Below are 72,089 nucleotides of genomic sequence, written 5' to 3'. Positions count from 1 at the left end.
CTTGAAGTTCGGCTGCAAGCCGACTGATGGCGCCGATATCAGCGGGCCCAGTTGAGCGGTTCATGCGCGTTCAGATTCCGCTGCCAAAGCACAATTTTCGCTTTGGTAGCGTGAATTTAATTCATAACGCAAAAGAAATTCGTTGCTAGAAATTAAAATCAGTAGTGTAGCAGTCTTAAAATATTGTTTGCATGAAATTATCTTGTACAAAGCAGTTAATGACACGTACTCGGTCGAGCAGCACTCGAAGCTCATTCGCGTTTCTCTTCCTCGCTCAATTCATGTCTCATTCGATCTAATCATATGTCTAAGCATAATAAATATAAGTGGGGTCATCGTGCCCTTTTCCGCTCGCAAGGGCAGAAAATTATTGCACCGGAAAGTTTTTGCTTCACGCTTATCGTTGCTTCTTCACTCTATATGAAGACCGTTCAAACATTGTTTTGTTGAGTGGGCGAATTTTCAAGATGCACAGCACTAGTATAGCATGGCTATTTACGACTCAAGTTCTAGGTAGAAACTTTCTCACCCCGAAAATGTATCAAGCGGGATTAAAGGGTGCGTCGGATCATAGACCATAACCCAACACGAAATCATGAGAAACGACATTTTTATTCCAATGCAAATTATCATAGAACGGGTATAATTTTAAATAAGCTCCTTTCCATTAAAGGCTAAATGGCGATGCGGTGTATTTGTTGAAACACCATCAAGTGCCAGACATGGCATCAGAGTGGCAGTCAGAGTCAAGATGCTGTCGCTTAACCGCTGGCTCCAAGGCTGTTTCCAGATCTGCCGGCATCGCAGCAGGCAAGGAAGCTTGGAGAAGCTGCATCGCACCGTTGTCGTCGGCTTTCCCCCGACGTAGCTTGGATGCTTGCGCAGAAGGTTTCCTCTTCCGGGGTGGTTTTCTATGTCTCTCTGGCAGCGTGAGATACATGGGACAGTTCGGAAATAAGGTAGGAACTGCAACTGTGGGAAGCACGGGCCTCTTTTCCGATTAAAGTAGCACTCTTCCATCGAGCTCCGCGTAATATGCCGGGATATCGCGTCTTCTCCAAAATGCTTGGCGCAGACATGGTCAGTGGGCATTGACGTCTGGCCTGCCCTAAGAATCGCATGGCGCCACTTCTCCAAACGAACATTGTCGGACGGAGCTCTGAATAATGGCACACGCTTCGCACATGTCCGTTAGCCCGAATTGCAGTTCGACACGAAGCACTTTCTTCCCATTGCGCAGCACTCACCTGCTGTGGGCTATTCTGCCGAAGATACCCAAACACAAGGTCTTGTGCAAATTAAAAGAAGTTGTAAAACACAGCACAGCAGCGCCGCCGCACACTCAGAAATGTGCCAAAAACACTTCCGCAGTGCCGCGCACGCCGGACCGAGCCGCCCAGCGTGGGCCCGCATTTCGCAGCGCCCTGTAAGTTAGCGACCGGTTTCCATGGCAACCCTTCCCCTTCCCCCCGAAAATATTGCGGCCGCGAGCGGGCGGCGCTCTCGCGCGCGCCAGGGGAAGAGTGTCAAAACCTCGGTATGTTATTCTTACACCATGCTTGGCGCTCATGGAAGCAGAAAAATACTAGAGTAGATGGACTACAAATATTGAGCAGTTGTAGGCAGTAGCATACGCTACGAGTGCTGCGCTCAAAAGAATAGTGACCGAATATATCCTCGGTCGGTTTCGGTGCATTTAATAGGAGCCTACAAAGATCTCAAAGGATCATCGTGTTAAGACTTGCTTTAAATATATTTATAACTCCAGACAGCTTCTTTTGACTTCTTAATAGTCTTCAAACACTTTTAAAAGCCGCAATCAGAACAAGCAGAGTGTGGGAGGTGTTCGTACAAGAAGCAGCTTGAATATTGCTCACTGGTTTGGGAGAACACGACAATAAAGAATATACATAGCTCAATTCTATTGCAGAAGAAAGCAATACGAGCAATTGAGAATGTTCCTTACTTGGAAGACACTCAACCACTTTTCCTCAAAAGCAATATATTAAAAGCTGCTGACATATATAGCTTCAGGTTAATTAGATAATACAAGCGAGCAATTAAGGGAAACCTTGAGACATTCCTAACGCAACCAAACTTAGAGTGCACACACAGCGTCTATCCCTATTGTTATCAGGTACCCTGGAATATTCCTTTTTCGCGTACATACTATGGCCAACAAAGAATTGCGCACACGCTGCCAAGCATTCTTAACCGCTACGACTCGGAAGGCGTGGATGTGGAAAGGGTTAAAAACAACCGCATTTCACTGATATTATCATGTCATAGTGAACATTTGTGATGTCAAGAGAAAATAATCAATGTGGATAAGTTTTTCATTTCATTGAACTTGTTAGTGTTCTCGCATTTGAAAGATGCGTTGCGTGTGTATGTCTCTCTTCCATGTATATTTGTCCGAATCTTTCAATTTTTAAATTTCTTTTTTTCCTGTAAAAATTATCGTCCTTCGGCTGGTGCCTTTGTTAACTTCTAGGCTTTGAAACCTGTAGTAGTGTATGCAGTATTTAATCTTTTTTTGTGTAATCTTGAAACGGGATATATGCAAGCTGTTACTGTTGCCTTTGCCTTCGGGGGGATGGAGCGCTGTCAAGCTGTGTTAAAACAACTTTTTCTCCACCCTCCCTTTTCACTTTTTGTGTGGAATAATTAACTGTTCAAATTCAAATTCAAATTCAAGCTGTGAATTATTAAGTTAATATTAAACATTAAATAACCAGCTTACTACTTAAAAAGATTCACTGGTTTTCTAGTGTCCGCCACCACTGGTAATACTACGCAAAAAAGACACTTTTCCCTGAAAAACCAAAATTTGGAAATTATTACAAGTCTCCCCAGAATCACCTAGTATAGATGAAATAGTTTGTTGTAATTGAAAGTGCCGTAAACAAACACATGACATCAGTTTCATCCTTCTGTAAATGCCAGTCAGCGGAATATCGACCTATCACCCCCCTGGAGAACCTCTAGCATCAACTAAAGAAAAACTCCTGTACGGTACAGCAAGAAGCCTACTTTATCAACCCACCATCTCCTCGAAATTTTGTGGAATTAACTACTTTTTTATATGCAAGGAGAAGCGCTTGTTTCATTGTTTTTGGTCGAGCAGCATGTGGAAAAGATGTCCAGAAAACAAATCCGGGAGATATAATGTCAGCCCTAAGCGTTGAGTTCATGCCAATTAAACGCCATCTAGGCAAAAAGCAAACAGGTGGACGAATTGAAGATTAATGAGAATTATCGCGCTGAGGATAAGTAGTCCCAAAATGTAAAAGTTGTGCGGCTGGTAGAGCGTGACAAACGATGATATCGATGAAAGCGAGCGGCCACATTTATGAAAAAAGGGGTTTCTGAAAGTGAGTTTTTGGCCAGGCTTTCTCCATCTTTGGTCCTTGAGTATAGTGCTGCCGCATAGGCTTCATGCTTTTTAAGGTACACGCATGTGTTCCGTCGGCCACAATATAAATGTATTGTCAGCCAGAGGCAGTGTATACTGTTTACTGTGTGACAAATATGAGCATGGCCTTGTGAGAAAAAATCAGAGGGAACTCTTAAGCTCTTCCTTATCGATTCATGATGCGATAGCTTTAACGGGTTAATTCCAATATATGTGCGGACTTGGTCATTCTCTACTTTGCATTCATAGATCCCTGGGAGTCATGATGCCCCTCTTGGCGTAGTGGTGCAGCGGTTAAACGATGCGACACTGCCCTGCGATAGCAAGTGCTGTCAAGAGTCGGGCTTGTGCGACCCAGGTTGCTGTCTTCTAGCGACCAGTTAATTACTTATCGGCCAGCTACTACTGGCATGAGTTTGCTAATAATGCAGTGGGCAGGTTGTGATGACCCGACAAAGTCACATGACCTAGGTTGCTTTCCTGGCTGCTACTCCGGCGTCGCTGAATTTTTCTGCAGAACTGGACCGTATTCGCTGGCGCGTTAGAATAAAATGTGCAATCGCTTATTCGTAATTGTGTCATACGCATAGGTTTCGTTATGTTCGCGCATATGAAATTCGAAATTTAAGTGCCTTTTGCAGCAGCACAATGCTAAAAGTTTTTGGTCGCGTATAATAGATTTAAATTCCCAACCCCAGGAAATATATAGAGGCAGAGTTCTCTGTTCCGTGTATAAGGCCAGACGACTCCGATTTAAGCGTTCGAAAAGAATATCGAGAGAAAAATTTTCTTGACCTTTACTGCATACACTAGGGTAATGGTACGGGCTAGTTAGCAATACACGATTAAAAATATATAGAGATCAACTTAAAAGAGAAAAACACACAGACGAGAGCAGACGCACGAGCGCTCACTTCAAATGATGTTTAATGTCAGGAACAGTTACTTAAAAATAAAACCAGAAAAACCAAAAGAATCAAGAGATATGAGATATACGGGCCCTAACTCCTCGAAAATTGCAATTCAGCTTCTGTCATAGCAGCCGAAGGCGCACTAATACAGGAATCTTGCACCGTGTCGATCTCAGCAGCCTCTAATATCTCTCGCACAGGAACTCTGGCGCTGCAGCGTCGTCGATGCAAAAAACAAGACGAAGTTACCGGCATTGGAAGGGCGTGCGAACCATATCTTACCAGCTGTTCTGTGGTGTATAAGCACTCTGAGCAGATTCACAGACTGCGACATATTACTAGCGTTAAAATACAAAGGACAAAGAGCAGAAACACACAGGACAGACGCTTGACTTCAACTGCCGTTTATTGCACAAGGAGAAGAAATCTCTATGCGCATCTGCGCATGCTCGATATACAAGACAAATTTGATTAACACGATCGCTGGTTATCGCCGAATATAGAGTAGAAAAGAAAAAAGAAAATAAAAGTAAATTTACAATAGATTGATGCGCATGCTTTTTGCCAGTGATGCAATTTCTTTACTCTTGAGGCCTATTGAAGGGGAGCTCTCGCATTTCTCTCCTGCTTTATCTATATAGAAAGCCTGAAATATTTCTCTATCAATCTGCTTGTCGAACCAGCAGATTGTGCGAGAGATAGTGGAGGCTGCTGAGATAGCCATGCTGCAAGATTCCTGCATTAGTGCGCCCTCGGATGCCCTAACAAACGCTCAATTTCAATTTTTGAAGAGTTAGGGCTCATATGTCTCATACAACTAGTTTTTTTTTACTTTTTCTGGGTTTAGCATATAAGTAACTGTTCCTTTCAATAAACGTCAGTTTGAAGTAAGCGCTCGTGTGTTTGCTCTCGTTTTTGTGTTTGCCTCTTTTAAGTTGCGCTCTATATATTTTTACTAGATAATTTTCCGCCGTCATAAAATTGTATCAGATTTACGCTGTAAGTTTCCTCTTGCTTTAGCGATCTATACAAAATTTTCTACAATCACCTCTTCTATGAAATAAAATAGCATGTTTATTACCGCAAGCCGCCTGGTTTTATGACTGTGCGTCGTTCTGCATCCTTTAATCTGGGTGACAATGAGCAGTCTTAAATGTGCATGGTTTCCTTCAATGGGTACTGAGATTATTATTAACTTCGTATGGAAAGAAAACATCCATAGAACATGGAGGAATGGTTCACCGAGATATTCAGGGTTGGTGTATGTCAAATGTGTTAGGAAGGCCTAGGCGATTCTTTATTGAGGAATTCTCTTCAGCGAACTTTCGCACAAGCGCGGGTTGACAGGTTGGCATTCCGTGACATCGCGTCCTGATCAGTGATTATCAGACTTGACATGAGTAGGAGGGCCTTCGCAGAGAGATATACGTGCTCCAATCCTCGCGACAGTGGTCTGGGGTCAGGTTAAGATTAAGTTTTGAACAGGTGCTTTGCGCAAGGCGAGATTAGAAAGCCACAGGAGCCTGTGATGAGGTCGTCATCGTACATCCCTTTGACGGTGCGTTTCTTTGCCACATTAACCTTGTTTTTTTGTCAATGTCAAATGTTGTCAATATCGTACATTTCGTAAGTTCGCAGTAGTTTCGCAATTTTAAGGCTTTATAAATGTATGAGGAATACTCTTCATAATTATAATTCTCTCCTGTGCGCAGGCTATGTCTCCTTCTCTTTTATTTCACTTTCTTTCATGGACTATTGTGCTAAGAGTACAAACTCTACCGAGCCTTCGGCGTTAGTGTTGAAATATTTCATTCACTATGTTTCTATACTGTTACGGCTGTTAAGGAAGCACCTTTCCTATAGCCGCCTAATTACACATTTTACCCTTTCTCTGTAGTCTTGCTATCCCGGAGTGCAGCAAATCCAAGCATACCCGCCTCATGCATTAAGAAAAAACAGTCGGTCTACCGGCTTACACCTTTCAGTAAAACTAGAGCACAAGAACAGAAAGATAAATACATAGGAGCTAGCGAGATTGTTTTGTACAACAATGATTGCTTATAAAATGATAGTGAGCAACATATTTAAAAAAATATTATTACGAAAAAAATGCACAGACCATCATAAATGTGATGCTACAAATCGGTGTAAGCAGAATTGATAGAATGAGGTAAGCGTGCGGGCTGGTTAGTGTTGCATGAATTACGGGGCAACAGAGAAAATAATGACAACGAAAACAAGTTCACACACAAGCGTTTACTACCAACAGACTTTTATTATGTGAGATAACTAATTGTATAGTGCTTTCAAAAACGTACCAAGAAAAGGGCGCTACATGGCGCACCACCTCGTGAAAAATACAGCTCTGCATTTGTCAGGGCGAAGGCCAGCTGTTCGGCGATCAGCAGGCTCTCGCAGGATTGCGCTGCAGATCTTCGAAGAATTTATTGGTTGTAAGTTTCGCCTTTTGAAACTTGGTGGCCTCCAATTGTCTCTTTGAAATTGACTTTGCCATATCTTTCTTGTTTGCGGATAGTTCAGATACACAGACCACTGCGTCCCCGCAGAAAAACGCCGTATTGGTAAAGCAGTAAAAGTTACCTCTAGACCCTCATCTGCTTTGTCCCAAAATATTGATGTTTCTTGTGTGTTCAATGCACTCATCACAACTAGTAAATAAGCACTAATACTATAAGGGCTCTTCCTTGGGATACTCTTCAGCTCCCTAAGGGGAATGAAAAGAATCATGCAAGATCTCTAAACGCATTTGTAAACTATTACATCGTTCATAGGAATATACTCTTTCATAATCGCTCCAAGCTGATTCCAAAATTTTCTATCTTAATATTACGCAAATAAAGAAGAAAGCTGACCTAGTTCGCACTGAGTACCTGATTGCACCACAGTAGCCCGGTTAGCGTGATTTCCATCGGTTGCTCTTCGCTCTCTTATTTGTTTAGCCTATTACTTTGTCACAAACCATTTAAATTTGACTCCGAATGATATTGGCAAAATAAAATTTATACCATAACGCGATTGCAAAAATATAGTGATAACAAGCATACATTTAGGTTGAAACAAATTCAATTTTTCTTCAGAAATGTAGCACAGCTTGTTATAAATATTTCGTAAAGACAGTGAAGATACAGTCCCTTAAATATTTTAAGCTGTCTACAGGTTCTTTTGCGCGCATATTTTCAGAAAAGGCTAAACTGCGGTCTTCCTCAAATGCTTAGCGAACCTGCATGGCTTTGCCTCGCAGCTGGTGTGAAGGAATGATGCGAATTACTCCCGTTTAAATAGCAAAACACCAGCCATCACATCTTTAGTAGCCCCATCAAATGGGCTCATGAAAAGCACATCTTAAAACATTTTTTTTATATTTTTTTTTGAGGCGCGGTAAACTTGTATGGAGTACAAATTCAGGGCACTTGCTACCGTGAAGATTCGAGTGATTCGTGGCCGTTCGACACCTTTTAGGCTGAATGCTGGAACAGCTGCAGTGCAATGCAGCAATGCAGAAAATAAAAACATGACGTAAAACAATGTAGCAGATTGAGACGTTTTATATCCCAGAGACAGAGGGCGCATAGAGGCAAATTCATAAAATAAATGTGCGTATTCATTGCATCAAGCCAAGCAAAGAAGTGCGCCGCTTAAAACGGTACGTAGTTATTTAAATGGACATGCGTTGCGTCCGAGCTACATTCAATTTAGTTATAGTGAGAAACTCACAGGTTGTAAAACCAAGGAAATGTAAAAAACGTGCGCGAGAAAAAATTAAACGTATAGCATTTAAACTGAAATTAACCCTGCGTGTCCCTTCGTGCGGGCACATGATTTACCGAAACTTTATATTTATTTGTATATGTTATAGACTTCCATCATTTCACGGCTTAAGTTTTTCCTTTGCATTGGCAGCACAACAGGGTTTTGACAAAGCGCTTTCCACCTACACGTGGCACAGTGTCTCAAGTTGGAAGTAACCAGCTGTATTACGAAACTATCTGTGTACCAAATATGCCTGAGCAGTGTTCTCCCTCCCGCTTCATTATACGATATTTACAAATTCTTAAACATGCTTTTCTTAGGGACAATGAATGAACGAATCGCTGGCTTAATTTACTCTTGCTTTTTGTCTGCCATTAAGTTTTGTCTGCTCAAATGATCTAAGAAGAAACGGGTCCGAAGCACGGAACAGCCATGTCACATCAAGAAAAGGAGTCCAATAAGATTTCGGTCATAAACATTCTGCAGTTAACTACGATAATGATAGCCCATGGCGGCAAACAGAACCAACGCTAGACTACGCTTCGCTTCTCAGAAAGCACGCAGCATTGGAGAATGCCGGGCTAAAGGAACTAATGGAAGAATGTACTCAGGCCCTAATGGGGTCAAACACCAAAAGCAGCTGAGAGAGAAAATGGTATAGGATTACGTTGTGAAATTCTCTCCCATTTAGCGTCAGGTGGTCTAGGTCTTATACAAAGTATTCCCCATGAGCAAAGAGTGCACAGAGAACACTCCACGATGAGCCAAGAGAACAAAGTTTTTCAGTTTGAATACGCGTCTTTTCAACGGCTCGCTTCTGTGAATTTTTTTTTAAAAGAAGCCTTTTGACCTTTGATAGTGTCGTAGAAAAGGTAATGAACCTCACCAAAACGAAACCCGTCGTCTTATCGCCCCACTGGAGTGCCACCGAACAAAGCCTGCTTTTCGGTTCCCTTACATAAAAAAAATGCACTAGGAAGACGCAACTTTTCCAGACACGAAAAATACCTCGTTCGCACCAGATAATACAGCATGAAGAGCTAACCACGCGAAAGGCGAAAGAAGTAAATTGGCGCTCGTGAAAGCCATAGTGGCGTCAAGCTCACACACTGGCACAAATGACCCGGTGTCAAGGTCTTCCCCGCTGCGAATGACAAATGAGCGACAGCGGAAGTTGAGCACAAATATGGCGCCATGCAGTCATCAATCCCGGAGGCGCACCATGACCATCCTCTTTCTATCGGCACTCGACGGAGACACACGGGAAGGAAAAAAAAAACTAACAGCGAAGAGTATAATTCCACAGTCGCCGCTCATCACATCTGGAACCCATCCAGCGGGCTTGTGGTCCCGGAAGTGGAGTCATCTTCTGGGTTAAGTCAAATATCAGGACTGCTTTTTTTACGCTAGTTACGAAGAATGCAAGGTCATAATTTTTACTCGGGCGAAGCTTCTTTTAACCTCTCGTCAGTTGCAGCCAGCTACAGGCTAGCGCCTTCCACTGGCGCGGGCAACAATGCCTTCTTTAGTTTGTATTTTACTCTGGTTAATTTCTTTCTTTGTATTTATTTAATAACTGATTTTCTAAAGCGTAATAAAGCCATGACCTCTGGAGCTGAATTTTCCACTCACCTCCAAACGATAGTAGGTTCAAGCGAGGCGGAAGCTCACAAGTTTACGTACATCAAATAAATAAGGTTTTAAGTTTTTTCTTTACATGCACCCCAGATTATACACTCTTGCGGCCTTTCCTTTCTGGGGATCTTCAATTTAGTTTCACGGCTTAGAGTCTCAGTTTGACTGTTTTTCAAGCCCCACATCCCGTTGCTTCTTAGCAAACTGTAGACTGATAATTGAAGATATGTGAAATAGACCTTTTCCATCAATACAGATGCTTCAATTGCCGACAATAGCGCTCTTTGCCTATTTGCATTCTTGGATGTGATTTGACTTATAGGTGTTTAACGTCCCGAAGCGACTCAGGTTATGAGGCACGCCATAGTGAAGGGCTCCGGAAATTTCGACCACCTGGGGATCTTTGACGTGCGCTGACATCGCGCAGTACATGGGCCTCTAGAATTTCGCCTCCATCGAAATTCGACCGCCGCGGCCGGGATTGAGCCCGCGCCTTTCGGGCCAGCAGCCGAGCGCCATAACCACGCTGCCACCGCGGTGGCCTCCCCTTGGATGTGATGTCTATATTCTTATAACTTAGCAAACTTGCGAAGGCCCGTGGTCTTTCAAAATCAGTGGAAGCAGCCTTTGCCCTGCATTTAAAGTTGCTTGGCTGGAGGTGATGATGACAATGTGTTGAAAACGTTTTCACAAAACATTCAATATCAGTTTGCTACCTTAGTTTCGTAACTGTCAAGAGCTTCCGACGCGATTCTTAGCCCCTTTGAGAAAAACGAGTTATGTTCCGAAGACCTTCGTGCTTGTTTTTCGTCGCACCAACATTATTATTTTATTCCTTGAGCCAGTTTTCAACTTTGTTTCTACAGCACCTCATCATGTGCAATAATTTATATTCTAGCCGCGTAACACGTGCTCAAGAAACTGCCCGTTCCTGTCGGTGTTGTTGTCTTCGATCTTGTCTCCTCTGTTCACTCTCTTCAGTCTTCTACGGTGAGGCCTTTCCATTCGTTGGGGTTCCACACCTTAAGCTCAGAGCTATGTCTTTAGCTTTCCCGGGCGGGGGTCCGGCTCCCAGGTTCGCCCGCCTGCCAGCCCGTAATTTGCTCCTGGATTCATTCGGACGGAATGGCGTCAGAGAAATTCCAGTGGAACTTGCATGCCTTGAAGACGGGGTGTTAAAATTGAAAAAAAAAATCTAAAATGATCCAGGAGCAGCAGTAGGCAGTTACCAACCGCCATCTGGAGATCTCTGAAGTGCGCCTTTTTGGTCGTAGGGTGCTTCTGTGCCGATCCTCGGATGTGCAGTGCGTGTTAGAGTTGCTGCATTGCACATCCTTCGTGTCATTTCCAGGAAAGCCCTTCATACCAGAGCAACTCGCATGTTTTAAAGGTATCACCAGGGCATAAGCCCATCGCCCTCTCCTTAGGAACTACTTGACGACTTTCAAGACGCCGGTGTTGGCGTGTTATCTGTCTACCGCTCTACAAGCAATGCTAATGGCTTATGTGTGCCTCTAGATTCTGTGATCGCAACATTTACAGGATGTTTGTGCCCGTCTGAGCTTAAAGTTTGTCCCATAATGTACCATGTCGGCCCTCTTCAATCTCGTCCTTTGCAATGCAGGAATTGCTGGCGTTTTGGTCATAGCAGCAAAGTTTGCATTTCTACGACGCGTTGACGGCTATGCGATGACAACCATTCTACAGACCAATGCAAATGTGAGGGGTCCGGTTACAGTCTCAGTGGCGGCGTTCATCCGGCTGATGTTGCTGGCTGTCCTAAACGTTCTGATGAGCAGAATGTTCAGGATATCATCCAGCAGTGAAGGTGCTCTAGAGCGGACGCCTATGCACAATTATACCGGAAGAGGCATTCTTATTCGTCTCTTGCTAGGTTATCTGAGTCTGGGGTAGAGGAGTTGCTGACAAAGTATGTGCTCTCAGCTGTCGAGAAGGCGCTTGCAGGAGTTGTACGTTGACTACCTGCAGTAAAGCTATATCCCACGTGAATTCCATTCGGGTCCTATACCACCCCATAGCGTCGCTGGTGTCTCTTCCCTGACTCTTATTCCTTCTGCTTCCTCATTTGTGCCTGTGCGTGGTGCTGGGGTTACCAGCCTGTCTACCGTTTGCACTACGGACGTCAATATGGCGAATCTTCACCAGAAGCGTCAAGCTGCTTCTTCTGCGTCGAAATATGTTCCTCAGTAATCCGCATAAAACCGATCTGTTAAAGTAGGCTGTGACAGACTCTGTGCTGTTGCGGTAACCATGGTGGGGTTAAAAGTACTACAGTGAATGTGCCGTTCAGTTGTTTCTTTTTTCACGATCTACTGAACCTAGCCTCAAAATTCGATCCAGACAAAATTTTACTTCAGGAAACTTGGCTTACTTCTATTAGATTATTCTCTCTCAAATATTTTCGTTTATTCCGAGCCGATCGAAATTGCGGCCGGGGTGGTGGCTTTTTTAACATTAGTTAATTCTGAAATTTTTCATCGGGCGAATGTGTCACACTAAATTTAAAGACCTGACTCCAAATTGTTGGCTGTTGATATTGCAATTCCTCAGTATGCTGCCCTTACAGTAGCTAATGTGTACTTTCCTTTAGGTGTTACAGTAGAGATCATTTACATGTTTTTTTTTGCGTCCTAACAACAGAGTGGTGATTGCTGGTGATCTCCATTTCCATCAAGTAATTTGGGGTTTTCGTGCAGATGCATATGAACAGCTTGTTTAATATTGGATGTCGGGAAGAGACGTGCGTTGCTGCAACAGTTCAGGAGTTACGTGAGTTCCGATTATTGGTCTGTCATTGACTTAACATTGGCAGTGAACGGGGCGCAGGTTTCTTCGGGGTCGACAGTGGATAGTGGTACTTCCGGTGATAACTTACCGACAACTTTCTCCAGTAGTTGTTCGTCTCATCAGGGCGACTGCTTCGCAACAAGAATTCGTCAACTCCACACTTTTCAAAAAACTTTTGCATTCCTCTTCCTCCTTCGTTGCGTCATCTGAGTTCTGTATTCCGTGTTAGGGCCTATGAGCGTTACGAGTTCACAACGCAATCTAAGTTCAATAACAAACAGCCGTTCCTGTGGTGAAATGATGAGTGTGAGCTAGCATATCGAATTATTATTGCTTCATGGAAGAACCTCTCTCAGAGCCACTGCCCGCGGAATTGGACAAATTACAAATCTTTCTCGCCTTCAATTAAAAGAATCATTGATGAGGCAAAGGAGGAGTGCAACACGAATTTGAATAGTTATCTATCAAGCCCAACTAATCGCAAAGCTAGGTACCGGTCCATGGAACACAACCAAGATTTGCCGTCCTCTCATCACTTCACTTCACTTTATTTCCTTAAAGACCCTCGTGTGAGGGTATTACATAAGGGGTGGGACACATATAGATTAACAACAGAAAAAGTACAGAAAAATTGAACGAGTTATACAAAGAAAAATGATTATCGTGATGCAAGCAAACGCGTAATTTGGTTAAGAAACATAGTTTGGCATGTGATGGCAGCAAGTTCATGAGAAAGGCCGTTCCAGTCACTAGCAGTCCGGGGAAAGAATGATGAAGAAAAAGTTGTTGTGTGTGCTCGTGGCCGAGATACCTGCTGCTGATGTTCGGTGCGAAGAGAAAAGCGTGGTGGGGGAGGGCAGATATAGGGTTCCTGTGATAGCTCGGAATAAAAGAATTTATGAAATAGGGATAAACTAGCGATGTGGCGACGAAGTGCAAGAGTAGGTAGATTGGACTGCGATTTCAGAGCTGATATGCTGATATCAAAAGACTATGAGGAATGAATGAATCTAGTTGCCCTATTTTGAACTGATTCAAGTGAGTTAGTAAGGTATACTTGTTTCGGAGACCACATGGGCGATGCGTATTCTAATTTTGATCGAACTAGTGATTTGTATGCGAGAAACTTAACATGCTGGGGGGCAGAGTGGAGATGACGCTTTAAGAAGCCAAGCGTTATGTTAGCAGATGAAACAATGTTCGCGATATGGCTATTCCACGTGATGTCATGACTAAGATGAACACCGAGATATTTATATGATTGGACAGGGTCGATAGGAACGTTAGAGATAGAGTAGGGGAACAGGAGAGGATTACTGCGACGGTGGAAAAATTTATACTTGCATTTGTTTATATTAAGTGTCATTAGCCAGTCGTTGCACCAGTTTTGTACCGGATTTAGGTTATCTTGTAGGAATTGCTGGTTAACGGAGTCAGTAACTCTTTTGTAAATAACGCAATCGTCGACAAACATCCGAATATGGTAATCTAATTTCTGACGTAGGTCGTTAATACAAATTAGAAACAAAAGAGGCCCTAGGACGGATCCTTCGGGAACCCCTGAGGAACTGGTAATAAGTTATACATTTGATTATTAATGACGACTGATTGCGAACGGTGAGTCAAAAATTCTTTTACCCATGCTAGAATGTCAGGATGCAAGCTAAGGCAGAAAACTTTCAGAAATAGGCGATTGTGGGGTACCTTGTCAAAAGCCTTAGCAAAGTCGAGGAAGATTGCGTCGGTTTGGAGGTTAGCGTCAAGGTTGGCATGCAGGCCATGAACGAAGATAGCTAATTGAGTTTCACAGGAGTATCCTTTACGAAATCCGTGTTGTGATGAATGGAAGAAATTATTTGAGCCAAGAAACTGCATTGTTAAAGAGTAAATGACGTGTTACATGAGCTTGCAGGGTATGCTGGTTAGTGATATGGGGCGGTAGTTAAGTGGCAAATCTTTTTCACCCGACTTGTGGACTGGAACGACCTTCCCCACTTTCCAGTCGTGGGGTATGATACCCGTTGAAATGGACTGCGCGAACAGTGAGCATAAGAACTTGGCAGATGCATGGCGAGTGTTCTTTAGGACATTTGTGTTAATTCTATCAATGCCGGTGGATGAAGAAAGTCAAGGGTGTTACTACCCAAGGATGAAAAAAAAACGACCAAATTGCGCGAGGTCTTGCCCTGCGATTTCAAGCGTGGCTGGTGGTCTCCTTTCTCCTGCCCCCTCCGCGCTTACACTTCATTTCGGTGGCACCCTCAACATTATTTTCTACAGTTACTGCCCTCGAACTTGCAGCTGCTGGTTTTGATGGGGTCTCCACTAAGCAACTGATGCAGGACGACATACACTTTCAGCAACCGTGCTTCTCACTATGACAAATAGATGGATTGGGACAACTGTACCATACAGTACATGTCCTGAAATTTACTTTAATGAATGCAATACCCCAACAAAAGTGCTTCACAATACGGCCGAGCCCCGCTCTATTTGCCTTTTTTACCTCCCGTGCCCCACGGCCTTGGATTCTGCCCCTGACACGTCTCCTTCTTCGCAACTACAGCTAGCCCTTCCTGAGTACCAGGTCTGTGCCCTCAAGCTTCCCGAAATATTGTTGTCGGGCATCGAACTTTGGTTCATTACGATAGAATCATTGTTCCTTCGTCATCGCGTCAGTTCGCAATTGGTCATATACGACCATGTGGTCGGAGCCCGCACGCCCACCACTGCTGCCGTTATTCGTGACGTTCTATGATCCCCAACCAGCCGAGCGACCTTACGACCATCTTAAGTCTATGCTTATCCAGCGCACCAGTGACACAGAACAGCGTTGATTGCAGCAACTTATTGCCTCCGAGGAGCTCGGTGACCGCAAACCTACGGACTTACCACGTCGAATGCGCGCATTAGCTCGACGCCTGGTTACATCTACCGACAGCCGCCTTCAGAGGAAAATTATCCTGCAGCGCCTTCCACAGCGGGTGCGCATGCTGTTGACTGTGTCTTTATCTACGACCCTGGACACCGTGGCTCAGCTAGCCGACAAGATCATGACGGTCGGTTTTACCTCTGTGGCTGCAATGCATAGTTCTTCTGACTCTCCCCCGGTGCGGCTACTGGCTATCGACTGTCGTCGCTGCTTCCGGCATTCCTGCAGCCACGTCTCCCCCAGAGGGCTCACCCACCCTCGCGGCGGTCTTCAGGGAATTCTCCCCATTCCCAGCTTCGAAGAACTCCACAGCAGGAAGGAAGCGCGAGCACAACAGTCCCGCGCGAATTCTGCAACACCTCTCCAAGCTTTCCTACTGACGTTTCTGACTGCGCCTGCCGTCTTCGCTGCGCTATGCGTGGCATCGTTCCTCCTCGTCCTAGACAGTCTACTCGTCATGTGTACGTCTAACCCGACCTTCAGAGCTGCACGCACGTCTTTGTGCGGAACGACGCCGAGCGTCTTTTATTACGCCCCCTTACAACGGTCCGCTCAAGCCGCAGCGCAAGTACTTTCTGCTGCTTCTCAACGGCCGCGAGGATAATATCACCATTGATCACCTGAAGCCTGATTACTTCCACTCTGACGACTTAACTACTTGTTTTGTCTCAGCCGTCCCTGACCAGGCCAGTCACTCTAGACGCGATTGTTTCGAGGCAAAAGTCATGAGCACTGCGCCATTCATCACTCTCACGGCTTTGTCGCTTGACGGGGGGCCCTGTAGCGGCCTACCATGTGCTACGATGTTCAGGCCAAATAAAAAAGACGACTCGCGCCAGCTGACGCGCAGTGCGCGGGCAAGAGAATTCAGCGTAATCAGCGCACAGTCTGGTTTACGGCTGGCTAAGCTGGCAGGGCAAAATGTATTTCTGGACAACAGACAACAAGGTGTGTCTGGTTCTCTTACGCCACAATACTAGGACTTGGTAAATTCAATGGTTTCCAAGGAGTTGAGCGTTGGCTGTTACTTTTGGTTTCCCGAAATTCACCCTTTAAATCTTCAGTGTGATAGCAGTCTCCACATTTAGCCTTTGTGTGCTTGTCTGTATGTCTGAAGCTGGTTTTGTGGCAGGCTGCTCACCAGCCTGGTATACACACGAGCGCACACACACACACCCAAACACAAATATAGATTAGTTGACAAGGTGAGAAAAATGAGGGGCTCGTTTGACAAGCATATGACGAAAGTCAACAGTCATCGAAACCAAGATGGATAGGAGAATGGTTCTTTTTGATTTATTTTATTTGTAGTGCTGATTATATATATATATATATAAATATATATATATATATATATATATATATATATATATATATATATATATATATATATATATATATATATATATATGTGTGTGTGTGTGTGTGTGTGTGTGTGTGTGTGTGTGTGTGTGTGTGTGTGTGTGTGTGTGTGTGTGTGTGTGTGTGTGCGTGCGTGCGTGCGTGCGTGCGTGCGTGCGCGCGCGTGTGTGTGTGCGTGTGTGTGTGTGTGTGTGTGTGTGTGTGTGTGTGTGCGTGCGCGTGCGTGTGTGTGTGTGTGTGCGTGCGTGTGTGTGTGTGTGTGTGTGTGTGTGTGTGTGTGTGTGTGTGTGTGTGTGTGTGTGTGTGTGTGTGTGTGTGTGTGTGTGTGTGTGTGTGTGTGTGTGTGTGTGTGTGTGTGTGTGTGTGTTTTATAGAAAGATAAAGGTATTTGGTTGCTAGAGGTAAATGCAGAGTTAGAAACGCTTCATTTAGACAGAGATTTATTTTGAGTCGACGTTTCAGACAGAGCCTGTCCTTTCTCCAGACTCGGTATTCAGAAAGGACAGGCTCTGTCCGAAACGTCCACTCAAAATAAATCTAAATGAAGTTGAAGTGTTTCTCAACTTTGCATATATATATATATATATATATATATATATATATATATATATATATATATATATATATATATATATATATATATATATATATAGAGAGAGAGAGAGAGAGAGAGAGAGAGAGCAATCTGCCCACCGTCTCAGGTGGCAGCTCATTCCTGAGACGTTGCTCGCGATGAGCGGCCTACGTCACAACCCAAGTCGCATCGATGGCAGCACCTGCCATAAAAGGCCAGTGGCGCAATGTTTGACCGCTGACCCACTATGCCAGGAGTGGTAAAAAAACTCCCTGGAATTTATAAATGGAGAGATTTTTGAAGTCCACATATGTGGATTTCAACCCATTCTCGCTATCCGAAGAATTGCCGGCTATTAACACTGGGTATGGACGCCGTAATTGAAAGGAAATCCGAACTGGTAACGCACCTAATTCGCATTTGGTCTAAGCACGCAAATCGACCATTAGTTTTTTTCCCAATATCATCGAATTTTGCCGGAGTGATTGCCTTCCTACCTGAAGCCGTTTCTTGATAGCGAAAACTTTTCAAACGTTTTACGATAATTTTGAGAGCTTTCTGAACTCCCTCGGTACGTGTGAAAAGGTCGCCCAGGAGGTGACCGGGGCCACATTAGAATGTCGCGAACTAAGATGCACGTACACCGGCCTTCACTCCGACGTGGACAGAAGGCAAGCCACGACACTCTGATGCCTTCAAACAAAGGTCATTCTTAGCCCCTACTGATTATGTTTAATCACAAATGGATAATATGACCCTGCATGCCCGCGGTGCGGTGTCGGGAGGCATGTCACCCAAAACCGTATATTATGGGAATGCTATAGCAAACCCCCTCCGACGATACTCTTGCCAGCTCCCTCGGCAGAGGAATGGGGACAATGTCTTGGCTATTTGAAGAAGAGCAACGTAGCTGGTCTTCATCACGCGAGCTTAAGAGGACGCCCCCAAATGGAGGCCACCCTGGACTCGAGCCAGCCCCAACTAATTCCTTCTCTTTTGTGGCAACAATGTTGTAACAACTACTTACCGCAGAGGGGATAGCACTGGAGCGGCAGCGGCAGCGTCCGGCTGAGGCCAAGGTCTCAGGGCGTACTCTTTAGAGCGTGCCTACCGCTCTGTCTTCCTTGTGCGGGCTTAAGCGGTGGCGTTAAACGTGGCTGCTTCATAACTATAAATCTTTCCTATAAATTAAATAGGTATTTTCATCAGATGAAGGGATAAATTATCTGAACCCCTCAACAATCTGACAGACGCCGCATATAATAGTATCAATTTTTGTATTATCCTTGCTTACTGATGTGGCATGTTGGATCATCCGGAACACATTTTTTTTGTGTTGATTAAAATGTAGAGCGCCTTTTATTCTATTTCCCTTTTATTTCTTAAAATAATTTTTTGGACACGAATGGCTGCAAAGAAAACTGTTCTATAAAAAGCTCTGGGAAAACCGCTTCCTCAAGCCGGTTTGTGTTTCAGTTTTACAATTCAAGCTCTTCCATGTTCGCTTAGGTTTGTGCGGCTCATTCAGGTTCACTGTTCTTGGGGGTCTTGTTTGAAATATTTCTTCTATAATTTGTTACAGTAGTTACCTAGTGATATTCCGGGAAGAAAAGGCATGCATTTTATTTACGTCCATGCCGGCAGTTTCTTATCACATGGCTTTCAGTAGACGGACCTTATCAGTCTGTATGATGCAGTATCTATTATCGTATGCCAATTTGTCAACCTCATGATATATTTCAACTAAATTGTCGAGAAACTGAAGTTTTGCACATAGGCTTGGAGCATCTTGAAATGTACACATTCTTCTGTTGGTAATGCTAACGAAAAACCATGGTAAATACCAAAGTATGCTTCGTTGAGGGCAGTTACTGGAAATGTATTGCGCAGAAATCCTAGTTCACGTTTTCTGTCGTTATGTAGACTTCCAAACAGAGTAAAAAGGCGTTCATGAACACTCAATATGCCTACAAGTGCCCCTGGCTACGTTTGACGCAATCACAGTCCAGTTTTGTCATCACACATCAGCGAGCACAACATGCAGCACTCTTGCAAATTATGAGGTTGTTCTGGTAAACGTTGCAAGTGGTCTTATATTTAGGCTCTCCATTTTTCGTTGTACATTTTTATTAATTCGGTCCTCTTTCTGTGGTCACTTAGATATAACCGCGGCTTTCAAGCGTCCGGAGAAATTCATCTGGAATTTCGGTAGTAGGCGAGTGTACCTCACTAATGACTGCAACTGGATGCAATATGCAGCCATTGAGGACGTGCATCGCAGCAATCTGTCAACAATAGGTGACCGGAGCTGATCCTGGCAGCCGTTGAGTGTCATATGCAGCCGGTGGTGATGTGCAGTCGCCAACCACCTAGTGGTCAGATCTCTTCCCCCAGACGCTTTAAAATCGAGTGTATATCTGAGAGACCACGGACACAAGACTGAATGGACATAAAATAGACAACGCGATAATGGACAGCTTATAGATTACGGACCCAGGTTTGTCTGGAGATGTAGGATTCCTTCAAGTGATCATCATTACCGTCTGCGGCATTGACGGCCAAAGTTTCGCGTTGTCATTTGCTTCGCAGCAGCAGGGAGCCAGAGTTGACAATTGGGAGTCCTATATGGAAAGCATAGGACAAGGAATGTAACTTAGTAGCCAATAATTCTTCCAGTGAGGAAGCGCATATGCCTTTCTACTCAGTGGATATTTAGAGTCAGATTACACCTTGAATATATATTTGATCGCATCAGTAGGAATTCCACCCGTGTGATGGAGTCCAGCAGCTTTTCAGGCGTAGCTTTTTTTTTTTTCGTCTGCCATGGATTGTTTTTAGCCGATGCACATATAAGGCACCACGCTTTGTATCCACCATGTCATTGTTTTCTTTACTGTCATTATTTTCTGAAAATATCTTTGTGTTTACTATTTTCAGTCGGAAGGAATATACGTAAATCAATAAACGTGAGCCAAATTGAGCAACTGGGCCGGAATGGTGCATTTTCTTTGTGATAAAGTACGCGCTACCAAAGAGCCGACAATACCAGAGCTGACTGTTCCTTCAGACTGGACGCTGGGGACTCTAAGCTTTTTCAATACCTTGGCCCTAAGTGCACCACACATAAAGTCACTCGGAAAAAGCTCGAGGCACAGCTACGCAGGCACAACTACAAGGGTGGAATCAAATGTGTCACATAAATGCAGCTAATGGGCCAACAACGTGGGATATTCTATATCGAAGTTCAGGGCTTGCTTTCGCAATTATCAGAAGTATCTTCGTGGTGTCTTCCCACACCTGGAAAAAGCACGTGATAAGTTCTGGCACCACATTTTAACTCACCGATGTGCAAGTTGCGCTCTGCATGATTAATAGGCTGTGTAGTTTAAAACTGAAAAAACAGGCAATGTGTATACTGACTAGAGAGTGTTTTAATTAAAAGGTGAAAATTTTTGCGCATTGCTATATTTGTGATGAGTGGAAAATATAGAAAGTTATCTCGCCTGCCACAGCAGTGATAAATATGCCCTCGGTTTTCGGGTGAAATTCGATTTTCTCTGACGTTCCAGCACTACAACTTTTTTTTTAAATCGGCCTAAATTGGACTGCTACCTAACAAGGCTCCGTTTCGAGAGCGCAAATTTCAAGTACACCAATCCAAACGCCACTTAAATCACAATTTATGTGATGATTGTAAACCAACTTTAAAGCTTGTTGAATAAGTGAGGGCAAGTTGAAGTGTTTTCTCTTAGAATCAAGAAGCCAGAATAGAGGCACTCTCCAGACGTCTTACTGACATCAGTGTATAAACTGTTACCCATGCTATCAATGTCCTGCACTAATGCTCTTGTGAGTTTCAAATGGTGGCCGCAATGCACAACATTTCGACAGTGCAGCAACAATGGCAGGAAGGTGCGGCACGGACATTGAAGAGCTGCACAGGAAATGGCAATGTTCGGGGCAAAATATTTGTAATAACTTAAAAGAGAAATTTTTTCCGGGTTTTGGTAATCGTGTCATTCATATATTGTTTATGAAACTAATGAATAAAACATGCAGCGCTCTAGTTTCTTTCACAAAGTTGAGCACTAAAAATTAATTATCTTTGCAAGCAAAATATGGCAATAAATACCTGAACTTTCCGCGATTTCTAATACCCGAATTCAAGCTTCGAAAAACTCGCCCCCTTTTACCCCTCAAATCCCACAATAATTAAGAACCCGATAACTAAGGACTTTGCATTACAAGAAATTCTGCGGGGATTAATTATTTCTATATTCTGGAAATCAACTATATGAATACTAGCTAAGGTGGTCTGTTTTTTTTGCAGTAGTACTGAAGTTCTTTGTTCCAAACACATTTTTTGAATACTTTTGCGGGAGTTTCGTCCTGCCCGATTACGTTGTTCTAAGTTGCACTCCCATACCCGCAATAAATTGATCCCCACGCAGCTTCATTCATAAGCTAGTAAAGTCACCACCACAGTACTGCGGCGCCATCAGTTGTCATCTACAGAAGCGTCTTTAAAGGAAACGACGCGTTTTCAAAATTTTTGGAAAGAGAAAAACCACAAAATTAGGGCAAAGTGAACAAAAACTACGTTACTGCGGAAGATAAGTAGATAAGATAGCCACACCTCCTCGCAAGTGTCACCTAGTTTCAAGAACACTATAAATCATAAAAAGACTCGCTGAGCGCTCGGGCATTCAGCCTGCCGCGTATAAAGAAGTTTGATTCGTTGACGCTTGTGATGAAGTACTGCTTGCGAAGGTATTCAAATTTCTGAACGGAACACTGCCTATTCAAATTCCTACTCCCGTGAGCTCACAGTGTTTTGGTACTCTGAATAACTTCGAGTTGAAAGCCTCCACAAAACTACCTTTGGCATCATTTTTGAAGACTTCTTTGGCTGGAACCTTTTTCTTTTTTTAAAATCGCAGGAGGGCTCGTGGAGAGACGATGCAATTTGATGTACCGTTATGCTTACTGACACAGGTGTGAGGGGAATCAGGTCCCAATAATAATATCCTATGAGTGGTCATATGATCCTAATGTTGTTATACAAGCTCGTGGCTCATCAAAAGGCGATGCAGCTTTTGGTTTCAATTTTTCGCCTGAGAAAACTCACGTGAGCCTTGAAGACTAAAGTTCCCTTCTGCTCAGCCAGATTAGATTTATAAGCAGTATTGATGTGAGGAAACATGGACAAGGAGCACTTGTAAAATATTCCGGGCACGTTTTTGACATAGGGCACGTTTATAGAAAAAGTACTTTTATGCAAAAAATTGTTATTATTTTCTTGCGTTTGGATCGTTTCTATTACGTGCACCATTTTTGCGCGATTTTTTTTTGCTTAATAACAATTATTTCTGTTTTAGCGCGAACTAATTCTCTTCGTTTCAGGCAGAAGATCTGCGACACTCGGGTTGAGCAAACAGAGGGAACGGTGATGCGGGCGGCTTAGATCACACAGAGTGCGTGGATAGAGCAAATATGAAAACGAGAGGACTAGCCGTAGCCGACTGCTCGGAGGCTTCCACACCGGATTTTTATTTCATGGCGCTTTGTTTTGCCAAGCTCAAACAGCGCTAAAACGTTGTTTACAGTATGCTCATAGACCCTCTTCAGCACAGACGACAAGCTTTCTGTCTATCCTCGTAAATAAAACTTTGCGAAAGAAAGAATAGTAGCACAACATGAGCATAACATTAGGACGCGCACTTGAGCCGATGCGATTCACTGCGTTTGTTGGCTTTAAACAATCGCCTTTTGCGGGGATTTAACTTTCCTAGCTAGAGTCTCTCTTTCTGTGCAGGAGGAGTGTCAGAGTAATGTTCCGTAGATGTTCAGTGGTGTTCTTAGTTTGTCCTATCGCGTATGAGAGGGACTTCCAAGAGGGGTTTCAAAAGACGATGCAGGTGTTATTAAATAGAAGTTTTATATTTTCTTGTTACATTTCGAAGTACCACAAAAAAAATATTAGAGAGGCGGTTCGCCCCAGCGTCCCGGTTGCGGCCGCGCACGGCACACTTATGCTCGCAAGCCGCTATGATTAGGCCAGCAGCGCACGACTGCCCGGAAATACGCGGAGCCCTCGGGCGACCGCGGGAGCACTTAACTTCCAACCGTGCGCAGTCGCTGCTCTGTTCATACTGAAATACACTTGCCACCGAACCTCTATTCTTTCTGAGTACTGCAGCCTGCCGCTTCTCTGTTTATCTCATCATTTGCGTGGCATTACTTTACGCGGCCGGCGGCCGCGACTCTCCCCGGCTCCACAGGTGCATCGTTCACTCTGGCGCTGAGGCGGCACATCGCGTTTCTTGAATAGCACCGGAGGCATGAGAAACCCAGAGGTGACGTGGTCCCAAGACACCCCTACTGAGCCATACACGGTTTTTTAAGCGGCTGCGAGTGAGGATTGCCAGGGTTTTACCGACTTCAGAATATTCCTAGTGCCACATTGCCGACATCACTACAGACAGCATAGATTTTAGTGCACGATGTACTTGCCGTGAGAGTTTCATTCTTTGTTGAATAATATTTGCGTCTAAATATTCTATTTAACGAAACTATGCATTCCCGAATTCACTTGTGAAACAAGCCTTCCGCTCGCTGAATTTGCCCCTAAACTCCGAGGCATTATGTCAGCAGTAGATCAAAATTTAATGAATGAAAATTTATTTCAACATCGTCTGACGTTAGCAGGTGCAAAAAAAAGCCTTAGATCGGCTTCACAAAATGGTGCACCCATTCCTACAGAAAACAGCGGCCGCAACAAAGAACAACAAAAGAGAGCCAAGCTTACTTTGACACATCTTAGAGTAGAATTTACATTGAAAAACAAACTCACAAGTATTTAAGTGACACGAATGATGCACAAAATAAGACTACATAAACATACATTCTGATCAGAGGAGCAGGAACATACAGAAGATATAAACAGTTGCTCAACAGATCAAGTTCGATGCATGGTTTTAAGGCTCGCTGTAGGAGCAATACTTGTTGGACCAGTTGACAAGAATTAAGAAGGTTAGGGATTAGAAAGCGTTGCATTTGACGAAAGAAATTCGTCATAAAAGATGGATCAGTGCAAAAGGAAAGAAGATTTTTCTTTATGGAAAGAAGGAGAATGCGTGTCACGTGAAGTCGGGGGAGTAAAGACAGCCGCTAAAACAAAGGATCGGCATAGGCTTTATTTCTACTCGAAAATTTCGAACCTGAGAATGGAAACAAAAACGTCTTATTGCCTTTCTGTAAACCTGTCTGAAGTTTTTCAGCAAGACAAATCTTGCTGAATCCTTTGAGAGGTGAAGGACGACTTCGAGATCATCTTTTTCAGGTATCGAAAGGAAGACATAGCTTTCTATCTTCTGAAACGTTCATACGTTCATTGTGCAAACCTTTAGCACAGAACAATTCTTGCCTTCTGGCGGAGTTGCATATATTGATACAGCTCAGAAGTGGAGGAAGTAGAAGTGCTTCGCCAACTTGCTTGCGGCCGCTCGGCATCCTGGAAGAGTTCTGCTGCGCCCGATTGTGTGGCGACAAATCTGGTACAGGAGCCAGGTACGCTTCCAGACCCGCGTAGGCTACCAAGCAGCAAAAAGCTCACCCCGGTCAACCAGTGCAGCGGCCGCTGCCTCCGTTGGGCGTCCACTGAATTCCGACCCCTTCCAGCTGCAACAAGGGCGACGCAATCTCGGTCTTAGGAGAAACCAGCTGCTATGGTAACTGAGAATAGGCTCCCGGCGCAAATCTTCTGTCAGCCGCGAATACGCCCATGTAAGCGACGTGCTCGAAGACGGCGAGGATTGGCTCGACGTCTTCAAGCGTGTTACCCGTTAAAATGGCTGCAGCGATGACCGTAAGCTCCACAATGTCTATTTCGCGCTTGAATAATTGGCTCGCATATGATTCGAAAACATGAAGCCTCATTTACATCCTGGGAGGCCTTCTACCGCAACGTAATAGCCACGTTCCTGAATGCAGACCGTCGAGAGCGAGCAGAAGCTGCGTTACATTCGCGCAACCAGCCCCACAACTGGAGTGCACGCATGTATTACGAGGACATGACCCGCCTTTTTAAACCCGCGTATCCCAAAATGACGTAAGGCAAGAAGCTTCGCCACCTCATGCGGGGTGTCAAGCAAGGGCTTTTCGCGGGACTCGTGCGCAGCCCACCGCGCACTGTGGCAGAGATTCTCCCCGAAGCGGCCACTATGGAGAAGACGCTGGAACCGCGAAGCCACCCATACAATCGCGACGTCAACTCCTTTGGGCCTGGTCCCATATCTATGCCCCTCGATAACGACGCGACCTTTTTACGCGAGCTGATCCGCTGTGTCGTCAGAGAGGAACTGCAGGCCTTCCGGATGCCGTCCGATACATCTTTCTCGTCTGGCAGCACAACAGCACCAAATTTGTGAGGTTCCTCGCCGGGTTGGTGCTCGGCCCACTTATGTGTCCGTCCTACGTCGGACCTCTGACTACGACGGCACTGCCGCGACACCAGCAGTGCACCCGCCAAGCTCCCCTCGTGATCACGCTCCGCCAGCCTACCAGCGACAGCGAAAGTGAAGTGTGACGTACACCGGATCGTCGGCCCCTCTGCTATCACTATGGCGAGGCGGGTCACCTCTACAATGCGTGCCCATACCGCCGCGCTGGCCTTGCGTGGCTTCGCGCCGTACGACCCTTGCCCACAGAACGAGGAACGAACACATGAGATAGCCTCTCACCTGTCGTTGCGCCAGAATCGCATCAAGTAAGGCCACCGGGAGGCCCAATCCCCGTCGCCGATGCGCTACCGTCCTCCAAGCCAGAGGCTTTTTGTACAACGCTGTTTCCGTATCGAAAAGCCCTAACATAATTTTTCAATGGATGCCAGGACACGCGGTATCAAAGCAAACAGGCACGTAGACAAGGCTGCCCAACCTGCCCAAAATGGAGGAACAAAATGGAGTACGTATTCTTATATCGAGAGTTGGCGCAGCGTGTGAGCTGCACAAGTTGGCGCTGGAGCTCACACTTTTTCCATGGAACACTGGCCAGTCTTCCAACAGCCGCCTTAGGCCATTGGATTATCGACGGCGCCTTCGTCTTACCAACGATACATGTCTTCGCGAAGCAACATTTCTTTGCCGTCTATGGCTCGGTGTTTGATGTAAAAAGCCCTACACGTTCCGGATTGGGATGACCAACAGCCCTGCTTGTAAAATATGTGGCTGCGGAGAGACAATTACATATCTCCTATTTAACTGCTTTCTTGTGGCAACCGAAAGAAGTACGCTGCTTTGGACCGAGGCCACAGCAATCGACTATAAAGCACTGCTTCCTTCCTGAGATCGACAGGCTTGAGGAAGTTTGTGATTGTGCTTGTCGCCCTTTCTCTTCTTCCCTTTTCAGCCCTCTTATCCGTTTACGCCATTGCAGGGTAACAAACCAGAGCACCCTTCCGGTTGAGATCCCTGCCTTTCCTCTTCCTCTTTATCTCTCTCTTTTCGGCTGTTCCTGTGAGATCGGGCCCAACTTGTTTAGAAATAACAAAGATGAGATCTTTAACATCAACGTCGGCCATTTTATTCCTTCAGTTATTTGCTTATAAATTGATCATTTTGCGCAGTTTATTTGCTTGAAAATTCGGTCTTCTTTGCGAGGAGGTAATTATTGCAGGCGAATTTGCGAACATCACGTGGCTCTGGTTATCTTGCTCGAATATGCAGTCATGCTTTAATGCCTTATTAAATAATTGCGGGAATGGCAATCTGCGCCCATATATAGCTGGCTTAAATATATCGAAAGCCTATATGAATGTTTTTGCGTGAACAAGTGGTGTATCTTTTTCTTCTGCTGCGGGCACAGGAAACCAAAAACGCACTTTGGACGATATCACTGAACCCTAACAAGCGCTTGAATACAGAGTCTGCAACTTGAAAACGCTGGCCAGAATAGCTGGTGTGTTCAGAAAACGGGAGTTAGTCGTCAATTTACATGACAACCATGAGCGTTCGATAAATGGATAAATCAGCCGTATTACAGCAAATAAGTCCCTTGCGTCAAGAGCGAGAGAAACAAGTGGATAGGTGACTTGATATTCGAGGCAATTCCGTCTTTGCTGTCAGGTCTGGGATTAGCATGCGGAACACCCGCGACTTGCCGGTCTAGAGCATTTCGCTAATCCAGTCTGCAGGTCACTGCCAATCGTCTTAGCGAATCTATTTCCCTGCCCGAGGTTACTGACTTGCACAAACTCTGGCTCATGGTACCTTATCCCTGCTTTCGCCTCTTTCAATTCTGAGTTCTAAAGCTTATACATGGCCATATCCGTGATAGAAATTGGTCTATTAGCACAACAGTCTCGGAATCAGTATTCGCTGCTGCACTTCAGGGCTCAAAGGCTGCTCTATGGGGGCATGAATGTGGCCAACAATTGGATAACATGGGATACACCTAAGAAATGTGTATACTGCCATTTGTGTAGTGTCTGTTTTTGTAGAGCAGTTTGTGGCACGATGCCAAGCGATTTTCTATACGAAGATTGCCTGAAAGTCTATGCACTGGTATTTTCGAATCAGGCTGGCACAAAACAGTTTTCAAAGACCGTAATACTTGGTACACACCCCATAGTGCTCAATTCTGGCTGAAGGCTGAAGTTCTTTCTCAAATATGCATAAGTGGCGAAAGAGGCCGAAAACGTTGGTCTTTTTATCAAGTGTTTTCGTCAGCACGGAATATATGTCAACCAAGTCGTCGCACAATCTATTACGGCTAATTGAAGGTGGTCCGCGCTCTCGGTAACTGGTAAGGTCCCCTCGCTGACGCCCGGACGCACCGACGCTTTCACCCGTTTCTTTTCGTTCTAGATTGGCAAGGCGCGTGTTCTCCGTGACAGTTCTTCGGGCTTGAGCAGCCACCGTCTTCAGCAGCTTTCATTTCCAGCCGACCAGCACACTGAGCGTCCCTCGCAGCTTTCACTGCTTGACGAACCATCGCGCCCGCGGGCATTACTTTAGCCTTAGAGAGACGTAATGGTTCCTCGGCAGCAATGTCATCCCAGCGTGGCTTCATAACGCAGCATTTAGGGATGTCCATGTATGGGCCGCACACTGCTATGTACGGGTGGTGGGACAGGCTGTAGTACAGGGAAATGAGCCGAGCGGGCTTCCACAATGTTTATATTTGACTGGTTCGTCACCCACACCTCCATAATCCAGCTAGGTGCCGGTCCCGCCTTTCCTTGTAACAATCCATTTTAACTCTAATGGGCTGGTCAGGAATGCAACATCAGAAACGACCTTACCTGACTGGGCAAGAATTCTGACGACACTGATCCCTTTTTAACAATAACATGCGAGAAAAGTGATATCACGAGAGTGTTTCCTAGTTTTTTATTTTAAATTATCTGTATAGATGTCGCACCTTTTAAAACTCCAAGCACCTTCAACGACCATGTCACTGTTCCCTGACATGTGAACAAGCAGACCGATCAAAGGAAATTCATTTTGTTGTTGAGTGCTGGCGCAAGACTCACCAGGCTCTCAAGCTGCAAATTGGTGGCGCATGCCTCACCGTTAAGTGGTTAGCGATGTCGGTCGCGGATAGTTGTGTTTCTAGTGTGCTATAAATAAGTTCGTAACAAGCTTCTGCAACTTTTCAGGACACAAGGACTCAAGTGTTTAGTGTCTTCCTCCAAAACAGCGCATCGAGTCAGCGGTAACCACCGGCAACCCTCTGTGTTTGGTGGAATAGGTGAAAGTTTTGTAGTGGTAGCTACATTACGGCAGCATTTCGAGCCTTCAGAGTGGCAATGGCACGCGACTGCGGCAGTGGCACGTGACGGTGGCGGCGCAGCCACGTGGGCACGTGGTTGGTCGCGTAACCAGGCATGTGGTGCAGCGCAGCTGCTGCTGCCAGCGGCGCGGCGCACACGCGAATCCTGGCTGCAACCGCTGCGCGCATGCGCCGTGTTAGGTGTGATGAAGATGAAGAAGGAACGGCCAGCGAAGCGGAGCGGCGAAAGACTGACTTTGCAGTTCAAGGCAGCAAGTTCCACCCGGCCAGCTGTAGCTATCGCGTAAATCTAGGTTTAACCAGAGCTAAGCCACCGCGAATTCTTTTTATCTTTACAATCATTCGGCTCCAATGCACGCCCACAGGTGCAGCATTACAAGCGACAGGCATTTCGGAGCGTCGATCTATTAGCTGTGCAAAACATGTGGTGTATTTCACTTCGGTGACTGAACCTTAAGGTACAGTCTAGTGCAATTTTAAGATCGCTTCAAGCTTAATCTAGTCCGAGAAACTGCTCTAGCATGACTTAATTTCTAAAGAACCCTGAAACGGTTAAATGAGCTTAGCTAGTCAAAAGCTTCATGTGCCCGTCACTATCACGTTTCTTGCGGATGAAGTGAATGTCAGGCCAACAGAAAGTTTTAGTGCCAAAGTACATCAAGGTATTCCGCGGATTCTAGCGGTGCGTGTGATTATGTATGTGAAGCCTTTGAGTAGCAAGTGTAACTGACTCCCTACGTCAGTGGACACCTCAATCCCTCTTTGAGGAGCGTGTGGTGGTGTCCACCTGCAAAAACCGCGCTCCCGCATAATATTTTGTACTTAGCAATGCTAAAACGCGCGCCACATTTTGCACCATTTTAAATTTAACCAATGTGTAAACGTTCAAATCACGCTATAAAGTACATCGAGAATTAGCCTACAGCAGACGTTATGCTGCGCAATTCTTTCTGGGAGATATTTATGTGCGTGAGCATGTCTCGTGGATAAGTAAGTTCGAAATAGCTACACTCATAGACATTTTGACTCATGCTCTATATGCGGAATGCATGCGCTGCATGTTCTAATAGATTACGCGATCGTGCGTGTTTATTTCTTTTATTTAGTTCTTCTGTCATGTAAAATACACAACCAGCACTTTGGCTTCGTTGCATCCTATATCTCTGGTTCAAAATCAGAAAATCAGGTTTTTAATGGCATGTCATGTCCATGCGTGACAATGTGGGCGTTATTATTATTTTTTACCTTCTAACAGATTCTTCAGTGAGTGGGATGCTCTTAACTGTACCTTTCTTTCTTCCGTGATCCCTTTCCTTGTTTTTCTTAGTGGCAAGTTGGCCAACACTAAATCAATAATATACGCCAAGTTCCTCGATCATAAGCAGTTCTAAATAAAATGTATCGTGATTAACAGGGCAAATCCAATGGAGAATTATGCCTATTGATCTTGTTTTGCAGCGATAGCTACACTACGGTAGCATTTCCAGCCTTCAGCGTGGCGGCGGAACGTGACGATGGCGGCGCAGCCACGGCCATGTGGCGCCGCTAACGCCACGTGGTTGGTCACGTGACCAGCCACAAGGTGCGGAGCAGCTTCTGCTGCCTGCGGCGAGACGCGCCGGCGAAACCGAGCTGCAGCAGCTGTGCGCATGCGCCATGTCAAGTGGGACGAAGATGGAGAAGGAACGCCCAGCGAAACAGAGCGGCGAAAGACTGACTTTGTAATTGAACTTAACAAATTCCACTCGGCCACCTGTAGCTATCGCGTCACACCAGGGTTAACCAGAGATAACCACCGCCAATTTTTATTATTTTCCATGAGAATGTCACAGTCGTTGGAACCTCCTTTAAACATGACACAAATTACCATTTATTTTCTAGGTATGCCTCGGCATCTGGCAAAAAGTCTTGACAGGCAGCCATATCCAAATGGTAATGAACTACACTGTCGCTTATCAAACATAAACCGAGAACGATTAAAGAGAACCTAAAAACAATAATTGGACAAGGGAGTTGTCAGGGGTAAACAGTGTTAAAGGCTACGTCATTGTGTAGCCCAACTGAAGCCTTCCATCTGCACCAGAGAGACCTTAATAGAACAGGAGAGGTCTCCCTGGTTGTTGACCTGGCATGCACTCCAGGTGAGGGTGAAAGAAGAGAATGGGTTGCGATAAGCGGAGTGTGAAAAAGAGACGACAAGGGAAAGAGAAAGTGTGAATACTGAAATCAAGCACACTAAGCACTCACGCACTCACAAACACACACACACACTTCAATGTCGAAGAGTGTCCACAAATCTGTGTCTCTCAGAAAAAGTAACAATGCGTTTGTCCTCCGCTTCCCTCCAGGTTCCAAGGGCATGTTCCAGGTGCATGGGGCCATCCTTGCGAAGTCGTAAAGCACTTAACAATGCCTTGCGATGGTTGTTAAAGATTTGGCAGTGGCAGATGACGTGTGGAGGATCCTCTGGCACACCACATGTGGGGCAGCAGAGAGGCACCATCGTTGAATCGACCTTGAGCGGCCAGGATCACAGGCAAGAGTGGTGAGCTAGGCTTGTGTGCTGTACTACGTATTCAAATGCTCGTACCGCACAAGCCAATGTGAAGAAAAAGAAAAGCAGATAAGACTATCGCTGAAAAAGGCACTTGAAAAAAGACATAAAGGCTCTATCCTAAAAAGCCAGTTTGATATGAAAACTCGCACCTGCGCAAATTCTAAGAGTCCGAAAATACCAAAATCAAACAAAAACCAACGACATTTGGCTTATTGCTCCAGATAAAAAAAAAGCTACTGAGCGTAAGGCATTTGATAGCTTGAGTACGCAAATGACCTGTAAGGCAATAGATGGCTTGAGGACACAAATGACCAGCCGCGTCATCATTCTGTACGCCTCCAATATGTCTGTGGCCATGTTATGCTTCTGGCGAAATATTACATCTGTTTTGTTGGATATGAGGCTTCCCCGCTGCTCATACAGTTCGTTGCTATGGGGAGACTACGTTTGCGGCCAAGGTACACATGAGCTCTTTCATCCGTGTGCTTATATATCGACCGGTTTGGCAATGTGCATGTGTACGCAAGATAAAAAAAATTCCAATAAATCGCACCACCCCTGCAAGAACGTATTCTACAGCTTTTTTTTACACTACAGCCGTTCTTTGGATTACTTTTTCTTCTTTTTTCGAACAGCAAAGGAAAACCTCTTCTGCTCTGTCGCAATCGCGGGATCCCGCTCAACCATTTTGGTTGGAGCTGCGGTTGATGCACTATTTTAGGCAATACAGGTGCAATATTTTGCTACGAGGATCGGATGATCAGTGAGATTGCAGAGGTAAGCGAACAAAGACTTAACAAGAAGTTTATTTGAGCAAGCTGTGTATGCGCTACGGGACACTAAATTCTTGTATCTGGACTAGTGAGCCACATGCCTTTGTTACCATTGTGATGTTATAATTCGAGGATTATAGCCAATAGGCATGTGCGTTGTTCGTGTATAATGTGCTTTTTAAAACAAACCTGAGCTGATACGTCAACGCTTGTCGTATCTGTTGATCTTCTTGTCGTCGTCTTTTGCGCCAGCCGCATTTCAGTATAGAAAATATCATGCTGTTTCGCAAGCACAGTAATTGTGAAACAACTAGAAATATACATTATACATCCCCACCATATGAAGGCAGCTCAAAAGATAAATAACACATAGTTGATTTCTTCTTTCATTCTTCACATACTGAAATGCACAGCATTCGTGGCATTTGTCGTGCACAAGAGCAAAAAGAGACAAAGCCGATGTGCCCCGTTCTACGTATCTTTGCTGGATACGTGTATAACCAAATGAATCCCATCAAATATAATATGAACGTCTGCTGCTGGAAACATGAATCATCGCGAGAATATTTTGTCGGCCAATATAGAGGTCTACTTCTCCATCGATAAAAAAAGGAAGAAAAACTGGCAAGGTGGTGGTCGAGATGCGAAAAGATTCCCACAAAACAAGACAGCACGAGCAAGCACACTTGACGAATGAATTTCCGTACTAAACTTGAAAATCTTACAGAGGAGAAGGAGATGTTTTTTTGATAGCTTTACATATCTAATGACATCACTTATTGCTTCAGGTTTAACACCCTTTTTAGGGCAGAAGGAGAGGCCGCTTCATGGAAGCCTAAAAGCGACTGACTGACTTACACCGGCATTCGTTTTAGGATACTACTGAACACATACAAAATGGCACACAGGTAAGGATAAACCATACGGATCGTACAGCAATGCCGGCATTGTGTCCGTGATAGAGTGTAAGAAAGAAGCGAAAATTAATTTAGAACTTATCAACTTTTTAATTTTATTTCGAGAAGAAATTTGATGCTAAGGAATAGATGGCCGTCAACATCGAAGATGAGCCAAGTTTTTTAATTTTTCAATACGGTTCAAAATATGAAACTCCAAAAATGCGCTACTGATCCGGAGTTCCCGGGTTTGAACCCGACCGCGGAGGCTGCGTTTTTATGGAGGAAAAACGCTAAGGCGCCAGTGTGCTGTTTGATGTCAGTGCACGTTAAAGATCCCCAGGTGGTCGAAATTATTCCGGAGCCCTCCACTACGGCACCTATTCCTGTCTTCTTTCAGTCCCTCCTTTATTCCTTTCCTTACGGCGCGGTTCAGGTGTCCAACGATATATGAGACAGATACTGCTCCATTTCCTTCCCCCCCCCCCAAAAAAAAACAATTATTATTAAAAATGCGCATCTGAAAGTTAATTGAGCGGACTTTCCCGTATTGAATGCTTACTGAATGCGTCACTGCAAAAGGCGGCTCGCCAGAGCCAAATTATCTTTTTCTAAATAACAGTTATACAAATGGCGTCTATATTTGAAGCGTAATATATGCAAGCGAAACCATTTTAAATATAAACACCGCGGACAGGCAACTCAGCAAGCGTTCGATTTTTTATTATTGACGTTAGATATTTCGAGCTGCACTGCTGATTGGGAACTTTTAAAAACAGCACTCACGTTTGTTGCGGACGCACTCCAGTTTCGCAATATAATATTTCCCTTAAAATCAAATATAAAAAGTATCTGAATTTTTACTCTAGATAATTATTTAACAATCACTAAGGTCTATCTCGTAAATTATGTCAACCTTGCTGTACAACTACACAGACAACGCAGACGTATCTCTCGTAGTAGAGTTCATACCTGCAGGCTTAAAAAAATTCTCCCGTATGCTTAGTGCGCTTGTTGCATGTGCTCGTTTCTTTTTATGTCTTCCTGGAAATACTGCATTTATCTGTGAATGCATCAACAAGCACCAAAACATAATAAACCCCTACAAAACACCATTTTAGCAAAGCTTTCACACAGAGATCCGGCCAGAAATCATCGCGACGAATCCATCCCTTTATTTATGAGCTGCAGTAATTGGATACCATCTTATTCAAGCGTTGCTCTTAAAATTCATCTTTTTCCTGGGAAAAAACGGCACCGACAAAAACAAAAAATTTTCTCCACACGTTCAGGTTAGCAAGAAGCATTCATAATTTATCCCTTCGGAGACTAGGAGCCTAAAAGTGCCGGCGAAGACACGGTATGTATCGAGGGTGGCAGGTGGAGTTGACAGCGTATTTCGGTCTCCCAATTACAGAAAGATGCCTGCCTAAAACGGGATGCAAAAATGCCAAGTGCAAGAAAGAAGACGTGCGCGCTAGGGCCACACCTGCGGAGGTTTAATTCTGCTCTGGGGATGAACCAGCAAAATACAAGGGTTCAAAAATATGTGTCAACGTCGAAAGGCAGTGGCCTGCGGGGTCAAATTGCATGACAACAGAGCGACATTCTCGACCGCGCTTTTCTCCTACATCTACGTGGCCCGTATGTAAGGCCTGCGGCTACGTTCACCTCTTTCTCGGACCTATGAGCAAGTACAGACATTTTCTAACGGAGCACAATATAATGCTCTTAACGTAAAGGTAATGTTTTTGTAGTATTTTGTGCGTTGAGGGTTTCTTGATGCAAAAGGCTTTATAGTCGATGTCGCCTTGGATATGGTGCAGATTGAAATGCGGCATGACGTTTTTGAGGAGAATGTGTTCAATGTAGCCACAGCATTCATATGAACTTAGACTATTCTATTGGTTGGTAATGAGCCATCGTCGCCGTAATTTTACTTGCAGAGACAACAAACAGTCCCTGGAGTAGGTCCTTTCTTTCCAGCATCGACATTAAGCCATTAAGTAAAGTGCAAAAAGTATGCTTTCGGCTGCCGCGTCCTCGGTAATCTTTTGTTATCAGGTAATAATGTGTTTACGGTGGTGCCGCCTGTACTAATCTGTAGGGGCCTCAGAAACATTTAAATGAATGAGTACTGTGATGGCTGCTTGCAAACAGGAGGTCACCGGTGAAACAGCTTTGAGGGAACGGGTATATAACAAGCATTCTTGGTAGGACACAGGTTCTAGAAGATTCTGTCACCTTGTTTCAAATGTTTGTCATGTTTTGTTAAACACGGTATCGGTGATATTGGCTTGTCTCATGGGTCATTGCAGAAAGCTCCTCTAATGCTTAGGCGATGTGTTCTTCAGAAGACCCAGAACCTGAATGAAGGTTTCAGCGCCTCCGTGGAAAACACTATGGCGACGTCAGTTATGACGAAAAACGTACGGTAATTACCAGAAGTAGCATCTAAGCGGCTCAATTTTAGCCGAAAGGGCAAGAATGTATTTGCGCACAACTGCAAGGTTTGATCTCAGCCCTACTTGTGGCACCGAGCAAAAGTGTGTATTTCCGCTGCCTTTTCTCTTTATATTGGTGATCATGTCTGGATGTTCATGTAATCTTTGCGGCGCTGCTATACGTTTTAAGTAACTCTGTTGTTTGCTTGAATATTCGCTTGTAAGGGAATAATCGTGATATACACTGTGCGAAATAAATAAGATGCTCGCAAGCAGCCTGTTCAATATAGTCTGCAAAGACGGTTGAGACGCAGTCTGACGACGTGATGAACTGAGGGCAGATAGTTGGACAGTATTAATAGAACTTTAAGGGCAAGAGGCATTGCATCATCACTTTCACATCACCCACCTTGTTCTAATAAATAATGCTATTTGGCTGTGTTTTCTTTGTAGGAGCATACATTTTGTTTCATTGACGATGTTATTTTATTTACCAAAATATTTCGGAAAGGTGTGATGGTTAAAGATGTACTAAGTAAGATTACTTTCAAGTGGGAATTATATAAATTATTTTATTTACAAATACATCAAGCCTTGCTCTCCTGGGAATAGCCGCCTGAACATGTATACTTGGAAAGTGTCTCGGGTCAGCTACGCTGGCACTTGCTGATTGGATAATGAGTGCCCGATGGCGTCAGCCAGGGCGAGCTGCTGCGTGACGCCCGTCAATCGCCGTAGTCTCGTCTCGTAGGACCCGAATGGGCACACGGGTGTTGTGAGTGTCTATCCTTTCACGTCCGCTTGCATGAAGCAATTTTCTGTAGGTGCCATTGCGCAAACCACGCTTCCCGCAATTACTGGCGGGAGCATGAGGACAAGGCACGCAAATTACACTCGCTGAAGTCCATCAGGCGAGCCGCGAGTGAGACCAGCGCGTCTAGATGATTATTAGCTGAGTGCGGTGATTTTCTCCTCTAGGCCGGGAATTACGCAGCAGGGGATGCATTAGGCACCCATTCTTTTAGACACGGATACTTTCGTTGGGGGTACGCGTGCGGTGTAATATTCGGAATTTGTCAGATGGTAAGGAAGATAGGTAAGTGCACAGACTGAATGCTAAGGAGCGGCAGTTGCTACTACTTGAGCATGCCAGTGGTCTGCAAATGTCATTTTTTTTTCCTTGAAAACTATCACATGAATATTCCCAAAGATTTACGACAGCAAAGCGCTTGTGCTACCAGTGTCTGCGGCGGTACTGTTCCCTTCGTGAAAGCACTGAGATGTTCCCGGATTTTTTTCGTTTAGTGGCATGAGGGCGCAGAGAAAAGCTGCTGTCCATTGAATGACATAATGGGTTCTTTTAAAAACTTTGTCTTTTGAAAACGTTGACCAGTAGAATGAACTATCATTGTGCACAGCGCGGAACTCGATTGATCGTACTACACGTTGCGGGTTTTCGTCTATGAAACAGGGCCAAAATAAGAACGGAATACAAAAATAGAAAGAAAGAATTACAAAGAAATAGACAGAAAGCCATCCAAACTAAACACATACACTTTCAGCTTAGTTCGTCCGCAATAATTAGTCATTCTATGATGATGTCGAAGACCTGGCGCCCAAAATATACATTAGCCCGTTTCATTTATTCCTTAATTTTACTGTTGAATATCAGACCACGATTTGGCTGCATTTTAGGCGCTTAGTATTGTACCAAGTCATTATAAAAATGGCAACGTTCTCTATGCGTTAATCAAAGGTTCAAGTGAGGAGGCACTTTGCACACGTATATCACACATCGTCACATTTCCCTCAGACCATCGTGGAGATTACCAAAATATGGCTGTAGTATTGTGATGGCTGTCAACGAATTGATAGAGGAGCACAAATCAAAAGAAAGTAATTTTTACTCATATTCGAAGAATGATCATTTCCACAATAACTGATACAGCGCAAATTTACATACATTTCCAGTATACCTGATAAAGCCCTGCTTAACCCATTAGGTAAACTGCGATTCACGTCATGCTTCATTCGGATGCGCGAGCAAAAAACTTAACTAAACAACCTATTATTTAATCTGAATAATGTTTACGTTTTTCACGCTGGTGTTATGATATGCTGAACTTTTAATGACCTCAGGCCGTATATTTTTTCCAAATATAAAAAATAATAAATAACTCTCAGCCGTAAGACATATTGCACACCAATAAGCAGGTAAAAATTTCTGCAAGAGAAAGCACGAAAGTGCAGCCTTCAAAAGTCAAACCTAGGACGGGACTCGCACTAACGAAATTGAGACCGCATTCGATGACGCAAAAAGAGAAATAAAGCTGACGTGTCCTCTGAAAACTCCCTGGAACGAATACCCCCCCACACAACTCACCTCTTCTCGGGCTTTATGGTGGCAGCGGCGAACGTTATTAAAATAACCTGTTATTAATTATTATTCAATAGTTTACTAATTAATAACTAATAATCAATATTTAGGTGCATATGGCACTTACAGATAAGTCCACCGCCTTTTATGCTTCAGATTAGCATGTGACTACTTAAATTTTTGCCCTCTCCTCGTGATAGAATTACAGTAGATGGACCTACCAAAGAAAAGGCACTTTAAGAGCAGAGGGCGAGCTCTTCTCCTAGGGACACAAAAAAAAAGGTTTAACGGTACAGCATTACCTCCCAAAAACGCCTATTTGGAGAAGTCACGATATATCACGTGCTGGGGCTCCCACAATAAGAACGATAGTGCGTAAGTGTGGCTGACAGCTCTGCTCATTAATTCGAATTAGTATATTGTAATGAGTACTGTAAAAAGCCAAGTGCCGAGGTAGCTACTGCAGGGAAGGCACCACTAGGCTGCCTAGATTAGGCAGGGTGCAAGAGGCTTCCTTCCTTCTGTGCCAGCCGTGCATCATGAGGCGGTAAATAAACGCATTTTCAAGGATTACTAACACATCGACCAGGGTTACACTGGAAAGAATAAGCATGAGGGAACCGCTGACGCGGCTACCTGTCTGCACAATCTTGGTCTGTCGTCATTACTTTGTGTGTATACAGTCCCCCGTACCGCGTAAACCCAGCAGAGACGTAAGTTCTGCCTCAAGTGGCAGTGATGGCACGAAGGAGGTCGCGGACGGATGCATATGTCAGGGTTTGTATGTAGTTAGGATAGAGAGCACAGCGCCAGTAAATGTGCGGCCTATAGCTCTCATCTGTACACCGAAGTGATTCATTGACGGCGTAGACAGGGCAGCGCTGCAGGTTCGCTTAAAGACACCGGATTGAAAGGTAAAAGACGCTGCAGAACCGGGGCAACCAGATTATCATAATTTAAGATTTTTTATCGTATCACCGCTGGAAAAGCCTTGGTTGAAATGAAAGGTAAAGAAACGCGTTCCGCCTGAAGGCTACAGGCTGAATAAGTGCACTGACCACAAGTTTTTTCAGCACCATGGGACATGATTACATAACGTTATGACCAAATTTGAACTGAACAATGCTTGGGTCTCATCCATACTATAATACATTTTGAGAAAAAATATCTATTTCAAGAATAGGAAGAACGTGACATCGGAGGCCCTTTTATTTTACTTGGAAATTTAATAAATAACGGAACATCTTATTTGAGACATGCGCTAGCCATTTTTTTAATTAACACCAAGCGGTTATCTAATGCACCAATTCAATTTCTAATTGGTTATATTTTAGAAGTCCAGAATCACTTAATTAGGAACCGAACATGCGTGACTTAAATCCTAAGTTTGTTAAGCTTTGTTAGGCGCTCTTGGAATTCTTTTCCACTAAACATAAAAAAGCACCTAATTTTACACCTGTTTGAAAGAGGTTCTTTTTTTCAGAAACATTGTGATAGATAAGTGACTTTCTATTCATTTTTTGTATAGACTATGCATGTTATCATTTATTGTGTTATGAAATGAAATTCTTGTTTCATTTGCTCGCATGCTGCTTTTATTTTGTATGATACGTTGATTATGGTCCCGTTAAAAGGCTATGGACATGGGTCCATCAATGTTTGTTTGTATTTAGCAATATATGCAATAAATAAATAATGAATGAATGAACGAATGAATGAATGTCACATTCACAGCATACTCAAAAGTTCTAAGTACAATAATTACATTGTGACCGCAACCTGACGAGTATACCACAAAATACATTTGGTATTCGAGTAAATTCTTCGAGCCGACAAATTCATTAGCGAACAGAAATCGCAAACTGTTCTTCTCTGTGATCGGGTCTTAAGAGCCGCTCGAGTCACTTCACCACCTATCAGCAACACTGGCTGGCCTTGCCAACCAGCAAACGAAATGGACAGCAATGCACGTTTCTGCTCTAGGAAATTACTATGAAGGAAACGTATTCTTGAAGCACACACATCGCAAGCAAAGAGTGCATAGTTATAAACAACCGAAAAACGCAATCATATCAAAGACAGTTTAGTGATCGCAACAATGAACTTTGCCAAAGTACAAGAGACCACACGTTAGACGGCAAGCATACTGTCTGGAGCCTTGCCTCATCTCCAAACGACATGCCACGAACACTGTACGGCTCCATAAAAGAGACATCTCGCACTCGCAGAACAGCGCTTAAAAACAGCAGTCAGCAAAGGAACGAGCAGATGGCGTGACCAGCGGACGGAATCAGAGCTGCACCAAGATAGCGACCAACATGAGGGCTCATGCAAGGCAAAAGTTTTACGACAAAAACGCACCACGGAGTCTGGACACCGAGTGCAAATGAAGACGAAACTTCAGCTCGTTCCATGTAGCTTCCTAAGTTTTGGTAAATTTTTATTCTGAGGCACCTTTTTTTTGGATCAAGGTCATGGAACTTTTTTCAGAGGTGCATTGGAAGTTCCTTCTGCAATTCAAAATCGAAGGCACTCTTAGCCTACCTGGTTCACAAAAGGAGGAGCGCAAAAAAAGGCACGTAGAGTTTCTTTTGATTGCAGGGTGCCTTCTTTGAAATAGGAGTGTTTTCCTGGCGTGCCGTTTATCCCTCGCACGGAAAGTACGGCAGCGCAGAGTAAACATTCCCTAACTTTTATTGGCTTTCCCTACCGCAGGCACACAACGTTCACAGTGTTTTGTGATATTCTGCGTCGCACACAGTTTGTCAGAAGACAATACGGCCGAGCCTTTCAGAGCAATCAGGATTCATACCTTTGGATGTTTAATTGCATATAACTGAGAAGAGCAAGTAAGGGCGAGACGTTGCAGACTGATCAGGCCTTTCGTGTGGTTGTCTCTAGTTAAAGTTAGTAGGTTTAAGTCATTATGACTTATTTTTGGTAGAGGAAAGTTTGTATGTACTGCCCTCGGCTCGTATATTGGTTGGAGCTTAGCGGAATGGGCTAGGATTTCCACAAAAACCGCCTCAAACAGAACTCGCAAGAAAGCGTGCAAAACAAATCTTGCATCCGACTCGAACTGTATTTTTGAATCTTGGTCATCATGTTAACATCATGCTTATATTTCTTTCCTCTTTCAGTATTATGTGCTGTTTTGTCCAAATGCAAATTCTCTACCGCTTACAGTTCAAAAGATATGCAAGCTCTTCCTTTACTTGAAAGCCACCCTCTTCGCTCGCTGCGCAGTGGAGCTCCTTTGGACAACTCAGTTTTAAACTGGTAGCAGTGGAGCGCCACCTGTCTGGAACGTTGGCCTGCTTCAGTGCACGAGCTTCTGGGGCAAATGTGAAATGTTTTAAATTGCTCCTCTACATTGCGCCACCTCGCAAAGGGTGAAAGAAAATTGGCACGCAATTGCCGTGGTGTGGTGGCCCCCAAAACAAATGTGACATGATGCTCCAATGCCGCTTTCCGGTTTACCGACAACGTAACCGGGGAATATTGTGCCGTGTCGAATGGTGGATGGCTATCGTCCACCTATCAGGTTGGTCGAAAGGTGGCCAGGAAGCATGGTTGAACAGTGTACTTGTGATGAGGGGCGTTGCGTTCTCAATGCGGCATCTGAGAGAGGTCTTTAAGGCCAGCCTATCATAAGTGGAAGTTATACACATGAATTTCCAATCAAGCGTCCTCCTGAAAACGTAAATATCGATTATAGCAGATGTTGCGGCAAAATTAAGAAAACAGCTTTCAAGCATTGCTTCATATGTGTGTGTTGTGTGCAGCATTAATTAAGGAGAGTAAAATAACTTTGGTGAGAACCTAAGTATCCTTGATGTTCAGAATTGCCCCTCCTGCGAAATGTGACCTTTACGTTCATACTGCAATTGCATGAACGGCGCTGGTTATTTGTCTACGTCTTTCGCGCTATTACAGTAGGAATTGCAACCAACTCGACGAGTCTTTTCCTACAGAAGTTAGTTACGTGTCGCTATCTTGGGTTCGAATGTACCTTGTAGGGAGACATTGCACGCACAGGGCTGCAAAAAAGTTGTGGTTAATCAGCAAAACTCCATGGAGAGACTTCCATGAGGTCGCTAAATTTGCAGTAGTGCATTAAACATGTGCCATCTTCGCAGGAGGCGATGCAATACGTAATACAACCTTTGTCCATAAAGTTTCCGGACTGATTTATTTTATTCTATAGAAGAAATTCCCCAAAACAAATTATGGTGCGTATGTGTAGCACCATCTTTTCGAGCCAACCTAAGCTATTTAGGTTAATTGCTGTGGCAGCCGCTAGTTGACACTACATGTAGAAAAATACGTTGTCAGTAGTCGTCTGCGCATTCTACTGTGAGTGGATCTCGAGAGATGGACGTCCACCTCGAACAGCGTGTAAACATAAAATTATCCATGAAGCTTGGCAAGACAGCCACACAGACGTATGAGCTCCTTCGAGACGCTTACGGCAAAGAGACATTAGGCGTTTTTAGCATACCTTGGACGTATTACCGGAGACGTATACCGTATTACCGGATGCCTACTGCGCATGCGCGCAATTTACCAGAACGTCCAGGCGTTTGAGACCTACTCCGCAGACGTATGCGGTTCGCCGACCAATTTACCGGAATCTCGCAAAGTCACCTGTGACGCGAGCGCCTCACGAGATTTGTTCGAAACAGACAAGTCGAGCCAAGCCGAGTTTTTTTTTTTCAGCACCTCACGAGATTTGAACCAAACAGACAATACGAGCCAAGCTGAGCCTTAAAGCATCCCGAGATATCCGAGGCATCGAGGCGTGAATTTATCCCCAGTATCCTGAGGCGCCGAGGGAAGGAAGGCAATGGCCACGTCAGACGAAACTACGCCTTTACCTGCGCTGCACACTATAACGCGCAAGCGCTTTGCGCGGCCGACGACATACTTAATTTAAAGGCAGTCTTGGAGATAGACGCCATGCGCGATGGCGCAAAATGGGCCGAGATCGCCACGATGTTGTTAGCCGCCACACGAAAAGATTTCAGCGCGCGAAGTGTAAAAGAAAGGTTCGACCTGATTCTTTTGAACTTCGTTTCAGACAACTTGAAGAACTTGAGGAAGTGAGTACTTTAAATCTCTCCTGAGCAAAAAGCGTGAGTACACCGCACTGCAACTCTGTTTAAAGATGCTGATGAAGGCCCTCTATTAATACTATATAGGTCTGGAACAGAAGAGGAATACGCGAGCCGTGAAGTGCTTCTCCAGGAAGTCAGCGAGGTGGCGCGGGGATGCCACTACAAACCTCGCGCAGTGCAGCGCGGAGTATCGGCGCCCTGCAAAGAGAAAGAGGCTGCTCCGAGCAAGGATCAGGGCCGTAAGCGTTCCACTGTGCTAGCGGACATGGAGGCCGTCGCGCAAGACTTTACGGCCCCACCAGCTGCATGTGCCGCCACATGCGATCGGCAGCTTTGCCCTGGTAAGGCCGCGCTACCTTCTGCTGTTGTCCGTAAGCAGTTTTGTGCCCACGTGATGTAGGCAGCGCATGACACAAGATAGTCTTGATTTATATAATCACTGGCTCCGACTGCGTGATGCAATGCTTATCAGGTAAACTGCACTGTTCATACACGCATCCATTCTACTTTCTAGGCTAAGCGTTGCATCTGTACCTTTTGCCAAATTGTAGTAATCAGCATAATAGTGTTGAAGAACGAGGAACCAGAATAAATGCTAGGTGATCCCAAGGTCGTTTGCTTTATTTCTGCTAGTGTGTTTTCCTGGCACCGCTAATAGGCCGACGTTGAATGCAGAGCTAAAACCAAACATTGTAACAAAGGTCCTGTGAGACAGTTCTATATACTACACCACAGGCTACAAACAGATGTCCATGCATCAGCAGTTGGCATTATAATATGTACTGGATCATTTATGCCCTTTGAGCAAAAAATTCCAAGCAGCTGAAGGTGGTAGAAATTGTGCTTGTGTTTCCTTCTGGGTTCGCACAGAGCAGCTGAGAATGGCACAAGAACACTAGCCGAGAACACAACAGTGATGGACGGTAGCAATGTCCTTATGTAGTGCTAGTGTCCTTGTATATTTTTCAGCTGCTCAGTCTGATTCTACATGCATGTTGGTTAACAGTGGTTCATGTCGTATATGCTTCTTCCATTTCAGATGAAAATGAGCCATCGAAGGCGGCTCAAGAAATTTTAGAGCGAATGATGACGAATAATTACTCCGATCCCGCCATCCCTGGGCATGACGCAGAGAACTCAGTGATTGGTAAGTGACCAAGGCTAGCAGTATTCATTTTAAACTTTTATTCATGTTGAGAAAATAATGTACATATGGACAAAATGTTATGTTCTTTCTTGAGTCATTCATTACTATTAGTGCAGCACATAAAGTTTGATAAAAAAAATGGCTGCAGTATTCGGCATTCAACTTACAACATAATAGGGTGTGTTCACTGACTCGCAGTGCCCACCGTTTAGTTGTTCGAGGAGCACAGAACAAGGCCACGCACACATCTGATTTGCATTTTGCCCCGTGTTCCGACCTGCAGTGTTGAAGCTACATGCTGTACAATAAACTGGCACCCGTGACGTCAATACCCCCTTACGATGTGTGTCAATGTTATCCATAAACAGATCACAGTGCTATGCACCGACCTTTCACATTGCAGTAATGTGTAGACATGAAAAAAGCCTTTTATTTTATGCATACGGAAGCATTTGATTGATTTGTTTGCCTGTTTCCATCGAGAAGATACAAGCAGGTGCGAAACCACGCCTCGGACAGAGCCCTCTCCAACCACACCAAGGCTGCGGTCAGTGCCATTGAGGGGTGAGGACATTTGTACATCAGCACATAGTATTTGACCACATCTTATTTTTGTAAGCCTTTCTTATCTTAATAAGTCGACAAACTGGATCACTTCAAGGTGCGAGCCTGCTGAGATTAACTGCCCTGATGAATGGCTGTATGCCTCGGCATAAAATGTGTGAACAAGCGTCAAGTGTGCAACCTGGCCAAAAGCTTAGCCTTTGTTTTGATGCAGAAGCTATGCATGGACGAGGGCTGAATCAACTTTAGTAGAGAGCTACAGTAAACGAAAGGTTGCAGATTAAAGTAAATGAGTAGAAAAAAGACAACTCATTCGCCATTCTCTGCGATCATAGAACACATCATTCATGCCAGCAATATTTATAGTGTCATGTTCTGCCATGCCTGTATTCATTGTGCAGACCAAAATACTTTATGGTGCCATCTGCACCAACATTTACAGCCTGGTATTTATAATCAGTCAGTTGGTGTCACTACAGAGAGGGCGGCAAGATAATTTCATTGTTTTACAGCAGCCTCTGTCATGATCTTTGTTCATTCTCCTACGTTTGATGTGAAAAAATTCATGCATTGCTAACTTCAAGTTCGGGAAGCGTGAAAGCCAAAACTGTCAGTGTTTGAGAGTTTCCAGGAACGGTTGGAGCTGCCCAAGTGTATACAAATGGACTTTTTTATTCAGATGAAGAAATGTGCCCCTTAATATAAGTGACCTGTTTTACTTCAACAAACATTTTTAATTTGTACTTCCATGGAAGACCAGATAGCTAACTGCAGCACTTCATTAGGTAAGAGTTGAAGTGGTTGTGCGGTGTAGTTTTCAGAAAGCACTCCGGTTGTGGATTGCCTTGCACGCTGTATTGCACCTCAAGGAGGGTACTTTGTGTTTATATTGTGCTGCACTATAAAAATAAAGCTACTGAAATGGCATTTTTTGAATCTGCCCACATGAGGATGTTGGATTACTCCTTTTGAGCTCGCTGCTCTCAAGAGAGAGAATTTAAGCCGGCCAAATCAAGCGTACTGTGCTAGAAACTCTTTCGCCAGAGCGGCTGCACTGCACAGCTTGTCCCCAATGCGATCTATAAGGCTTTCTCAAAAAGGAATGGCTGAACCACAAGACCGTTCTTAGGATTTTCACGCGTATCAGATGCGTCACCATTGCTAACAAGCGCCTCTGCTAAAAGAGAAAAAGGGAGGGAAAGGCTGCTACTAACGATTATAATTTCATTTCTTTATGAGAGTTGAGCTCTCTGAGTGCGCAGCTTTGCATGAAGTGTTTACAGTGATCGGTTCTCGGAAACAAGGCCCCGTGATGGGACGGTCGGGCAGCTTCAGCGCGTGGGTGAATTTGCGTGTCTCCTTTTTTTTAAAGCAAGGGGACACACTACATGCCTCCGTGCTAATCGTTTCGTAACCCATTAGTGGCACGATAATTTGTGTGCGGACCAGCTATTAAAATAGCCTACTGATGTGTTGGAGACTTGGAGGCCGTGGTGGCTCTGCGAGACACTTCCCCGCATGACATGCCCCTAACATGATCTTGGAGCCCCTGTGTATGTTTTATAGAGGCTCAAGGATGTGTCACTCTCCTCAGCACAGGCGCGGTCAGACTGTATGGCGGTTGCTTAGCAATGTTCGGTTCCACGCGTCCAATCAAGCATGCAAGCATGCAAGCTTCGAAGTTGCTGATATGCAGCATCTTTTCTACCTGTTGCTGCCTTATCACTAATAACAGCTACACGATTAAAATGAAGACGTTCGACAGAGGTGTCTGGTTTAGGATGCCAATTTAAGATATAAATGAACGGCAAACAAGTGTTTGTAAAAAAAAGGAAGTTTCGAAGCCTTACTCGGTTTATTCGTTAAATTGTTGGCAGCTTTGCTTTGAAACACACATACAGTCGACCGTCAGGGCACTGATTTCAGACTACACATCTGGGAAGAGGCAGTGGTTTCGAGGAAGCGATTAATATTTTCCCGCGTCAACTGAACATGCCTTGACTGAAGCAGCAGCCTTGTGCATGGATTTTGCTTGGTGTCCAGCAGCACAACAGCTTTGCTAAATTTGGGTTCGATATTCGAGTACACAGCATGAAAACTGCCGGACGCCTCTGCAAGCCAGATTTTCACAAAAAGTGCTTCAGTCGCCCTTTAAGTTTCTTTAGGACATTACACCCCCTATACCAAACCAAAGTTAAATTTACATATACAAGTCCCTGTTCAATGTAGAATATATGCAGTAGTCGAGCATTGCATCGCGTTCTTTTTTATTTTTTTCTTCGTCCGCTGTCCTGCTGTAAAATTTCGCAAGAATTCGGTTCTAAGGTAACTTTGAATCACGCTGCTATAAGGCGACATTTATGCGTCAGATCCTGAACTGTAAATTGCAATTTATGGTTTGGGACATACGTGTTATTCTACAGCAATATGAATCAGTTATCTTAGAAGCGTACAAGGTATTCATGCAGCTCGGGTGGTGAGACATCAAAATAGCTCGAGACCTGACTACCATACAAACATGTGCGGCAGTTGGTGAGCAGTGTGGCAACCTTATACATTTGACCAAGTTGTTGCCGTGTCAACTTTTGGTTTTTATGGTAATCAATAAAAGCAAAGTCTCGAGCCACTCTCCCAAACCCCCAATCGACGGTTTGCCTTACACTACTCATGGCCTTGTTGAAGGCAACGTGATGTGGCTGCACGACGGCACCTCCAAAGGGCTTGTACAGCAACGGCCGCAGTGGATAAGGTGGATCACCATAGACCACATTTTTGTGACCCATGGTGATCTTCTCGAGATTCTGATATTACTGCGTCTCTTTGAGAATACCTGGAACATAGCGGAAATGCACAAACATATCAGCAACAACTTCTCTTTTTACTGTATGAGGAGCATGAACAGCTGCCGCTTTACACTATTATGTCTGACCCAAATAACTTGCAGCACAGTTACGAAAGCGTAACGGAAATGTTTGAGTGTTAAACACTTTGAGAGAGTGTGGTGACAGCGGACGAATGCGCAGCCAGAAGGTGATTCATGTGGAAGGAGGAGGGTATGGCAAGAGTGCAAGAAGGTGCAATCAGAGGTGGTTGCCACGTGAACCAAATCGAAGGTAGTTACCACGGAAGGAGGAGAAGGGTTGCTCTGGAAGGAGGAAGGTATGGCGAGGAATAGTAACACCTTGAGCTTTTTCTCCAGGTATAGAAACAGAGAAGCCACTCTTTAAGGTAAAGGAGGTACCCATCTTGCTTCATGTCGCCGGCCCTGAAGCAAAAGAAATTTTCAATACCTTCCAGTGCTACCCAGCGGACTAAGATGATTACGACAGGCTCGTAAAGAAGTTCGAGAAATACCGTACTTCCAGAGCAAATGAGACGTCCAAAATGTACATCTTCCGCATAGGGACACAAAAAGAACGTAAGCTTTTCTTGCCTCATGAGTGGCACGTCAGAACCTGTCAGCAGAGACTGTTGGCAGAGCGTGCCAACAGAGCACGTCTGCATGAAAACGGCCATGCAAAAAAAGAAATTCGCTGCCATTGTGGTTTGAACCCAGTCCCTCGATGTGCCAGGCGGGCATACAACACATATACCGCAAAGGGTCGCGGGCTCAAGAATGTTAGAGGGGCACGAAGGTTTCTCGTTGTAGTGTGTACGACAGTAAAGTGTGTTGGGGATGTTACTGATGCTAGACATCGCTGACTTTCAAAAAAAAGTTGCTGACATTAAAACGCAAATGCCTTCACATTTCTCCAGTGCAGCCCACTGCAGTGCGCTACAATTTTTTGCATGTGACCTGGAGCTCAAATCCTAAACTTGCAACATTAGCAGCTTTGCGGACTCGGTGGTCCAGGATCAAATTGCCTTTCGAATTCCTCAAAAAAGCTTCGAGAGCGGCTGCTACATGAAGAGGACTTAATGTTAGGAAAGGCGGTCCAATTCTGCAATACAGCTAGGAAAGCACAAAAACAGCAGAAGGCGTGGAAGAATGTTCATGTTTTTCGGCTGCAGCACCAGGCACTCACCGTGGAACCCAACAAGGGGACGGGACCAGGACTTGTAAGAAAGTCCTGCCTACTCTTTGTACATCCTAACTATAACCCAATAAATTTTAACACGGGGTAGTTAGCTCCACAAGGTTAACCGTCATTGCACGGAGAAAAGGAAAAGCCAAGAAGGAAGGAGGAGAGAGGAGAGTTATGAGAAAGAAGAAACCCGGAGGAGGAAGGGGAGTTTGGCTTGCAGAGGCTGGGTGGCCAGCGGGAGAGTGAAAAACCTACAAGAGGGAACGGAAGGAGAGAAGCACTGCAAAACTTGTTGATTGCAGCGACTTTAACGGCGCTTTGTATTAGTCTTTTCACATTTGAAAAAAAAAAATGTTTCCGGCCACATGTTCCATGGGCAGTCACCAGTGTAGAAAATATGTTCAGCTGCCGCGATGGCTCCGTAGTTATCGTGCTCGGCTGCTGACACAAAAGGTGTAGGTTCGATCCCAGCTGCGGCGGTCGAATTACAATGAAGGCAAAATTCTAGATGCCCGTCTACTGCACGATGTCAGTGCACATTAAAGAACTCCAGGTGGTCGAAATTTCTGGAGCCCTTCACTACGGCGCCCTTGATGGCCCGAGTTGTTTTGGGATGTTAAACCCCCTAAACCTAACCAACAAAATATTTCACACGAGGTAGGTCAGTGGCCCTTTAAAAGGCCATAAGGGCTGCCACCATTTTCTTTGTGACGATGACACTATACTTTTTAACATAAAATTTTATGCCCTTGGAAAAGGTTGTCAGAGTCAGGGCCAAGCTTCCATTATGTTGTACACTATTGGGAGTAATCACAATAGACCAGTAGTTTCTGCTTCCATAAAGCAAGGCTCCGCTCTGTAACATATTAAATACTTTAATATTATGTATAATGGATAGCCTCCTCCTTCTCCATTTCTTGTCGTGACAATGCGTTAATAACACATTACACGAGTTTTCTGGATCTCAATAGTGCTTAACCGCTTGTCAATTTTTCTTCCATGTCTTTGTTATTGTGAGCGATGAACAAGCATATATTAGACTTTATCTGTGCAAACAAACCACCAAATATAGACATATACTAGGGCTAGGTTCTGTAATTAAAACATGAATGAGCAGACTTACCTGCGTCGTGCCGCAGCCCTTTGAAGGGACCATCGAGCTGGCAGACTATGCCGTTGGCACACATCACGGCCTGGTATTTCTGCACGTGGTGGCGCTTGTGCCCGGAGAAGTACTCCTGCTGCCCCACCGATGGTCTACAAATCTGGCGTGCTGTACCATCGATGAAAGCCCAGAAGTTAGGCAAAGGAGCAACTTTTGCATGCACGGCCTGGGAAGGAGAAATTGGGGTGACTGCAAGCAACGCTCGCTAAAAGCAACATTTTAGTGATTAGAAATAATAACCTCTCAGCGCAACCCGTGGTACATCCAGTTAACTTTACTGTAGCATAGTGCTTATGCGATGCGAATCTTCTTGTTACGCTGCTCTCAGGAGAGGTTTCATACAAGCACATGCATTCTTGGAGACTATCTTCTACATTGGCAATTACATAGGCGCGTCTCTGCAGAGCTGTGGGTGAGGTGGGGTCCCACATATGCCGAGGTATTACATAACAGATTTTAAGCCGTTTCACGACATTTCGCGTCCGAAAAGTGCACCTGCCCAGAGAATAAACGAATCTGCAGAGGAAGGGTAGACATACCCAGCACAGGGGCGCTTGAGCGGACACGAGTAGCATGCTTCAAAGTAATGGCTGACGACACGCCACACTGATCGGAGAACACCGGCTGCATGCGCTGTGCTCTAATGGAAAGCACGACAGCTCACGTGCTTTTTCCGACAGCAAAAAAAAAAATCATTCTGCAATGTCCGCTCAGACCTGTCGCGTTAGTCGGCCTTGCTTTGTAACCTTTTCATCAAACTTATTCCATTCATTTCATATACAGTCCAAATTTCGCGCGACTATTGCGATATTTCCTTCACCATGCAGTACTTACCTGGGAGAAGAGCTCAAGGGCTTGCAGATTAAGCCACTTGTGGGTGGTCAGATCTGCCAGAAGGTGCGCAAAGTAGAACTCTATGTGCGCCAACGTTTTAGACACAATGCTCGATATTACTGAGCTGTGCCGGTTGAAGATCTGCTACAAGTCGCACAGCCGGTTAGTGTAGGCGAGCCGGCGCAAGGTCATGCACAGCGCTTCTGAGCCAGAGACCCTGACCCGCTGCGCCCTGTAGACCTCGCTTGGAATCAGCAGAGCTGATTCGAGCTGGCGCAGGTCCTCCTCTTGAATTCTAAATTTCCTGAAAAAAATTGTGGGCTCCATGGCGTCGATGTTAAGAAAGCCGTGCTCACACAGGTTCCTCCGAGCACGGGGCTCGATTTGAAACCGATACATGGCTTCAATCTCATTCCATGTCAGCGAACATAAAAGCAGTTGTTCACGAAGCACGCTGTGGGGCATAATGAATGCCTTCGCGCTTCGCACACACCAAAACGCACAAAAAACTAGCACGAAAGCGAGCACCACTGACTGCGCTAATGGTCTCAGAATGCAACGGCCTGAAAGAAGCAGCCAAAATGCAAACGTGGCTTAGATTTATTAGGCTTGTCGGATGGAAATAACATCCTGGATTAAAAATCACTTTTATTGTTTATCAGCAATAAAATTAACACGTTAACAGGTTCACTTTAGAACTGGTGACGTGTTATTTATGTCTTTATTCTGACCGTAACAATAATTTGCTTGTTTTTATGATCGCAGCCATCATCATCATCACCCGATCGTACCTTTGCGTCTCGCGTAGACTTATACCGTATACGTCCAGCTAAACCACGTTTTTGGCTGTGATCTGGTATCCGCCGAAATACGTCTTACGGTAATTCGGTACACGTCTCCGATAATATGTCTCCGCTATGCTAAAAACGTCTATTACCGCGGATGCGAGTTTTCGAGTGGCACAAGAGGTTCGTTTCGGGGAGAACGTCGGTGGAAGACGACATAAGGCAAGGGCGCCTTTCAAATTCACGGTATGAAAACAACTTGGCTCGGATCAGAAAAGTCGTACAGCAAGACTGGAAAATTACAGTCGGCATGCTATCAGATGCTCTCAACATTAGTAAGACAACATTAAATCAAATTTTGCGGGCGAACTTGGAGAAACGAAAGCTGAACGCCAGACCTGTGCTGCACTACCTCACACAGGACCAGAAGGACACGCGTGCATTAATGAGCGCTGATTTGCTCAGCTCTCCGAGGCAGAAAAGGATGCTGCATTTGTCGACAGCATCATTGCTGAAGACGAAACATGGTGTTTTCAATACAATCCTCAAACAAAGAAGCAGAGCGCCGAATGGCGGTCCACAAGCTCACCGGCGTCGAGAAAGGTGCGGTGACAGAAGACCAAAACAAAATGATGCTAATAGCTTTTTTCGATGCCAGAGTTATCTTACGCCGCGAGTTGGTCCACAAGGGCAGACGGTGAATCAGGAGTTTTATATCCGCGTGCTCCAACACATGCGTGATGCACTGCGACGCCGTCACCCTGACTTATGTGCTTCTTGACAATGGAGCCTTGTCCACAGTAACGCAAGGCCGCACACTGCTCTCAGCGTGACAAAATTTCTCACCAAGCACTGCATTACTGAACTTCCCCATCCACCATACTCGCCTGACCTCTCCTCGTGAATTTGCTCCAGTTTCCTCTTGTGAAGAGAGCCCTAAAAGGTCGCTGGATATGCCCTGCCAAAAGAAGCGTTTTCCAACTGTTTCCCAGACCTCAAGAAGCGTTGGAAGCTGTGTATACACTGCAAAGGAGATTATTTAAACGGGGTGCTGCACAAATGATTTCAATGTTAAACGCATTTTTCAAGGAACTGTCTTGGAACTTTACGGACAAAGGTTGTATGAAACTTTCATATGGACACTTCAGAGGAATCTAATAACGCCTGTTTCTTTTAATAAATTGGCGTCACAGCCCCATGTCAGAAATATTTTTCTGTCCCTCTGAAGCCTGCGTTCGCTTGTAGCAAAATGGCGAAGAGCGAAATCGTACAAAAAATGATTTTTGAGGAAATAAAATGGTGAAGTAATTATCTTACATTTTTGCGGACACTGCTACCCCGCCCTAACGTAAGGGGGAAGGTAGGAGTGATAGAAAAAAGAGAAAAGACATACCGTAGTGGAAGGCTCCATAATAATTTCGACAGCATGGCGATCTTTAACCCGCACAGACATCACAGAGCACACTGGCGCCTTGGCGTTTCACCTCCATAGAAACGCGGCCGGGATCAAACGCGAGAACTCCAGTTCGATATCCCAGCTCTCTAACCATTGATTCACCGCTGCCAGTAGAATGAAGATGCCCTCATCGCTTTCTGAGGAGATGAAGGAGAGGAAAGTGACAGAAGGAAGAAGGGTCACAATCTGGCTGCTGGATTCCACCGCAAGTGTGGAGCATGGGTACACCGCTCTACACGGTGATAGGTGTCCTGCGACTTTGAAATGCTGACGAAAAGATTTGAAGTTAGCTTTAATGTAATACATTGACCCATGGAAAAGAAAATGTCTACAGATACCAAATGCAGGAAAAGAGCAGAATGGCTTACGATAAAAAACGCGAGATATAGATATTCTATTTGTAATAAAGGATATTGAATGACACTTAATCACATGAAATGTAATGCCAGAATGCAGATCCTCAATGGCCCCCGCTGGAGCTCAATCGATTCTATAGCAGTCAAACGCATAAGCAGCGGCCAACGATCGACGTTTAATTCTGTTGTCCAGAAGTTTGTGCGTATAAAGTAGCCGCCTCAAGGAGAGTCATTCATTTTTATGCAGGGGAAGTGGCTTTCTCTAAAATGGTAATGATTGTGAAGAAAGACGACAAACCTGACATGCACGTCGAATTCATGCAACTACGTTATACATGAACTGAAAAACTCCGAAAAATGAATAGTGTAAATATTAATTTTAGTTATCACCTCTCAGCGATCCTTTTACCTTGAGGGCCGACCGTTAATGCAAAAAAAAGAATAGTGAAGTTTTTATGGCTAGAAAAACATTATTAACGGCGGCTGTACCATTTCAGCCACTGAAAGACTCCAAAATTTGAAGTCATACTTTGCTACGGATATGTGCCAATATGCATAGTGAACACTGCTTTAATCGAATACAGCTCACGGAAGGTAAAAGCATTAAACTAGCAAGTTATTTTTAGCTGTAATCAGCAGAAAAGCTAACAATATTTACCTTTTATTTAGTTCATGAAAAATGTAGAGGTCCTTTTAACCAAATTGTTTCTTGCTTATAGAGATTGGAAATGGATTCGCCTGCGGAGCGCTTGCAAAAATATTCTTGAGAGCCTGACAAGAAATTAGAGAAATGTCATGACATTTTGGTGTGTGCCAGCGAAGGTACTGGAGCCGTTTTGCTCAGTGTAGGACTTTGATTATTAAGTTCACAAGAAAAAGTGTAGCCCTGCCCGATACGCCAACTTTCCCGCTGCGATTTAATCTGGAATAATTACCGCTGAAGTTGTTGCCTAATATTTTCAAGCTGCCTGCATAACTGAACCTCCATCCGGCATCGAAAGTTAAAAATTGTGCTTTCTTTTACGTCCCAAATTCGAAAAAAAGAGTTTGCCGCCCTCGTTCTAAATTGGACATAAGTGAAACGGGGCTAATAACGTATGTATCCAGTTTTCTATAGCTTTTCGTCTTCAAGTTTCAATAAAAGAACGGACTGCATTATTTTCTTTTGTCTTTTCAGCGTTCTTGCTAAAAGCCACTGACACAGCTTTTCGCGTACGTCGAGTACATCTTGATAGAAACGGCATTAACCGCTTCGATAAAAATGAGATGGCCATGTTTCAACCCCGAAATATAGTGCGTTTCTTTTGCCAGTTAGAGAATACACGAAAGAGCGCAGCGTCGATTTCAGGACATAGAGTGGAGAAGTTTTCACTTTGTAGCAGATATAAAATGGAGAATTACTCAGCACATGATGAACCGGTAAGTGAAAATGTTTGGTTTGGTTTGGTTAATGGGGGTTAGACTTCCCAAAGCGATTCAGGCTATAAGGGACGCCGTATTGAAGGGCTCCTGAAATTTCGACCACTGGGGTTTTTTGACGTGCACTGACATGGCACAGCACACGGGACTCTAGAATATCGCCTCCACTGAAATTCGACCGCCGCAGCCGGGATCCGACCCGCTTCATTTGGGTCAGCAGCCGAGCGCCAAAACCATTGAGCCACCGCAGCGGCTTTTGAGTGGGAGTGTACTCAGCGTTACCCTAAAGCTCTTGCCAAAGATTAGTGGGTATAACAGAGATGATTTGGTCATTGCGAACAAAATATAAAACGAAGAAAAAGCACGTTTCCTTGTTTTTTTTTATCCTTACAGACCTCCTGCAGATGTCTGCTTTATTTGTAGCGATTGATAACAGCTGCATCGGCAGCCTTTCGTGCAGGCTCTGAATTTATTATCAGAATGCAAAAGCACATAATTTTACTTTCTTGCCCCAAAGAATCTGTTTTTCGCTTATTTTTTTGTGGTGAGCATTTGGGAAAAGGGGCAGTTAGCAGCATGCTTCTGTTTACTTTTCTGATTTGTACGCCATCGAGAACCTTAAGTTTGCACCGTGTGATAAAACGAGATAATCCATGTATTTGATTTTCTTGCACCTTCCCAAAATTAATGATGTGATTTGCCACAAACATCGTATGCAGGGAATGCGGCCTTCCATCTCCAGTTTCGCCGACTACGTACCAGATGCCAACGGGTCAAAGCTTCCCTTGGCCTTTTTGCCGGGTTCTCGGGAGTGAAAAGATTGCAACAAAGGCCTTTGATCTCAGGTTAAACAAACGAAAGCAACCTGTTGCTTGGCGCTTTTTGGCCAAAGTCGGTCTCGCCACGATAAAACTCCTCATCACCACTTGCGAAAAGGAAATTTTGAACCACACTTCTCAACAAGGCATTTGTATTTCAACGCTGCTTTGAGCTTAGGAATGTCAAACCGTGCTTGACCACTCTGGGAACACGACACACAACCAATTTCACAGCCCAAGTATCGTTCGAAATGAGGCTTCACTTTCTGCGTCTCTTAGGCAGATGCACAGAAGTTTCGAAGCCTTCTCTGAGCGAAATCGTCTATCAGGTGCAGGACGCCTGTGCAGGAACTTTAAACGAAATATCACCACAGTAACATTTCTGATAGTGCAGTTTACTCACGGCATAGAACACAAAACCGGCCGAAGATGCCAGTATATATCACTGCACAGAATAAATATATTTTTACTTTGATTCTAGGAAAACTTTTAAGATTTTCTGCTAGGACGACAGGCAGGTTCGTAGCTGTGCTGAAGTACATGAAGTGTATGGTATTATAACCCTTCTTCAAAAATGGTCTGTGGCTAAAAGGAACCAGTGGCTATCACTGCCGTATTGGCGGTGAAAATTTGGCGGAACCATCAGAAGTGTATAGTTACGTGACCGAAAGAGAAAAATATTTTCCATCTCGTAGCCCGGCACTTTTGACGCGTTTCCCCAACTCCCCTTGAAGCATATTAGTTTACACTATTGCTACACCAACGAAAAGTTTCGAAGCAGTTTTCTGCCTGCTGTGGAGGTGTAGAAAGTTCTTTTCGACGCGTTCTTCTTTGAAAGACTTGCAGTCGCGCGTTTATAAATGCTCAAAACTTCGCACTCTCCGTAAGGTTCAAACGGGCACTCAATATCCGGTCACTTTCATGTCCACGAAGGGCACTTTTGTAAAAAAAAAAAGAACTCCGATGGCACCAATCTCCACGCATGTCAACCTCTTCGAAAGATGACGAAAGTTTCAGCACCTAAATTGAAGTAACATGACACGTACATTCATGCTTGCTCTTTCCCTGAATGAAGAAGAGGGCATAGCGGTTGAAAGTTTTACTTTCATTAGGATGATGATGTATCGACGACTTAGTTGGCCATTTCTAAGGAAGCTTGCTGTTGCACTTTTTTTTGTTTTTTGGGAACATTATAATAAACAATAAACAAAAACCTTGTTAATCTTGAAAGCTTAATAAGTATTTGTTTCAAAGATGCCAAAAAGTTAAGAATTATTTTAAAGAACCCCCAAAAAACAGCTTGATTTTAAAGGCGCCAGGACAGCAGCTGTTCCATCCTGACTTTTTTTTGCGTCTGTAAAATATATAGTGAAGTACAAAAGGTTTTCAATTGAATTCTTTATTTTACCACAATACTGCACAGTATCCAGGGCTAAATGTTGCTGTCTACAAATTGACTGGGGACCTAGAGCCGTTTACAGAAAGGCAGCAGAGATTGATGACAGAGTATGGTAACATCACTTACAACACTGTCAAGTAGAAGGCGTCAGAAAGTACAGACCTGCTGCAATGTTCACAACAACTGATTGTAATCAATTACAACTGAGAAAACTGTACTCGTAGCTCTTTTGGTGATTTGAAGGTTACCTGTTAGTGTTTGTTTAATAAGAACGGCAGATTTTGTTTTAATCATTGCAATTTGTACTGAGTGCGAAAGTATGGGACTACCAGTTTTCGGAAATTCGAGTTAAAGAAGGAGTAGCTTTAGGTTGCAGCAATGCCATCGAGCGAAGGAAACTCTGGCTGTCATGCTGAGAAACATAGAAAAAAAATTAGCAAACAGTGCTCATAGTGATGGTCAAAACTAATAATATTGTATTTTGCAAAGAGATGTTTTGTCGTATAGTGACGGTCAATATTAGCTATGAAGCGAATGTACCTTTTTTTGCAATACTTTTATCGTTTCAATATTTGCTCTTGTGGTACTTGCCCACACCAAACTGCAGTAACTCATGTGCGGGGAAAATAATGCGTTATATAACTGAAGTCTAACTTTTTTCGGCAGAACAGTACGGCATAGCGACACAGCTCCAGTCACTGAAGAAATTTTTTTTGCAACATAGTTGACATGAGTGCCCCAACTGAAATGCCCAGGAAAATAGACACCAAGAATTTTGTGGGTATCGACAAAGTCAATATTTTTATCTTGAATCATTAGACAATTTTCTAGAATCAATGTCTTATTTCTGACTCGAAATTAGGTAGCTTTCGTATTCTGGGTGTTTACTTTTATGCGATCTAATTGGGACCAGATGAGAATTTTTCAAGTAAATCATTACAATGCAGAACAAGGAATTGGGATCACTACCAGAAATAAACACAGTACTGTCATCAGCATATATAATGAACTGAACGCTGTTGTCAATATGAACTACGTCATTTTAGTATAAGTTTAACGGAAGCGGGCCTAATACACTCACTTGTGGTACACCACAAGATATTGGAAGCAAGAATTACTGTTGGTTGCTAATACAGACACACTGGCTTCTATTGCTGAGATACGAGTTAAGGAAAGGAGATTTTCCGCGGGTGCCATATGAAAGGAGTTTTTTTAAGAAGTATGTTATGGCAGACACAGTCAAAATATTTGCTGAAATCGACAAAAAGACCGAGCGTAATATTGAAATCAGTCGATAATTAGTTGCTTCATTTCTGTTTCCAACTTTAAATATTTCAGCGACTCTTGCTCGCTTCATGCCCTCAGGAAAGGTGGCCGATTCTATTGCTAGGTTAAATATATAAGACAGTAGTGGACTCAAAAATTCAATCGCATACTTTATTGGCTTTATTCGTATGTTGTAATAATCAAGGGCTTGCTGTTTTTTAAGCATATAAAGGATCTGTGAATTTCAGTTTCGTCTGTCGGGCGAAGGAAGATGGTTTCAGGGGTACTGATGCTAATTTCGGGCAATGTTGGTAAGCTGTAGTAGCAATTATTTGAGACATTGGTAAAGTGGTGATTAAAATTATCAGCAAGAGCTTCACCAATTAGGTCGGTGCCGTTGACCGTTAAGGTTTCAGGAGAGGAATCGCCTTTACGTCTACTCTGTACAATATTGTTTTCCAAATAATGTCCGGCCGTTTTTTGCCTACGTCGGAAAAAAAGATGCTCGCAATAAGCTTTCTTTGCCTGCATAAGCGTAGTATTAAGCTTATTTTTAAAGGTTTTAAATTCTTTTAGGCTTCCCTCCGTCCGAGTGCGAAGAAACTGAATGTACAACGGTTTTTCTGTTTGATTTGTTTAAGATGGCTGCGTGTCACCCAAGGGTTCTTCGTCTTTTTAGAAATTTTAGTGTTCTAAAAAGGAAATATGCTATATACACTCCCGTAAATATTTCTACGAATTTGTAGTATGCTTCGTCAACTTTAGTTTCCTTAAACACAGGGCTCCAGTCACACCTACTGATACTGATTTTAAACGACTCGAGGGAGTTGTTCGAGATATGCTGAAAACTGAATGATTCTGATAAATGATTCTGAGACGGCATTGCCTTCAGTGGCAGTGCCGTCTTGTCTGTCACCGTTTGGCAGCATGCGGGGCTGTCTATTTAGGAAGAACGCCGCGGCAACTTTAAAAGCCAGGTGACATTGCACAGTACGAGCTCGGCGCCTGTCAACCGCGGTAATCAAAACTTGCGACGTATCTGAAAATCTTGCGATTGAGGCCAAACCTAATGGGTTTATAAGCAACAAAAACGATTAAAGAATTAGGAATGATAAAGGTCGCTGGCGTGAAAGGATCTCAGAAAAAGCGGGGAAGTATCCGCACGAACCGATGCGTTCTACGAGCTTGCCAGTAGGTCTGTTATGTATCAAACTTAGTGGACTGTGAATAGCTTTATAAGCATCTGCCACATCACGCAAAATTCACGTTCTGTAAACTCCCTGCGGGGGCATCTACAACATGCAGGTGATCGCGAGTCGTGAAACCAAGGGTTTGCGAGTGCCGGTGTGTTCAGCCCGAGGATGCCCAGCCATGCGAGCGTTTGGCTCTTGAGGTGAAAATGGGATCCTGGTGGTTGAGTCGAAGCCGTGGGTTTGGACCTTAAAGGGCCCCTGGAGGAGGCCACCGCCACTTTTTCCCCAGGTTGCAGAGACAGCCCATACGGCTGGCCCAATTGCCTTTTCCACTTCTCCTCTCGCCATTTCACTTCTCTAACCACTACCTCCTCACATTCTAGCGTAAGCGCGATATATAGGATAGCGCAGCGGAATGCGCGGACTGGAACAGAAGAATTATCGCGGTCTTACTGTTCGGAAGACAACATAAACGTCATCAAACTCCATGGTGTCATAGAAAACAAAGAAACGATCAGGCAAACGTGGTGGCGAAAGGAACATGGCGGTGCAGTGGGACTTTTGGTATTATCGTGTCAGTGCTATCTCTGAATCTTTTTCGCGCGAATTTCTTGAATAGAGATGTTCCGTAAAAACCATGGCACACTCTAAACAGAAAACGAGTAGATAAGGGAGTAAAGCTGTCTTCTAGCGCGCGACCTTTACGCGGCTGGGTATGCTGCACAGGCCCTGAAGTAGATCCACTGGCTCTAAAATGCATGCCTAAAAATACGGAATACTTGCGGTTGGCAACTAAAACAAATTCTCTCTTAAAACTATGCAAAGGTTTGGCAGTGTCAAAGATTTTAATCAAGATTTCGAACTGGTCTTTTTGCTGACCTCAAAACCTCCGATGCCGGGTTTAAAACTCAGCTCCCATTCCAAACTCCAACACATTACTAGGCTTTGCAGCCTGAATATACCTCTGCTGCCAAGAAAAAGCATTCTGTATTTTTAGTGATCTAAATCTACTCCCGAACTTGCGCAGAATGCCTTGCCCTCCAAAAGAGGGTGAGCTGGACGATTTATTTCTTTCTTACTCCAATGTATGCTTATTCGTGTTTAGAGTGCAGATGGAATTGGTGGCAGCTGTCGTATTATGAGAAGGGACGAAAGCATTCTTGGGCATGGGCTATCCACTCTGCCATCGCTAATGCCGCCCTCGTACATTTTTTCGTGTCTGATGATATACCTGCGCTTTGCCCTCGTTCTGACTTTTTTCTTTGGACGAAAATATCATAAGTAAAAAAATTCTATTTATTTGCAGAATCTTAAAATTCCACGAATACTGTTCAGGATTTCCTTTTCCCTGCGGGCCAAATTTTTGGTAAAAAATTGTCAGAGACTGCAGAACTTTGAATGAGTTACCACTGCAGAGCAAGGTCCTAACAAAAAATACACGGTTAGGTTTCAGGAAATGTCTGTCGTAATCTAATCTGAGAGTTGCACTTTAAACTGGCTTTTTTTCGTTATTTCTTTATTGAAATTTTTTATTAAACACTCATCAAATGGTCTGATGATCATCACTATTACACTCTACGGAGCAAGATAAACGGCGCGAGCTAGAACCGAAACTTTGTGCTGTCACTGCAAGGTAGCCGGAAAAAAATGTATCTTCTTTCATCTCGTAATCCCAGGATTAACTAGAAAGCATGGAGTTTTTCAAGTGTAGTGTACATATAAGCATACCGCAACAAGAGTTTACGGCGCCTAGAATCGTCTGATCTCAGATACTAACAACCAGTGCTAAAAGGCTCCAAAAATATCTCTGACGCATGCACAATAAAGTTCTAAACTTCCGGGCAGAAATGCACTTTCTTCGCTCGGAGATCATTCTTAGAAGCAGAAATTCTGGGCGGGCGCAATTTTCAGTTGCAAGTTGTTTGTGAACCTAGTTGTAGCATATATCATATAACTGCCCCACACAAATCTACACAACCTCACATATCCCTTTCGGGATGCCTGTAATTTTCGAATATTTATTGGCTATAAACCACTGTATTGGTTTTCTATGCAACTCGGTGCTTCTGCAGGAAAGCTTTTAAACGAAGATTTTGCAACTCGTCTGAAGGTTGCACTATTTTTATCATTATGACCATTACATTATCTCGCAATATTGCACAGGTGCCGTAAAATTAAAAGTGATGCCCAAGAAAGCTGGACTTGTCGCGTTCAATGACAAAATCTGAGCAAGTAACGCCATCTTCCTACACGACCCAGATTTCACTGTTTCTCTACTTCCATATAGCTTAAGCGAAATAATAGGTAACTTAATAAGCACTTCATTTAATTGATGTAGGCTTTCCTGAGCGAAGTTGCCTTTTTTTGCTCATGCCAAACTATTCTACAGTTATATCTTGAAGCACAAAATAGAAAGATGGAAAAAGTTTTGTACTTCCCGGACAAAATATTGTCACAGTCACTAAAGAAAGAAAGGTCCAGTTCTAAACGTTAATTGTAGTGTTGTCGCAAAACTCAGCCACGCGTAATGATTACATCCATTGTCTCATCTGTATTCAAGTCACAGAAATACAGGACACAGGTCAACATAAACTTAGACGCACCTTCAGAGTGCCGCATTAAGAGAAGAATTGAAGGTGTATATTTATTACTGCATCTTACGACGTCAGCGTTTACGCCATGCTAACCAGGGAAGCTGCTTTGATACGATATTGCCGCAGAGTATTTACAACTTGCCTGAAATCACCACCGCGACCTTAACAGACAGTATGATGCCGCAAATTTCTTAGGCAGCAAAACCAGTCTAATGGTCGCTTGGCTCTTAGCGCCAGACACTGCCGCCATATATTGCATTTCAAATATCCTCTAAGATAAAGCAAAATTTCAGGTATATTACAAAAGCATATAACAAAAGGCAAGTATTTTTTTCCGAGTTGCAGTTTGTCTCCTTCAGGGCGTAACAATTTCTGTTAGCACCGTGTAACCTAAGCGCGGTTCTCTGAACATGAGAAGTCTAGAGACCAGTACTTGCTTTTTTTGCCATATTATCAGGCTCACTGCTTTACTTACCGTGCATGTATACCAAAGGGCATCCACGGTTGACCCACCTTTCTGGATTCTCAAAAACCACCCAAAGCATTTATTTTCATCTTACTGCAATCTCTGCCCTGGCAATCTTGTACTTGGCAAGCACTCGCGCCGTTTCTCTCGACAACACGCGCAGTGCGCTTAGAATGGCCCACGCCCTCTGTTAGCGGCAGTAAAGTTGCCGCATCTGCTGCCGTCGAGAGAAAAATGTCCGGACTAGGTTTTAGAATGCCCCAGAACATTCGGTTTTCTGTGCTTCTCCTAAGTCCCAGCGTACATCAAAAGGCCAAAACGAAATTTTATTCATGCACTATCGGAGTTCCGGCATCTTTGCTGCTCTTTTACAGGAGAGATATGCATGAACAGTTTACAGGTCATGAATGACATTCCAGGTATATATACATTTCAGGAGGGGCACACAAACAACGGTATTAGAGCAGAACAATACGATCAAAGATATTGAAAAATGATTATTGAACAATGCACAAAATACCAAACCAGTCAACCAGCTTTAAGAACAAATCACGGAAAATGATGGTTCACTCGTATAATAAAGAAATTCTCAAAACAAATAATGCAGAGATTATATATAGCAATGAGTCATCAATACAATCTGACAACAGTAAAAGAACTATACTTTTGAATTACAAATGTGTAAATTATTCACAACGCTATGATAGTATGTTAATAATTAAACTGCTCAATATAATCAATACTGGTTAATAGTGACAGAGGTATTTTGTTTCAATATTTGATAGTACTTGGGAAAAATATATTATCTAATTACGCTATTATTGGTATTGTAACAGTTGGAGAGTAAGCGTGACGATGTCGTGTTCGGCGCGCCGTCAGTGGCGTGACATAAAGCTCGGGAGGAACAACAATGTGGTTATTTTATGAAGAAAAGAAATTTCAGCCGTTGGATTTTGCTTCTCATTTCTAATGTTTCGATGCCATGTTGCTTCATTTATTAGCTCTCGGGAAATTTGTTGTGTTGTAGCTGAAAAAAATAAATCTGACTGCTTTACGCCAAATTATTTCTATTGCATCTATGTGAGTTTTGTGTAAGGGTCCCATACAAGACATCCGCACTGAAGTTTTGCTTTCGTTAGGGATGTTTCGGTCAACAGTTTAGTTTCAACAGTAGTTTGTTTATGTTTATTGCTTAGATGACAGATTTACGAAAAGCTGAGTCACATTCGTTAGAATTGTGGGTGTTCTGTTTAGGGTATTCGTTATTGTGACGACAAGATATTTGTATTCCCTGAAATAGTTTAGTAGTGGAGCCCGAGGTTGGAAGCAAAAGATAAAGTGCTTAATTTCATAGTTATTTTCATATACATTGTTTTGTTAGCGTTCGGTTCTATATCCCAGCGACAGCACCAAGAAATATTTTGAAAGTTATGGTTCAAGGTTATCTGATCATCGCAGCCTTTTACTTCACTGAACAGTACAGAATCAACCGCAAACAGTATGACGAACTGGTTCCGTAATTTCGCTCACAATATCATCAATATACATTAAATACAACAAAGGCCCTAAAACGTTACCCTGAGATAACTAGCAATTCATGGGAACGGTGAGTGCCGATACTAACAGTTCTCGATTAGTGAGGTACGCAGCAACCCAAGTAATAACCAAAGAAGGAAGGTTAAATAATCGAAACTTATCAATTAGTTTAGAGTGTGACACAAGGACAAATGCTTTCCTGAAATTTAAAAACATTACATGCATTCGGCTGAATTTGTTTAGTATATTAGCAAAGTAATAGATAACCGATGTAAATTGGGTGACAGTCGAAAATCTTTTTCGAAAACCGTGCTGCGCACGCGAAAGTGCACTATTTTCCCTTAAGAATTTAGCAATGCAATTGGCTATGAGGTGTTCTGGCATTATTCAACTCGATGATGAAAGCTATATTGTGCGATAGTTTCTTATCAATGTTAGGTCACCCTTCTTCGGAACTGGCACTACAGGTGCAGTTTGCCAGTCAGTAGGAAGGGTTGATGGAGATAATGTTGCACGAATAACGATCACTAGAAACTGGTAACGCATATCTGCGTATCGACGACGAAAAACATTTGATATGAAATTAGGGCTGTTGTTCTCTGTCAAAGCTCTGTTTGTACTTTGACGAAAGCCTGGTTGATGCCCGACCCGTTGGCTATTCGCTTTGAAGATTTATGGTGTTCAGCCTCTAGATAGTGGTGTGTGTTCGGGAATGAACTGATTGTCCTCCGTTAACGAATAACAACCAGACCTCCGAACGAAGCATGCCTCGTGTTTTCACAAAAAAGCAAGTAATAAGAAGTCATGGCTCGTGTTTGCGAGCTGATAATAAAGGTAATCGATGTGCACAAAACATTATACGAACCACGTACACGGGAGGACTGGCGCAACACTAACAACTATTTTATTCTTCTCAAACCAACGCGTATATATATATTTTTTCACATCTGCGCAAGCGAACAAAAAATTCCAATCATGTGAGATTACTGGCAACGACGCGAGCACAAAAACTTCAATTCGGCTGAGTAAAGTGGTATATAAGTATCGCGGACACATCCTTCAGCTTTTTTTTAATATGAAATCCTTCGAGAGGCAACCACGCGTGCTCATTTCTGCTCCTGCCAATGATCTGTATTATCATCACGCGCAAACTATGCCCAACAGAATGTTATTGAAATCAGCGCGCTAACCAAGTTATTCGGAAGACCTGTTTGTGTTCTGGCGCAAGTGCAAATAATTTTTTTGGATGCGGTAACCCCAAGTCGTCCAGTAATGTGAAAAAACGTGTATCAATAACAAAGAGAAACTGCGTTCTCGCTTTGGAAGCACACTTTCAAAATTATTTGTGGAAACTGCAAAATAGCAGTTAATAAGCCAGCGGTGTGCACGAAGGGCAAAAATTCCTTCACTGTTATGTTCCGCAGCATCATTGCATGATGTTTTTTTTTTTTCGTTGGTACTAATGTGCTCTGACAGACTGACTAGAATAATGCACTCCCACGTTCTGTTCAGAGTGACATTAAAACTGGTTATAAGCTTTGTTTAGAGTATGATTTACCACGCTGAATTACCTGTCTGCGAACACTACGCAGAAATTAAAAGCCTGTTTGTTAGCCTTTGCTTTGTGTAAGAAACAGAGCGTGCCAAAGAGCGGCAGCGGTGCTCAAATGTGTTATAAATTCAGTCTAGGCCGCCCGGTGTGTTTTTCTTAGTTTCTACAACAGAAGGGCCGAACGTGACGGAATAGTGATAGCTTTCATTTATACAAATTATTCAACGTAGCTGGCGTAAAGGCTTTGCCTCTGGTTCTCTTACAAGAGGCAGGAGCCTGGTCAAGCCTAATTGACATATCAATCACAATATTAATGTGAAAGCCTTTAATGGCTCATGCTCTCGACCGTGTCCGCCCGTGTGTCCTTCTGTTATGCTCTTCAGCAACTCGATAAGAAAAAAAAACTTTGCGCACGATGTGATTTGAACCGCCATCCTTCCGTTCCGCAGCCGAGCGCGCTAACAACTGCGTTACTACCTGCCAGCTTATATGTATTTCTCCTTATATAGGACGCTGGAGAGAGTTTGTGGAAAGTCATCGAATCAGACTGACGCCTCCCAAACGCCCTCTGGTGTCTCCAGCAATTAAGATTCAAAACCAATTGTGTACTTATTCAACATCTTGACCACATGTGAGTGACACAGGCAGCAACAACGCGCTAAAGGTTTTCCCCTCACCACACTTCAGGTCCACAAAGGCCCCTGAATTTTTCTATGATAATCAGCTGGGAGGTCATAGTGGCTTTGTCAAGCTCTGGCTCATATTAGGTTCCGGCCAGTTTTTATGCTCAGATCTGTCGACTGAAAGCAGCAGGCTTCTTGGCAGAGCTGACATTTCATGCAGAAGGGTTTTTGAGAGATAGGCAGGAATAGTGTTTGTAAGATAAGAAAAAGAAACTGCAAAATTTCTCACTAAGCACTCACACTATTTGCTGTATCCCATGCAACGTTAAGATTATCAAAATGATAACGAGGGTGAAATTACTCGTGTCGGCTAAAACGTTGATTACAATGTGCGGACAAGTGAATGAAGAGCTACAAAAAATTCCATACGCAAAGAACATTTAAAACCCATGTGAAAAGCATGAAAGACGCCTTTTTATAAGTAAATGTGTTTATGGGATGTAGCTAAGACGGTCAAGCCGGTTATTATTTGACCAAATTGCTCGTAGGGCACGTGAAATCTCTGAAGGGTGCTACCAGTAAGGCACTGCCGTAAGCAGGAATGTCGTCCGCATTATTACAGAATTAGTTTATGTAATTCATATAGATGTCAAGAGACCGCAGCAATCTGGACACCAACAACATTATACTCCAGATCCACACATTCGTCAGTGTCGCATTCATCATCCTTCATAGGCAAGAAATTTAGCACCTGCTTGATACAGAATGATTCCTAATAAGCTCTATTTATTACATATTTTTTCTGCGTTTTTGGTACTTTCAATTCCTTGCGCGAGGACCATGCCATAAAGTTGTGTCGTGAAATAGTACCACTGTATGTGGCTTCTTTCAATTCGTCCTGGGTAAGTTCTATTTTGATCTGCACGTCATAACCCAACAAATCCTAATTTTCACCTAGATAGAGACAACACTGGACACCAGGAATGCTGAGTTTATATGCTGCATACTCAAACATTTCCGCATCATTTTATTCTTAGCAGGCAAATTTTTGTCACTTCAAATATATACTCGTTACACGCTATAACCGCTATCGATGCTACCACTCTGGTCGATGCTAGTACGAGCCATCAGGTGGCACGCTAAGAAAAACATGAACGCCCTTAAATATTTGTTGAATGCCACTAAACCCATCCATAACGCGTCGCAAGTTTGGAACGCACTCTGCGCGTCGTTGGCAGAGGGGATCAGAATGTTAGAATACCAAGAAATAAAGCTCTAGAGCAGTCTGCGAATCAGAGTGAAATGTGTGCAGTACCTGTAGGTTTTTCACAATATTTTTAGTTTAATAAAAAGTGTTTAAACCGTTTTCAAACTGCTATTGAACATCTGCTATTCGCCGCTCCCCGCAAGAACCACTACACAGAATACTAACATGCAACAGCGAAAGACTATGGCGAGGGCGCAATTTTGGCTCTTCAATATTGTCCATCCTGTACCCTCAATGTAAGGTAAAATAATGTTACCTTGCGCAGAGGGATCAAGATTGATGTTTTTTTTTTTTAAATAAACTCTTCGTTTCAAAAATTCGCGCTCATGGCTTTCCGTTCAATTGCTCTGAGCTTAAAGCATGGAGCGTAACTCTAGTTGACTGAGGAGTTCTTCAGAAGAAAAATCCAGCAAAACATTTTGAGGTGCTTTCTGCTTGCACTAGCTCAAGGATTTTTTACTTTTTATGTGGTCACGGCGTAGAGATGATTTTAACTTGAGCATTTGTTAAGATGTGGTTAGATACCCTTGGAGCCTGCAAACTATTCTGGTTATTATTTCCTTTTGCTTTGTTTGTTTTGCTATGTTTACGGAGCAGTCATGAAGCTACAAGTTCTCGCTTAAAAGATTACAGGTTGTTTACAGCGCTGTGTCGTTTTCTTTTTTTAACAGTTTAAGTACTTCAAACACAGTTTCCGCGTCGTGCTTCAAGATCCGCAATGCCTCTGCCGTCAAAAAGCAAAGCAAGAGAAGAATTCTGGTGCAAGCGGAGATGCTGCAGGAAACTTTGCAGAGATGAAGTTAGACATATCAAACGAGAACAGAAAGATGACGATAAATAAAATTGCAGTTTCATGTTCTCTCTTCCAAGGTCGGCGAAAACGAAACGCGCCGTAGTTTGTTATGAATTAGGTACTCGAAGTAGCTGCTCTAAAAAGTAGCATAGTATCTCAACATTAGACGACGAGTGAAGACTTTGCATTACTTAAATACTGAGCTGTTCATTAGTTGGAAACACTGAAGACTATTTGCTTTGATGGTCTCGAAACTTTCAACGAAGTGATGAATAAGGTGACCTATAAAGCGATGCCTTTTCGTAAAGGGAGAAAAAAATGTTTCCTCTTTAGGTAATTTATGTGAACGGACGAACGGATAACACTGCGTTTAGGAAGCTTTGTACATTTGAAAGAATCACGCGATTACTTGAAGGTGCTGCATGTTTTTGAGATATGTTTCACAGATTACTGATTCGTGTTTTTGCGGACTAGGGTGCATTGGATAAACAAACAACTTCCAATTCTGGTAGATATCTTTGAAGGCATTTCTTTTATACTTCATTGAAGAAGCGTTCGTTCAATTGCGGTATCACCCAGGATCTGTTGTCCCTTAAAGAGCTGGTGATAGCCAAGGCCTTGTGCCTGCACCCAACAGAAAGGCCTTGCTATATAAGTGACGTCACAAACAAACAACATCACTTGGCAGCAGCAGTGCGGCAGCAGCTGCACTGCTAATCATGCGTACTCTGCTTCTCACGTTTCTACAATTGTTTCTATTAGTCTGCATATCGTTTTTTTCTGCCGTCCCTGCTGCGGCTTTCAGCGTCATCATGCTAACCTGTGCCGAACTGGCTAAACTTGTTGATCTGCTTGAGAACCTTTTCAAACTTGATGTTTTTTGCGCTAGTTGGTTAAACATTACTTCAGCGACAGCGCACATAGAAATAAGGTTTGAGATAGGACACAAGAGTAAAAAGCCCTTGACTTCCAACTGTTTATTTCACCAAACGTGCCACGTCTATACAGGCACGAGCAAGGTTGAAAACCAGAGAAAGGGGAATGGCGCAAAGGGGAAACAACACTCGACATGATGCCACAGCATAACAGCAGTAACCTAATTCCAAACATCTAAAAATCTGACTTTCTTCTGCGTCAAAAAGACCGATGTCATAATTACACACTTATGCCCCGCACGCGTAATCTTCACCGCCTCGAATGTTTTTCAAACGCAAGTTGAACTACGGTCCTGATAAAGTCACAACCACTTCGGTAACTAAATTAGATACCCAGCCTAATTTGCTAATCTGTGGATTTAAGAAGGGTGTTGATGAGTTCAGAAAACCTCAGCCTCTTAATTGAAACGGTTGAATCACCGATATAAAAACGAGGAACTAAAATGAGTCAAACACTAAATGGCTGCAACGAGTACGAGGAGAAATGACTTGCTGGTATGGAGGAGTACTCCCGTAAAAAAACACATTAAAAACAAGGCAGTTCCAGACACACAGTGTGAAGACCGCTTGGTTGTTCTGCAGTATATTGGTGCTAAAATTTAATTTCTTCTCGCTGCGATATTCATCGAGGTTGTCCTCCAAGTTGGCTTCAATTCAGACAATAAACACTTGAAATGGCGGTTTTATTCCCAGCCTTTGAAATCTCAATTCAATCGTAAAGTCTGCAAAGGTTGCGTGCAAACTAGTGACACGGGCTTCGGTGCTACAAATAGTAAGCCAATAGTTGTGAATGATCATTTGACAAATCGAAATAAGCAGCTATTTGGTAAAGCCTTGAAGTTGAAGAAAGAAAAATGTTGGGAATTTTTCTGGACTGATGAATGCCTAACAAAATTTAGACAGATTTTCTGAAGGCGTTGTTTACCGGATCAGATACATTTTGATTTGAACGCCTTTAGTTAATTTGATATTTACGTCTGGTTATTGCACTCGCCATAATATACATTAGCGTTAAGAAATCTATTACCTATACAATAGATGTTATCATTCTGCAAACCAGTTTAATGCTCGCAGTCCCAGTAAACAGCTTAAAAAATTCCAACTGCTCTTATCTTCGTGTCTTTATTCATTTTTTGATATTCTGGGTCTCAGAGACCTGACTGCTGATCCCAGCCAAACTCGGTACGACTTTTCCTCGCACACTCCTGGTTTTTATCGTCGACGGCTGTGAGTCAGTTTGGTTTGATGCCGACCGCAGAGTCTTTTATATTGATGATAAATATTATATTCGGGCTCCATTTTCCAACCACCCCACTTATCCATACCTTCTCTTTGTGAAGGTGTTATTAATACTTTAACAATGTTACGGAATAAAAGCTTGTCGTTCTCATGGGCCGAAATAATATCAAATTTTTTAGATGCAGCATCTCCAATCAAGTCCAATATGTAGTTGTTACCAAGGGTACCGCATTTAATCTCTGCTTCACATCTCCACTCGATGTCCTCCAATCAGTGTGGAACTCTGGTTGACTATGCTATAACCAACTTCCTATTCCCTCCATCAGCACTTGTTCTTCAGGCTAGTATTCCTGTACTCCTCCGCGCGACAACAGTCCATGCAATAGCAATTGCTCCTTTGTCAAGGCCATTTTTGATCCTTCTAAGCAAATCCAATTAATAAGTAGCTCACATTGAAAAAGCGTCAATTGAATAAATGACGGTTACTTGGCGTATACCGAATAATCGACATTATCAGTAATTGTCTACAATCACATTCTATGCTTGTACAATGCCGCAAAAATTATGCATGACCGAAAAATCTCTGGCTATCTCTGGGCTTGCTTATTAGCATACGCAAGAAAGAGAACCTCTATAAAAAGTTAAAGAAGCAGACTTTTAGCATGCGTCTTAAAAGTGCTACAAAAACAATATAGTAGCACGTTAAACATGCTGTTAATAGCCTATAGTAATAACTACTAAAAAAAACGAAATCATTATCAATGGGTCGGATTGCAAAAAGCAAAGGTCCTTGAACTATATTTTCCTTACCATGAGCTCAAGAAATTTGTAAGGAATATAAATCATGACGGGGTCATATTATCTGACAGTTCCCAAATAACTAACGCATTCAGATTTATTTATTCGTTCCCCCTCCAACCGCCTTTACAGTCTCCTGATTTGCCGGCCACTGTTCTCAAACATTCCTCCTTTATTCAACTTCACCTCATGAAATGAGAAACCTTTTTTTAACCCTGAAGCTTAGCTTTCTGGAGAAAGCGTTCACAATATTAAAGGAATTGTTATGAAAGCTGTAAGTGATATTCTTGCGAATTTGCTAACCTGCTTAATAACCCTTATTTTCATGACAGATATCTTCGGACATAAAGAAGCAAAGTTATAGTGTTTAAGAAACGTGGCCGAAATTAATTTTCTAATTACCGGCCAATTTCTGCTCTCCCTTTTTCTTCAAAGGTCGTCAAACTACTTAGAAGAGTTCCATGTTTTATGTTCTAAACAGTTTGGATTTCGAG

At 43.6% G+C, this 72,089-nt stretch overlaps 1 pseudogene; it reads right to left on the bottom strand.

Moving 5' to 3' along the window:
- Positions 1-42,070: 42,070 nt before the first annotated feature.
- On the bottom strand, positions 42,071-51,565 carry LOC144134045 (uncharacterized; annotated as a pseudogene).
- Between the last annotated feature and the right edge of the window lie 20,524 nt (positions 51,566-72,089).

The sequence above is a fragment of the Amblyomma americanum genome, chromosome 5 (assembly GCF_052857255.1).
Source record: "Amblyomma americanum isolate KBUSLIRL-KWMA chromosome 5, ASM5285725v1, whole genome shotgun sequence".
In the NCBI taxonomy this organism is placed as follows: domain Eukaryota; kingdom Metazoa; phylum Arthropoda; class Arachnida; order Ixodida; family Ixodidae; genus Amblyomma; species Amblyomma americanum.
This window is presented reverse-complemented; position numbering and strand designations above follow the sequence as displayed.